Source organism: Anomaloglossus baeobatrachus, chromosome 3 (assembly GCF_048569485.1).
Source record: "Anomaloglossus baeobatrachus isolate aAnoBae1 chromosome 3, aAnoBae1.hap1, whole genome shotgun sequence".
In the NCBI taxonomy this organism is placed as follows: Eukaryota; Metazoa; Chordata; class Amphibia; order Anura; family Aromobatidae; genus Anomaloglossus; species Anomaloglossus baeobatrachus.
This window is the reverse complement of record NC_134355.1, coordinates 104,982,684-105,054,772: the sequence shown is the minus strand read 5'-3', so window position 1 is coordinate 105,054,772 and position 72,089 is coordinate 104,982,684.

Here is a 72,089-nt window from a genome sequence, read left to right as displayed (position 1 = left end):
AATACACAGAAACCAATTTGTTAATAACCCCTTGTACTGAAACACATCTAAATTTTCTTTTTGTTTATTGCAGTGAACTAGTAAATGGAAATATGCGGCAATATGGCAGAAACAGACCAGAAAAAACTAATGCTGTCACACTGTTATTGGGGAAAAATTCATTCATATCCCTATAAAATGTATAGTGGGATTATTGTAGGAAATAATTACTGTGACAGTCATTAATTATTTATATTTTTTCATTGTTTTTACCACTTTTACCTATAAATACATTGAAACACATATAAATAAAATCTGGTTATAGTCATCAGTCCACTGCCAAGAATAAAGATCCATTTACAGAGCAACATTATTATTATGAATGAACATTCCATGCATTTTAACCCTTTCATGAAATGACCATTTTCAGTTTTTGGGTTTTATTGTCTTAGATTTTTCCTCTCTTTCTTCCAAAAGATATACCTATTTTTATTTTTTCTGTCAACGTAGGCCTATGAGGGATTGATTTTTGCAGGGTGAGTTGTACTTCTGAATGACACCATTCATATTACATATACTGTACTGGAAAACAGGAAAAAAAAGTGCATTTCTACAATTATTTCTTGGGGTTTTTATTTACCATGTTCACTCTATGGTAATTCAAGGGTAAATCCACCTCACACTAATAAAAAGATTTGTATTCAATGCTTCAAAAGTTTATTTACAATAAATCATAAGGAAAAAATTCAAAATATTGTGGTAGCAATCGAATTCTGTGGATGTTTTGACCAATCGGACTTAAGGGGGCTTTAGACGCTACGACATCGCTAATGCGAACTCGTTGGAGTCACGAAATTGATGCAGCACATCCGGCCGCATTAGCGATGCCGTTGCGTGTGACACCGATGAGCGATTTTGCATCGTTGCAAAAACGTGCAAAATCGCTCATCGGTGACATGGGGGTCCATTCTCAAAAATCGTTACTGCAGCAGTAACGAGGTTGTTCCTCATTCCTGCGGCAGCACACCTCGCTCCGTGTGACACCACAGGAACGAGGAAGCTCTCCTTACCTGCCTTCCGACCGCTATGCAGAAGGAAGTGGGTGGGATGTTATGTCCCGCTCAGCTCCGCCCCTCCGCTGCTATTGGGCGGCCGCTCAGTGACGTCGCTGTGACGCCGCACGGACCGCCCCCTTAGAAAGGAGGTGGTTGCCGGTCACAGCGACGTCGCCGGGCAGGTAAGTATGTGTGACGGGTCTGGGCGATGTTGTGCGGCACGGGCAGCGATTTGCCTGTGTCGCGCAACAGATGGGGGCGGGTACCCACACTAGCGATATCGGGACCGATATCGCAGTGTGTAAAGCCCGCTTTATTCAGCAAGTTGTTGCTATGCCAGAAGAATGAGGAGGAAGTCAGAGGTAAATAGGCAAAATATGACTCATAGGTGGCCAGTGTCTCGATGAGGGTAGTAGTAGGAGCTCCGATGCTGATAAGAGGAGTCACTGTTTGGTAAAACTGACCTGGCAGTATGAATCTCCAGGTCAGTAAAAAGATTAAACATGTTTTTTTCATTTGAGGGGGGAAAAAAAAAATTTGAAATTTGTCAAAAATTTTTTGCTTTTATTGACATTTTCCAAGGACACTAAAATTTTTATTTTTCAAAATCTGAAGCTAAGTGATGTGTTATTTTTTGCACCCTTAGCTGACATTTTAATCATACTAATTTTGGGTAGATGCGATAATTTGATTTCTTATTTTATTTTATTGCAATGTCGCAGCGGCCCCAAAAAAATGGAATTATGCATTGATTTATTTTATATTTTGATAAATCTGACATTTTTGAAAGCAGAGATAGCAAATACAGTATATTTTTTGTTGTTGATATTTTGGGGTTTGTTTCAATAGGGCACAAGGTGGGTAATATGAACTTTTGTGTTTTGTATTTTTTTCTCATATTTCTCATAGTTTTTATTTTTTTTATTACTTTTTACTGGACTTACTTGTTCTCTTAGGGGACTTGAAGCTGTGATCTTTGAATCACTATTGCTATCCATAGCAGTGCATTGTCACTGCTCTATATAGCTGAAATCTCCATGAACGCCAGCTTTTTCCTCTGAAAAATTTATCTCATATGCCTCTGGGGCTGCAGCTATCTCCACCCATGATTATGCGATTTTAGATTGTTGTGATGGTTTCACAACCCCTATAGGTGAGTGTACACTTTTTTATAGTAATCTGGTTTTATCTGGTAAGACCCTCTGCACCTTTCTCTCCACAGTCCTTGATACTTTGGTGAATAGGTTAAACAAGGTGCCGATCACCCCTCAAATGAGCAAAATGCTCATTCATAAAGTGAAATGCTGCACAAAAGTTCATCGATCTAGTCAGCACATTGACCAGTGTAAACAGGATTCACACTGCCGAGAACACTGGCACTTTATGCACACTGTATGACCTATTACAGATCATTGAATATTCGCTGCTAGAGCTGTCTTCCTATGTTTACAAGCTTTTAAATGATCCCCAACTAGCAAACAAGTTGCCAATCAGTATTGATGGGCGAGTGCTAAATACTTGGGTGCTTGTTACTTGACCTGAGCAATTTGTAATGCTCCGGTGCTCATCTCGAGTAACAAGCATAAAGGAAGTCAATGGGAATCACAAGCATTTTTCCGGTAGACCTCCTGGGAGCTCTGAGGGGGCCTGAAAATCACTGAAATGTATGTAAATCTCTGTGAAATGGAATTGGAACAGCATGGGGAAGATGCCTGGACACATCTCTAACTCCCAAGTCACTGCTTAAAACAATGTTGTCAGAGTATTATGCCCCTTTAACGGACTGACAACCAAGCATGCAAAATCAACTATAAAATGGATTTTAATTGACAACATGTTAGGAAACATGCTTTACTGTATAATGACGTGTTTCTAAAGGAAATTTAAAGAGAGAGAAAAACTGCCTGCTCCGCCCTTTTGGCTATATTCACATTTAGTTTTCTATCAAAAATGCAGTCAGTTAGGCAAAATAAACAGTTATGTGAATTTTCTTTATGAAATCTCATCGCTTTTGCTGGCACTGCAAACTCATTAAGATGCTACCAATAAATGCCACAAAATGAAATATCTGAACATATGCTACCAATAAATGCCACAAAATGAAATATCTGAACATAGCCTTAATAGCCCAGCCATCGCTCACTGTATTTCTCTGTAGCCTATGACTACAGTAGATGACATAGTACAGGACAAGGATGTCAAACTCAAATACACAGAGTGTCAACATTAAAAACTCCATACAGAATAATGTGCCCCACATAGTCTTCCAAACAGACTAGGAAGCTAAGTCTAGATGCTTAGTGTCTTTGCTGTGTTGCACAGCAGGCCCAGCTTTCCCTGGCTCATGGCTTTGCATGCACCACCATCAGTGGGACATCCAGTTCCAAGTCCCTTACCTCAAGCTTTGGGCATTTTAAATTATGCACACGGCTAAGAGCTGTATTATTAGAGAATAGAATATGTTTGTTAGCAGGAAGCAGCACACAGTGTAAGTCTACAATCCCTGCCTATAGAACCTTAATACATGATGCCTACTACAGAATCTCACCCGACACTAATTGCCAATTGAATTTTTTAGCTAGCCACACATTGTGTAAGGCTTGAATCACTGCCTTTAGGCCTGTAATACATAATCCCTACTCCAGAATCTTAAAGAATAGAATAGCATTCAATTAGCCCTGAAAAGGAATGTTTGATTATTATTGTAGTGTTGTACCAACAGGAACTGTCACCCCAAAACACACTGTACCTTCTCCATCAGAATCTCTACTTAGACCTTACATTATTCCGGGTAGAGTGTCATGTATAGACCCGATGAAGCTATGTGACCAACCAATCACAGTAATATTGGTAGCTAACTTGGCAATGACATTAGCATGATTGGCAGACAATCCCTGCATGTTTACTGGATGATAAAACGTTGGGAAACAGGCAGGGGTGGGGAATCGAGCATGTTACCCGAGCACCAGAATACTTGATAGAGTATTGAGTGTCTATAACAGTAATGCTCAATTGAGTAATGAGCAGTGCAGAGCACTCTTGCCCATCACTACTGATCAGTGGTCGTTTTACACTGCTTGGTTTGTGTAAATGAACCTAAGGCTATGTGCGCACGTGTGCGCTCTGCACCGCACCGAAAATGTGCGCTTCAGAGCGCAGCTGAAAAGCTGCGTTCTGAAGCGCATGGTGCCGGCAGATTCGTGCGCTCTGCATGCTGCCTCTCCCTATAGACAGCATGCAGAACGCACGAAAGAAGTGACATATCACTTCTTAGAATGCAGCGATTCGGCAAGCAGCCGAATCGCTGCGTTCTAACATGCCACGTGCGCACGGCTCCTGCACAATCTCCATAGATTGTGCAGGGGACGCAGGACGCATGCAGTTACGCTACGGTGCAGAACGCAGCGTAACTGCATGTAATACGCACACGTGCGCACATACCCTTAATTTGTATGTATATGGCCAATAATTAATAATGTCTATTGGCAATTCAAAAACTATGTCCCTCTCTAGCACAGCCAATGTTTTGACAAAGAAGTCATCTAGCTTAGGCATTGAAACCAGCCAGTTAGCCAGCTGCCGTCACACAAATTACAGGTCACATACAGAAACCTCTTTCTGATATCAAATCCAAGCAAACGTTGCAGCTGACGGAACCCAAACATGAAGTTTTAAGACATCTCAAAATAGCACACAAGTCTTTTGTTGTAATACACATTTCCTCTTTAAACATATTTAAAGGTATTTTTAAAGTGTTTCAATTTACTGTAACAGAAGATGAGCAGATCTGGCTAAACTCATATTTGCCTATTCACATGGATTTAAATTTGCAGCAAAGTTATTCTTCATGAATTAATGTCCGTTTTTGTCCCCTGGAACAAGATGTAAATATAAAAGAAATACCTTTACTCACATTATCACTCTCCTCCCCGGCCACTCTGCTCATCACTGTCCCCATCTGATCTTTAGTTCATCTTCTTAACATGTTGAGCGATAAATGCCCTGGCCTTTTAACATCAGACTTGAACTTCTGGCTCTGATGAGCCTGTGGTGGTTTTATGAAAGTGCAGATAAGATCATGATCTTGTTATGTGCCTTTTTGCCTTGCTCATACAGAAAGTCCTTTACAGAGTCCCATTTTAGTATCAAAGGGACCAGAAATTCAGCATTTAGTAGTGGTGATAAGGAGATGTGCCGAGGATAGAGTAGGGTGATTTTAAGGAGCAGGGGTGGCTGAGGAGTGAGTGGTAAAGTTAGTTTAAGTATATTTTTGTACTGAAGTGAATTAAAACAATGTGAATATTGTTGGCAGATGCATTTTTTTTGTAATATTCAAACATAATTTAATTTAAGTATGATATAAGCTTGGACCTTTTTATTTATTTTTTTAAGTAGAGATGAGCGAACCCGTTCGGGTTCAGAGTTCAGGCACTTTACATATGCTGACCACTCGAATGAGCATCACTCTGCTTGGGTATGCTCGGTGCACAGCCAAGTGAGAGCCACTAGCAATGTTTGAATGGCTCGCACTGGGGGTAACAACAGCATTAGGGTGCAACAAAAGAACAAAAAATGGAAAAACCCTGCCTACGCTTACCCAAAAGTGTTCTGTTCATGGCTGGCTGCATGTGGTTGGAGACCAGAACTGCCCAATTACTTTAGGGTTCAGGTAATGTCAGTGTCCCAAACCTTATATAAAGACCAGATGAAAACTGCTAAACCTAACTTCCATGAGTCCGTTCATCTCTATTTTTAAGTAGTTATTATTAGTGGCTACCAGGACTATGTGATGTAAATGGGTTAGCCGAACCAGTATGGACTAAAAAAAATGTGGTTCCCCATATAAGTTTAAATGATCAAAACCCATGTGTTATAAAATAGTGCTAGTAAGGGTTAGGGGGGCTGTAAAAGAAATAAAATAGGAATAAAAGCAGAACAGTAATACCTACTGAACTTCCCAGTAGCTGTAACACTGCATCTGGGTCCGATCACCAGCTCTCATGGATATTCACTGCTTCCACTGCCCACCGTCAGCCTTGGCGTCTGTGATTGGTTGCATTCAGACTGCGCCCCCACCCTGTATGACAGTGGCTGTGATTGTTTGGAATCACACAATCTTTCTGCGTCCCTATAGTAGTGTAAAAATAACTAAATGAATATAAAAAATTATATAGGATCCACCATATATTGATATCCAGCATACATAAAGCTACAGACTACAGCTTCCAGCTGTGTGCATTATCTTGGCTGTCATTCAAAATATGAGGGACCCCATGCAGATTTTAAAAATTATTTAAATAAATAAATAACTTAAATTATGTGTGCTTCCCCCCCAATTTTGATACTCAGATAAGATAAAACCGACAGCTGGGGTCTAGTATTCTCAGGCTGGGGAGGCCCATGGTTATTTGGGCCTCCAGTATAAAACTAGCAGCATTCATTAGATTTGACAATTATGGCGCTTTACACTACTCATCCTGATTGCCTATGTGCGGTAACAATCTAGGTAATATAAGGGGTTAATGACAGCTGTCATTTCTCAAAAATCACAGCTACCACTAAGCCATGGATTTTAATGGGGATGGGTCTTTGAAACCCCCCATTACTAACCCTGTAAGTCAAAAGAAATAAACATAAAATACACAGAAAAATCCTTTATTTAGAAAAACAAAAACACCATTTTCCTCCCATTAGTTATTCTACAAACCCCCAGGTCCAACATAGACCATACCACAATGTCCCAAGACAATCATGGCTCTGCTACATAGTGAGCTTGCATTGCGTGGGCACATTAGAGAACATTACCACCCACTGCAGCTTCAGGCAGACACTGACTAAACTGCAGCTGTGAGCGGTGACACCACTTAGTTTACCTGCGGTCACAGGCAGAGGTTCTCACAGTATCTCACCTGTGATTGCAGGTAAACTCACCACAGGTGAACTTATTAAACTCAATAAGACCTGCATCTCCTTGCAGAAATGCAGATTTGGTGCTGGAATTTATACACCAAATTCCTGCACCAAAACTGCATCTTCTGGCCAAAAAAGCATCAAAATGCATGCTTTTTTAAAATCTATACTTGCAGGGTTAGTAATGGCTGTGTTTGATAGACACCTATGCCATTGCTAACCCATAGCTGACATAGCTGACATCTATCCAAAAACCATTACCCCGATTGCTACTGTACCTGGGCAATTGGAAGACAGACAAAGCACCAGAATTGACGTATTTAAAGGATGTGCCACTTCTGGGATGGCTGCAGGCTGCTATTTTCAGACTGGGAGGGTCCAAAATAACCAAGGGCCCTCCAAGCCTGATAATACCAGCCCCCAGCTATCTGCTTTTCCGTGGATGGTTATCAAAAATAGGACAGAGCCCATGCCATATTTTTAATTATTTATTTAAATCATGTGAAATAACACCTTGGGTTGTGCCCTGTTTTGTATTACAAGCAAAGGAAAAAAAAATCTGGGCTGCTGATGACCTATGGCGTTGGCTACTAAGAAAGTTCTCAGAACAACGCTTCATAGGAATTGATGAACATCATGAAAAAATACTCTTTGGAATACAATGGAACATCCAGCATTTCTTTTTAACTAATAAACTGGTGAACAAGATGTGGGGAGTGGTTATGCACAGAAACTTTTTTCCTTTGTCAGTGTTTTTTAACTCTATGCTTGCCTGTTTAGTAATACAGGTTTCTTATAGACACATTAGCTTGATACCAGCTGTCAATGGAAAGCTGACATCAACCCCAAAAGTATTACCACCACACCAGGCAATCAGGAAAAGCAGAATTGGCAGATCTGATGAATGCGACATTTCTGTGGAGGCAGCAGGCTTGTATTTTCAGACTAAGAAGGGCCAAATAACATGGTCCTTCCCAGTCTGATAGTACCAGCCCTCAGCTGTCTGCTTTATTTTGGCTGGTTATTAAAAAGAGGGCAAAGCTCATTACATGTTTTTTAATTATTTATTTAAATGATTTAAAAAAAAGTAGCTTGTGATGCCCTCTTGTTTTGATAATTAGCCAAGGTAAAGCTGACGGCTGAGAGTTGCAGCCCCCAGCTGTCTGCTAAACCAGGGCTTGTTACCAAAAATAGTCTGGGCAGCAAGTCTTATTTTTTTTACTATTTATCCCCTATCCATATTTGTTTGCAGAGCAATTGCCCCATTTTGCTTTATCTTGCAACCCTCTAGCCTTTACTATGACCATTTTACAACCATTTTACAAGCACACAAGTTTGGGTCTCCATTTACTTATATGAGGTTCGACGTTCGTGGACAAGTTCGGGTCCAGAACCGACCTTTTTTATATAGTTTGGCCAAACCTGGCAAACCTAAACATCCAATGGTTCGCTCATCACTAATCAGCATATTAGGCAATTGAAATCCACACTCATTCATCATAAAATTTAAGTAAGCTCTACTGCAATATTGAAATCATAATTTTCGCACAATATAAAAGAAAAAAATAAAATAACTCAGACTTAGGTATCAGTATATTTTATATTTTTATACTGCATTAGAACATATTTGAATTCTTATTTTAGATGACAATTTAACCAGACGTTCTGGACTAAGCCAATTATACCACATAGTAGAGATAATTGAATCTTTTGAAATTCAAAACTTCCAGCTTCATTGAAATTTTAAAAAAATCAGTTTGTAGTGAATTAGTTCACTTTGCATAAGTACTGCTAAGCTCAAGGTCTTCCCAATACTGTATTACACCTCTTTTAAAAATCAGCATATCTTTCTTTAGGTAAACAGATGGTAACTGGTGAAAACCAACAGCCTTTTTAACAACCCAAATCAAAGACAGATTTTTGATGATTTATAACACAAAAAGTAACCAAAATTATTCCTCTTAATGTTTTGTCATCAAAAACACTAATTCATTGTTGAATGAAAGTTCCCTGCATGGGAACCAACTAAAAATTCACTTGCCTAAGCCTCTGGTCTAAGATACTTGACTATACATTTATAATAATAAATAATATGCAGGGTGTGATTGTGGAATATGGGGAGTTGTGTATCATGTTGTGTAGGTTTGCATTTTACGCATCGTTCACTGTCCATTCTCTGTATTGCTTGTGTCTACATTGTATTGTCTGTAGGTGATCACCCCCTGTAGTGTTCCTGTCCCTAGGTCGGGGGGGGGGGGGGCTGGGATCCACCTAAACTCTCTGCTTACCTGAAGGATTGGTCAGTCTGTTTGATAACTTCAAGAGAAGCAGGAAGAGTCATCCTCTGGGGCAGTAATTGTGGCTCCTCAGAGAGACCTGGACATTTATCGCTTACTGTACTATATTCGTGTTTCTTTACTATTTTTACCCTCTGTTTGGTGGATTATTTTATGGACCGTTTGATTTGCTTAGAATAAATATTCTTTGGATGGTTCAATCATCTCTCGCTCTGTTGATTGTGTGATATCGAAGAAGGACCCCGTCACACAGGGTCCAGAACTTTATGACAGCCATTCATTCATGTGCCAAAGAAATTGTGTCAGTGTGTCCTATCTGGGCTGGCAACCTGCCGTAAATTTACAGACAGTCCATAAAAACTCAGTGCTTTTTCTATGTCTGGAAAAAACGCATTGTATGTGATTTTTTTTTTTCATTTTGCCCCAGTTTGTACTGTGGAGGACAAACAGAAGAGTTATTTCCAAGCGTAGCCACCTATCAATGCATAGTGCAGGACTCTGGAGTTCTGGACAGGCCCCCCTGTTCTGAGCATGCAGGGCCAGGCAGGAAGACATGTCTGGAATGTATGGCTCATTTCAGGGCATCCTGTCTCCTGCCTCTGGTCTTCTCTACCTGTGATAGGTGCTTTGACAGCCTTCAAGCAGACAGTACATATGACAACTTTCCTTTCTTCTTAAAAGTCTGACACCTACCTAACCGATGTTCACATTGCCTGACACATCAATTCTCTCCATCCCCCTCTTGCCACCTACCACCACACTTACTGTGGTGCTTTATGGGTGAAACCACTGCAATCTTTTTCATGACCATTCAGATGTAGTAGTGATCAGGCAGAATTCAAACAAGCAGATATTGTTCCTGAATGGGCCATTGAAGCTGTGTAGTGGCCATCAGGAATCCAAATTAGCAGTGTGTCTTTAAGAAACCCTTTAAGATATCAGACTGTAAAAGTTTAGTTTATTTTCCCAGACACCTGAAGTTACAGTTATAGTGAGAAAATACATGTTTATAGTATCACTCAGTACTAGAGTTGAGCGCGGTTCGTGGTTCGTGGTTCTCCAGTTCGCGGCTCGAGTGATTTTGGGGCATGTTCTAGATCGAACTAGAACTCGAGCTTTTTGCAAAAGCTCGGTAGTTCTAGAAACGTTCGAGAACGGTTCTAGCAGCCAAAAAACAGCTAAATCATAGCTTGGTTTCTGCTGTAATAGTGTAAGTCACTCTGTGAATCAAACTATTATCACATTTCAGTGTATAGTGTGCGTGAACAGCGCCTTCAGATCACTGCTGTTTCTATAATGGCGATCGCCATTTTTTTTTTTTTTTTTTCTTGTCTTCCTTCCCTAAGCGCGCGCGTCTTGTGGGGCGGGCCAGCATGTCAGCCAATCCCAGACACACACACAGCTAAGTGGACTTTGAGCCAGAGAAGCAACGGCATGTGTGATAGGATCTGCATGTCACATGTCCCTGCATTATAAAACCGGACATTTTCTTCACGGACGCCATTATCTGCCTTCTGCGTCTTTGGTGTCAGACATCACTGTCGCAGCTCCGTCTTCCTGAGTCCTATAGCCGATACAGCTGTATGCGCTGCATACACAGCGTTAGACAGCTTAGGGAGAGCACTTTATAGCAGTCCTTTTAAGGGCTCCAACCGGCAGGGTCAGAGAGCCATAGGTGACAGGTCCTGCAAACAGCAACAGCGTCTGTGTAGCCCAGGTCAGGGATTTCCTACCTGCATTTCACCATTAGGAGGGAATAGAAAGGCAGTCTTCCATTCCTCTACCCAGAGCACCACAATCCTGCCACTGTACCCTCTTGTCCTCTGCACACTCCAACTGATAACTAAGCCATTATACTAGCAAACACTCAGTGTACCTAGTGGCATCCTATACGTGGCTATTGGACTTTGCTATAGTCCCACTAGTGCAAAGACATTTGCAGAGCGCGTCTGCCTGCATTGCACACTACAACTCATTCTAACCAAGCCATTATACTAGCAAACACTCAGTGTACCTAGTGGCATCCTATACGTGGCTATTGGACTTTGCTATAGTCCCACTAGTGCAAAGACATTTGCAGAGCGCGTCTGCCTGCGTTGCACACTACAACTCATTCTAACCAAGCCATTATACTAGCAAACACTCAGTGTACCTAGTGGCATCCTATACGTGGCTATTGGACTTTGCTATAGTCCCACTAGTGCAAAGACATTTGCAGAGCGCGTCTGCCTGCGTTGCACACTACAACTCATTCTAACCAAGCCATTATACTAGCAAACACTCAGTGTACCTAGTGGCATCCTATACGTGGCTATTGGACTTTGCTATAGTCCCACTAGTGCAAAGACATTTGCAGAGCGCGTCTGCCTGCGTTGCACACTACAACTCATTCTAACCAAGCCATTATACTAGCAAACACTCAGTGTACCTAGTGGCATCCTATACGTGGCTATTGGACTTTGCTATAGTCCCACTAGTGCAAAGACATTTGCAGAGCGCGTCTGCCTGCGTTGCACACTACAACTCATTCTAACCAAGCCATTATACTAGCAAACACTCAGTGTACCTAGTGGCATCCTATACGTGGCTATTGGACTTTGCTATAGTCCCACTAGTGCAAAGACATTTGCAGAGCGCGTCTGCCTGCGTTGCACACTACAACTCATTCTAACCAAGCCATTATACTAGCAAACACTCAGTGTACCTAGTGGCATCCTATACGTGGCTATTGGACTTTGCTATAGTCCCACTAGTGCAAAGACATTTGCAGAGCGCGTCTGCCTGCGTTGCACACTACAACTCATTCTAACCAAGCCATTATACTAGCAAACACTCAGTGTACCTAGTGGCATCCTATACGTGGCTATTGGACTTTGCTATAGTCCCACTAGTGCAAAGACATTTGCAGAGCGCGTCTGCCTGCGTTGCACACTACAACTCATTCTAACCAAGCCATTATACTAGCAAACACTCAGTGTACCTAGTGGCATCCTATACGTGGCTATTGGACTTTGCTATAGTCCCACTAGTGCAAAGACATTTGCAGAGCGCGTCTGCCTGCGTTGCACACTACAACTCATTCTAACCAAGCCATTATACTAGCAAACACTCAGTGTACCTAGTGGCATCCTATACGTGGCTATTGGACTTTGCTATAGTCCCACTAGTGCAAAGACATTTGCAGAGCGCGTCTGCCTGCGTTGCACACTACAACTCATTCTAACCAAGCCATTATACTAGCAAACACTCAGTGTACCTAGTGGCATCCTATACGTGGCTATTGGACTTTGCTATAGTCCCACTAGTGCAAAGACATTTGCAGAGCGCGTCTGCCTGCGTTGCACACTACAACTCATTCTAACCAAGCCATTATACTAGCAAACACTCAGTGTACCTAGTGGCATCCTATACGTGGCTATTGGACTTTGCTATAGTCCCACTAGTGCAAAGACATTTGCAGAGCGCGTCTGCCTGCGTTGCACACTACAACTCATTCTAACCAAGCCATTATACTAGCAAACACTCAGTGTACCTAGTGGCATCCTATACGTGGCTATTGGACTTTGCTATAGTCCCACTAGTGCAAAGACATTTGCAGAGCGCGTCTGCCTGCGTTGCACACTACAACTCATTCTAACCAAGCCATTATACTAGCAAACACTCAGTGTACCTAGTGGCATCCTATACGTGGCTATTGGACTTTGCTATAGTCCCACTAGTGCAAAGACATTTGCAGCACGTCTGCCTGCGTTGCACACTCCAACTAATTATAACTAAGTTGCATTGTCAGGGATATTTATTCTTTATTATTCTGCTGTTAATAAAGCTAGACCACCACTGCAATCTTCACCACCTCTCAATTTTTACTACCACATTTTCAGTCCACAATCTTGTCGCAATCAACATGAGTGGCAAAATGACAGATGCTGGTGGAAAGGGGAAGAGGCGTGGTGGAAAAGGCAAAAAAGGTTTTGTCCGTGGGGAAGGTGGCAAAGCTCCATTATCATCTGCTGAAGATAGACCATCTACCAGCAAAAGTAAGATGTCTACTACTTACCGTGGACAATCCGATGTGCTCCCTTTGTTACGGACACGAACAACAGGAACAAAGGTAGATGATGGGCAAAAAAGGAAAATGCTTGAATGGATCTCAAGTGGTCCAACAAGTGCCCTCTCTGCCACTTCAAGTACCGCATCCAAAAAACACCAGTCCTCTGAGTTGTCATCCCAATCAAACTTGCTTTCTCCCAGCTCTGAAGTCTCCATCAGCCCTGCACAGTATGGTGGAACTGAGATGGCTGAGTCTGCAGAGCTGTTCAGTCACACTATAGCCTGGGAATCAGAGGTCTGCTCCCAAGCTACAGTGAGTACAGAACAGGAAATGGTCTGCAGTGATGCCCAGAACCTTTGTGACTCAGATTCAGGCCGTGAGGACCAAGTTTCTGAGCATAATGTTGACCCTTTGTCACAAACTGTAACACCTGTGGTTATAGACAATGAGGAACATACTGATGAAGATGAGACGCAGATACCCGATTGGGATGACAACTTAAATATTCGGTCAGGGCAAGAAGAGGCTCGGTCTGAGGGGGAGGGGAGTGCAAACACAACAATTGATGATGACGTTCTAGATCCCACCTACTGTCAACCCCCAGTCAGGCACTCGAGGAGGTCAACAGAGGCGGTGGAGGAGGATGCAACCGACGACGAAGTTACCTTGCGCCTTCCTGGACAGAGTCGGAGCACTGGTAGCACGTCTACAACTGCATCCTCAGCCACCACTCTGCCTATGAGCATTATTCGGGGTGGATCAACAGGTCGCATGGCCTCTAAGCCTTGCCTAGCCTGGTCCTTTTTTCACATCGAAAAAGATCGCCCAACTCATGTGATATGTAACATTTGTCATGATTCTGTTAGTAGAGGTCAAAACCTCAGCAGTTTGACAACTTCTTCCATGAATCGTCACATGACTAAATATCATAAGTCCCGGTGGGAAGCTCACCGTGCTGCAATGCGGCCTAGTGGAGCGAACCATCCACCGCCCGCCCCTTCCACTGCATCCGCGCGCTCTTCATCTTCTAGGACTGTGGGGACAGCTGCCACACCTGTTTTTCCACGCAAAACTTCCACCACTGTAACCGCAACAGGCAGTTTGCTTGTAAGGTCGTCAGTTGGTTTGGAAGGGGAAACAAGTGAGTGTGTACAGCTCTCTCAGACATCGATAGCACCAACGTTGGATGAAGGCAACATCATGTCTCCGCCTGCACTTTCCTCACAAACCTGCATTTTTCAAGGGACACCCTACTCAACACCGTCTACACACAGCAGCCAGATCTCTGTCCCTCAGATGTGGTCAAATAAAAGGCCACTTCCTCCGACCCATGACAAAGCTAAGAGGTTGACTCTATCCCTCTGTAAGCTGTTGGCTACCGAAATGCTGCCTTTCCGCCTAGTGGACACACAGGATTTTAGAGACCTTATGTCTGTCGCTGTGCCCCAGTACCAGATGCCTAGTCGCCACTACTTCTCTAAGAAAGGTGTGCCCGCGCTACACCAGCATGTCGCACACAACATCACCGCTTCCTTGAGAAACTCTGTGTGTGAACGGGTGCATTTCACCACCGATACTTGGACCAGTAAGCATGGACAGGGACGTTACATGTCGCTGACTGGGCACTGGGTAACTATGGTGATAGATGGTGAAGGGTCTGCTGCACAAGTCTTGCCGTCCCCACGACTTGTGTGTCAATCCTCTGTCTGTCCAAGTTCCGCCACTGCTTCTGCATCCTCCACCTCATCTGGGTCCTCCACCTCCGCCCCAAGCCTGCCTGGTCAGGCCACCAGCGTTCTCACTGCGCAGAAGGAATCACGCACCCCTCATTACTATGCTGGCAGCAGAGCGCAACGGCATCAGGCGGTCTTTAGCTTGACATGTCTTGGTAATAAGAGTCACACAGCTGAGGAGTTGTGGTCAGCTTTGCGGTCCGAGTTTAATAAATGGTTGTCTCCACTCAAACTGCAGCCTGGTAAGGCCGTGTGCGACAATGCTGCAAACCTGGGTGCGGCACTTCGCCTGGGCAAGGTGACACACGTACCTTGTATGGCTCACGTGTTGAACCTTGTCGTGCAGCAATTTTTAACACACTATCCCGGCCTAGATGGCCTTCTGAACAGGGCACGAAAACTGTCAGCTCACTTCCGCCGTTCAAGCGCCGCAGCAGAGCGACTTGCATCGCTCCAGAAGTCTTTCGGCCTGCCGGTTCATCGCCTGAAATGCGATGTGGCGACACGCTGGAATTCAACTCTCCACATGTTACAGCGACTGTGGCAGCACCGCAGAGCCCTGGTGCAATACGTCATGACGTATAGCCTGGGCCAACGAGATGCAGAGGTGGGGCAGATCACCCTGATGGAGTGGTCTCAGATCAAGGACCTATGCACCCTTCTGCACAGTTTCGACATGGCGACGAATATGTTTAGCTCTGACAATGCCATTATCAGCATGACGATTCCAGTCATTTACATGCTGGAGCACACGCTAAACACTATTCGGAGTCAGGGGGTGGGACAACATGAAGGGGAGGAACTACAGGAGGATTCATATGCGCAAGGGACAACAACATCACGAAGGTCCAGACGTTCATCATCACCAACGCAGCAGGCATGGGACCATGGGGGACAGGGATCGACAAGGGCGCATAGTAGCAGGCGAAATGTTGAGCAAGGTGCAGGAGAACATGAAGAAATGGAGGACGAACTGTCCATGGACATGGAAGACTCAGCGGATGAGGGAGACCTTGGTCAAATTTCAGTTGAAAGAGGTTGGGGTCAGATGTCAGAGGAAGAAAGAACGGGTAGCACCTCTATGCCACAAACACAGCATGGACTTGGTCCGCATGGCTGCGCAAGACACATGAGTGCCTTTTTGTTGCACTACCTCCAACATGACAGTCGTATTGTCAAAATTAGAAGTGATGATGACTACTGGATTGCCACACTATTAGATCCCCGGTACAAGTCCAAATTTTGTGACATAATTCCAGCCATAGAAAGGGACGCACGTATGCAGGAGTATCAGCAGAAGCTGTTACTAGATCTTAGCTCGGCTTTTCCACCAAACAACCGTGCAGGTGCAGGGAGTGAATCTCCCAGTTGTAACTTGACAAACATGGGACGGTCTCGTCATCTTCAACAGTCTACCCGTACCAGTAGGACCTTTTCTGGTGCCGGTAACAGCAATTTTATGGAATCTTTTCATAATTTTTTTAGACCCTCTTTTGCAAGGCCACCAGAGACAACAAGTCTGACACATAGTCAACGGCTGGAGAGGATGATACAGGAGTATCTCCAAATGAACATCGATGCCATGACTGTGCAACTGGAGCCTTGCTCCTTTTGGGCTTCAAACCTACAAAAATGGCCAGAGCTCGCAACTTACGCCTTGGAGATTTTGTCGTGTCCAGCTGCCAGCGTTGTCTCTGAACGTGTATTCAGTGCTGCTGGGTGTGTGCTGACAGATAAGCGCACGCGTCTGTCCAGTGACAATGTGGACAGACTGACGTTCATCAAAATAAACAAGTCAGGGATCCAGAAGGAATTTACTACCCCTGTGTCATCCTGGGGAGAGTAAATGCTTGTGGATTTGGAATGTGCTTGATGCAAATCAAAACATCCTGTTTGCAACTAGGGCCCAAGTGCTGCCACTGATGGGGTGGGTGTCTGTGTGGCCCAATTTTTGGAAAAAAGGGAGACTCCGCTTGGAGTAACCCTTGCTTGCTGTGTTTTTAAAAGAAGCCAAGATGAACAGAGCTGGGATCAGGAAAGACTTTGCTACCTACCCCGGTGTCATCCTGGGGACGGCTAAGAATAGCGTATTTTTGAATGTGCTTGATGCAAATCAAAACATCCTGTTTGCAACTAGGGCCCAAGTGCTGCCACTGATGGGGTGGGTGTCTGTGTGGCCCAATTTTTGGAAAAAAGGGAGACTCCGCTTGGAGTAACCCTTGCTTGCTGTGTTTTTAAAAGAAGCCAAGATGAACAGAGCTGGGATCAGGAAAGACTTTGCTACCTACCCCGGTGTCATCCTGGGGACGGCTAAGAATAGCGTATTTTTGAATGTGCTTGATGCAAATCAAAACATCCTGTTTGCAACTAGGGCCCAAGTGCTGCCACTGATGTGGTGGGTGTCTGTGTGGCCCAATTTTTGGAAAAAAGGGAGACTCCGCTTGGAGTAACCCTTGCTTGCTGTGTTTTTAAAAGAAGCCAAGATGAACAGAGCTGGGATCAGGAAAGACTTTGCTACCTACCCCGGTGTCATCCTGGGGACGGATAAGAATGGCGTATTTTTGAATGTGCTTGATGCAAATCTAGCTGTGAAGTGTACAACTGGGGCACAACTGCTGCCACTGAATGGGTGGGTGTGTGTGGGGCCCAATTTTTGGAAAAAAGGGGAGACTCCGCTTGGAGTAACCCTTGCTTACATTGTTTTTAAAAGAAGCCAAGATGAACAAGTCATGGGTCAGCAAAGACTTTGCTACCTACCCCAGTGTCATCCTGGGGACGGCTAAGAATAGCGTATTTTTGAATGTGCTTGATGCAAATCAAAACATCCTGTTTGCAACTAGGGCCCAAGTGCTGCCACTGATGGGGTGGGTGTCTGTGTGGCCCAATTTTTGGAAAAAAGGGAGACTCCGCTTGGAGTAACCCTTGCTTGCTGTGTTTTTAAAAGAAGCCAAGATGAACAGAGCTGGGATCAGGAAAGACTTTGCTACCTACCCCGGTGTCATCCTGGGGACGGATAAGAATGGCGTATTTTTGAATGTGCTTGATGCAAATCTAGCTGTGAAGTGTACAACTGGGGCACAACTGCTGCCACTGAATGGGTGGGTGTGTGTGGGGCCCAATTTTTGGAAAAAAGGGGAGACTCCGCTTGGAGTAACCCTTGCTTACATTGTTTTTAAAAGAAGCCAAGATGAACAAGTCATGGGTCAGCAAAGACTTTGCTACCTACCCCAGTGTCATCCTGGGGACGGCTAAGAATAGCGTATTTTTGAATGTGCTTGATGCAAATCAAAACATCCTGTTTGCAACTAGGGCCCAAGTGCTGCCACTGATGGGGTGGGTGTCTGTGTGGCCCAATTTTTGGAAAAAAGGGAGACTCCGCTTGGAGTAACCCTTGCTTGCTGTGTTTTTAAAAGAAGCCAAGATGAACAGAGCTGGGATCAGGAAAGACTTTGCTACCTACCCCGGTGTCATCCTGGGGACGGATAAGAATGGCGTATTTTTGAATGTGCTTGATGCAAATCTAGCTGTGAAGTGTACAACTGGGGCACAACTGCTGCCACTGAATGGGTGGGTGTGTGTGGGGCCCAATTTTTGGAAAAAAGGGGAGACTCCGCTTGGAGTAACCCTTGCTTACATTGTTTTTAAAAGAAGCCAAGATGAACAAGTCATGGGTCAGCAAAGACTTTGCTACCTACCCCAGTGTCATCCTGGGGACGGCTAAGAATAGCGTATTTTTGAATGTGCTTGATGCAAATCAAAACATCCTGTTTGCAACTAGGGCCCAAGTGCTGCCACTGATGGGGTGGGTGTCTGTGTGGCCCAATTTTTGGAAAAAAGGGAGACTCCGCTTGGAGTAACCCTTGCTTGCTGTGTTTTTAAAAGAAGCCAAGATGAACAGAGCTGGGATCAGGAAAGACTTTGCTACCTACCCCGGTGTCATCCTGGGGACGGCTAAGAATAGCGTATTTTTGAATGTGCTTGATGCAAATCAAAACATCCTGTTTGCAACTAGGGCCCAAGTGCTGCCACTGATGTGGTGGGTGTCTGTGTGGCCCAATTTTTGGAAAAAAGGGAGACTCCGCTTGGAGTAACCCTTGCTTGCTGTGTTTTTAAAAGAAGCCAAGATGAACAGAGCTGGGATCAGGAAAGACTTTGCTACCTACCCCGGTGTCATCCTGGGGACGGATAAGAATGGCGTATTTTTGAATGTGCTTGATGCAAATCTAGCTGTGAAGTGTACAACTGGGGCACAACTGCTGCCACTGAATGGGTGGGTGTGTGTGGGGCCCAATTTTTGGAAAAAAGGGGAGACTCCGCTTGGAGTAACCCTTGCTTACATTGTTTTTAAAAGAAGCCAAGATGAACAAGTCATGGGTCAGCAAAGACTTTGCTACCTACCCCAGTGTCATCCTGGGGACGGCTAAGAATAGCGTATTTTTGAATGTGCTTGATGCAAATCAAAACATCCTGTTTGCAACTAGGGCCCAAGTGCTGCCACTGATGGGGTGGGTGTCTGTGTGGCCCAATTTTTGGAAAAAAGGGAGACTCCGCTTGGAGTAACCCTTGCTTGCTGTGTTTTTAAAAGAAGCCAAGATGAACAGAGCTGGGATCAGGAAAGACTTTGCTACCTACCCCGGTGTCATCCTGGGGACGGATAAGAATGGCGTATTTTTGAATGTGCTTGATGCAAATCTAGCTGTGAAGTGTACAACTGGGGCACAACTGCTGCCACTGAATGGGTGGGTGTGTGTGGGGCCCAATTTTTGGAAAAAAGGGGAGACTCCGCTTGGAGTAACCCTTGCTTACATTGTTTTTAAAAGAAGCCAAGATGAACAAGTCATGGGTCAGCAAAGACTTTGCTACCTACCCCAGTGTCATCCTGGGGACGGCTAAGAATAGCGTATTTTTGAATGTGCTTGATGCAAATCAAAACATCCTGTTTGCAACTAGGGCCCAAGTGCTGCCACTGATGGGGTGGGTGTCTGTGTGGCCCAATTTTTGGAAAAAAGGGAGACTCCGCTTGGAGTAACCCTTGCTTGCTGTGTTTTTAAAAGAAGCCAAGATGAACAGAGCTGGGATCAGGAAAGACTTTGCTACCTACCCCGGTGTCATCCTGGGGACGGATAAGAATGGCGTATTTTTGAATGTGCTTGATGCAAATCTAGCTGTGAAGTGTACAACTGGGGCACAACTGCTGCCACTGAATGGGTGGGTGTGTGTGGGGCCCAATTTTTGGAAAAAAGGGGAGACTCCGCTTGGAGTAACCCTTGCTTACATTGTTTTTAAAAGAAGCCAAGATGAACAAGTCATGGGTCAGCAAAGACTTTGCTACCTACCCCAGTGTCATCCTGGGGACGGCTAAGAATAGCGTATTTTTGAATGTGCTTGATGCAAATCAAAACATCCTGTTTGCAACTAGGGCCCAAGTGCTGCCACTGATGGGGTGGGTGTCTGTGTGGCCCAATTTTTGGAAAAAAGGGAGACTCCGCTTGGAGTAACCCTTGCTTGCTGTGTTTTTAAAAGAAGCCAAGATGAACAGAGCTGGGATCAGGAAAGACTTTGCTACCTACCCCGGTGTCATCCTGGGGACGGATAAGAATGGCGTATTTTTGAATGTGCTTGATGCAAATCTAGCTGTGAAGTGTACAACTGGGGCACAACTGCTGCCACTGAATGGGTGGGTGTGTGTGGGGCCCAATTTTTGGAAAAAAGGGGAGACTCCGCTTGGAGTAACCCTTGCTTACATTGTTTTTAAAAGAAGCCAAGATGAACAAGTCATGGGTCAGCAAAGACTTTGCTACCTACCCCAGTGTCATCCTGGGGACGGCTAAGAATAGCGTATTTTTGAATGTGCTTGATGCAAATCAAAACATCCTGTTTGCAACTAGGGCCCAAGTGCTGCCACTGATGGGGTGGGTGTCTGTGTGGCCCAATTTTTGGAAAAAAGGGAGACTCCGCTTGGAGTAACCCTTGCTTGCTGTGTTTTTAAAAGAAGCCAAGATGAACAGAGCTGGGATCAGGAAAGACTTTGCTACCTACCCCGGTGTCATCCTGGGGACGGATAAGAATGGCGTATTTTTGAATGTGCTTGATGCAAATCTAGCTGTGAAGTGTACAACTGGGGCACAACTGCTGCCACTGAAGGGGTGGGTGTGTGGGGCCCAATTTTTGGAAAAAAGGGAGACTCCGCTTGGAGTCACCTTGCGGTGTTTTACATGACTTTAGAAGGGCGTGCCATGCCTATATCTGTGTGTCCTCCTCTTTTTCCTTGTCCAGCTGTTTTGTTTTCGCATGAGTACATGTCCTTGTCACTTTCCCATGTGTTTGTGTTGTGTTGTGAGTTGTTTGTCACCTTTTGGACACCTTTGAGGGTGTTTTCTAGGTGTTTTACTGTGTTTGTGATTGCCTGCCATTGTTTCCTATGGGCTCGAGTTCGGTTCGTCGAACGTTCGACGAGCCGAACTCGAGCCAGACCCCCCGTTCGGCGAACCGCCTCGAGCCGAACCGGGACCGGTTCGCTCATCTCTACTCAGTACCACATAGTTCTTTTATAAATGTTTAGTGAGAATGTGTATGTTTATAGTATGGTAAAACATCTGAAACCAGGAACTTTTGACATGTCTCATCCAGTAATGCATTTGTCCGGTGTAGATTGACATCTGAAGAATTGGCCATTAAGAAGAGGGATATTATATTGAACAAATGGAACCTGTTAGAGTTTGTATAACAATTGGTTACTTAAGCAATTTGTTTTCAAGTGAGATATAGACTGGTGAAGATTACAGTGAAGTCAGAAGCCTGTTTACCTGTGGAGGGGATGCCCATTACACCACAGTGTGGATCCCAGGAGTTTCTCTGTCTTCACTGTTTTTGCTTCTCATAGCTGATGATTCCGGATAAATGATGTTTTGCTCCTGGTGAACTTTTGTTTTTCTATGTAGTGTGTAATGAAAGTACATTACCTTTGTGATTTATATTATGCAAAAGTGTACAAAATATCACACTATTTCACATTTTCTGTAATCATTTAATTTTTATAATAAAATTAATCGCCTTCTTTAAAGCCGTATCCGATCCCTTTAAATACTTGCCAAATTAAGCTGTTTCCCAATAAAGCCCTTCTGTACAGGAGTGCTATGTGACTAAATAGGGGCAGGGGAGAATTGATGTGTAGAAATGAGCTAACTGAAAGTTCGGTGTACGATGTTCTGGTTCAGAGTTTGAAGTTTTGGTGATTTATGTATGCAAACCACTCACTCAAGAATCACTGTGCTCAGATACGCTCGGTGCTTAGCCCAGTGTGATCTGCTTGTAGTGTCTGAGCAGCTTGCACTGAAAGTAACAACAGCGTGATCGGATGTACTGTGCCCCAAAAGAAATAAGTAGAAAAACCCAGCCCTCCTGCTCCCGGAATTGATCTGTTTATGGCTGGCTACATGTGGGCAGATCCTGGAACTGCCTAACTACTAACTTCCATTGGGATTCAGGTCAAGTCTGTGTCCCAAACTGAACTTGATCTTAAGTCCAGCGGAACCCGCTGAACCGAATTTCCATGGGTTCGCTCATCTCAATTGATGTCTCAGGCAATGTGAGCATTGGTCAGTCAGGTGTCAGACTTCTCATCAGCAAGCAGAGGTGCTGGCTAGACTTACTGATCATAGATTGCTGCTAGCAGCTATCAGAGGTAGTGAAGATGCAGGAACTAGATTCGGTGATAGCGTGAGATCTGACCAGAAGTTCACTTGGACAGCCAGAAGACCCTCTGAACTCCACGGACATGGGTAAGATTTCCGAAGGTAAAAGGTAATGTGGTACAATAACACCTTCCCAACATGTTTTGAATTCATGTGACCTTTACTGAAATTGGTGTTCAATACATATTACCAGACATAGCACACCATGTATAGGGGGCTGTATATCTGAGTGCAGTGTGTGGGCTCATACTGAACATAGGGGCTAGCTTGGAGTTTAAACTATACATAAGGGGGCTGTGTGGTGACTCATACTGCATACACATGGTGCTGTGTGTGACCTCAGACTGTATACAGCATACTTTATCCTGCTCAATTTTAAGTGATACAATTAATATTAATATAAAATTACAGTATAATTACTATGCTAATACTAATATTGAGCAAAATTCATTTCAGCATATTCGCTCATCCCTTTCTAACAGTCATGGTCTGTAATGTAAACCCTCGAGAAAATTAATTTCCCACCGCTGCTCTATTATGTATAGTGTTTTGTTATGCATAGTGCTGTAAATAAGTGGAAAACATTTGCGTGGCACTGTCTTTCTCATTTGTGTTAATCATGTGACCTGTCACATGATCTATTAAAAGGGATCATGTGACATATACATTGGGCTGGAGGGGGCTCTTGTCTAAACTGCCCTGGACATTGGCAACTCTTAATCCTCCCCTGGTTACATACTACATCTTTCATTCACATTTCTATCTTCGCAGCACTAGTCCAATATATTTTTTGCATTACTCTCCCTATTTCCAATGCTGAACTGTGCAGTTTGAAGTCTTCTCACTAAGGTATAAAAACCCTAAAATGGCAGCTGTTTTTCCTGCCTCAGCTTTTATACAGACTCTAATGGTCCCTCCTGATTTGGAGCACTATACCTTGTGATGTGACAGCTGCAGGGCATTATGAAGGAATTTTTGTCCCCATTCATGTATATAAAATGACAAACTGAGTCTATTGGGACCTGTGAAATTCATGAAATTCAACCATAAGTCGATTCACTTCGAATTGATTCAATAATTTCTACTATATGTAAAAATGTGTACTGGTGAAGACTAGAGATGAGCGAACCGGTCGCGGTTCGGCTCGAGGTTGGTTCGCCGAACGGACCTCCCGTTCGAGTTCGGTTCGTCGAACGTTCGACGAACCGAACTCGAACTGCATAGGAAACAATGGCAGGCAATCACAAACACAGAAAAACACCTAGAAAACACCCTCAAAGGTGTCCTAAAGGTGACAAACAACTCAAACACATTGGAAAGTGACAAGGACATATACTCATGCGAAAACAAAACAGCTGGACAAGGAAAAAGAGGAGGACACACAGATATAGGCATGGCACGCCCTTCTAAAATCATGTAAAACACCGCAAGGTGACTCCAAGCGGAGTCTCCCTTTTTTCCAAAAATTGGGCCACACACACACCCACCCCTTCAGTGGCAGCACTTGTGCCCCAGTTGTACACTTCACAGCTACATTTGCATCAAGCACATTCAAAAATACGCCATTCTTATCCGTCCCCAGGATGACACCGGGGTAGGTAGCAAAGTCTTTCCTGATCCCAGCTCTGTTCATCTTGGCTTCTTTTAAAAACACAGCAAGCAAGGGTTACTCCAAGCGGAGTCTCCCTTTTTTCCAAAAATTGGGCCCACACACACCCACCCCTTCAGTGGCAGCAGTTGTGCCCCAGTTGTACACTTCACAGCTAGATTTGCATCAAGCACATTCAAAAATACGCCATTCTTATCCATCCCCAGGATGACACCGGGGTACGTAGATAAAGTCTTTGCTGATCCATGACTTGTTCATCTTGGCTTCTTTTAAAAACAATGTAAGCAAGGGTTACTCCAAGCGGAGTCTCCCTTTTTTTCCAAAAATTGGGCCACACAGACACCCACCCCATCAGTGGCAGCACTTGGGCCCTAGTTGCAAACAGGATGTTTTGATTTGCATCAAGCACATTCAAAAATACGCCATTCTTATCCGTCCCCAGGATGACACCGGGGTAGGTAGCAAAGTCTTTCCTGATCCCAGCTCTGTTCATCTTGGCTTCTTTTAAAAACACAGCAAGCAAGGGTTACTCCAAGCGGAGTCTCCCTTTTTTCCAAAAATTGGGCCCACACACACCCACCCCTTCAGTGGCAGCAGTTGTGCCCCAGTTGTACACTTCACAGCTAGATTTGCATCAAGCACATTCAAAAATATGCCATTCTTATCCGTCCCCAGGATGACACCGGGGTAGGTAGCAAAGTCTTTCCTGATCCCAGCTCTGTTCATCTTGGCTTCTTTTAAAAACACAGCAAGCAAGGGTTACTCCAAGCGGAGTCTCCCTTTTTTCCAAAAATTGGGCCACACAGACACCCACCCCCATCAGTGGCAGCACTTGGGCCCTAGTTGCAAACAGGATGTTTTGATTTGCATCAAGCACATTCAAAAATACGCCATTCTTATCCGTCCCCAGGATGACACCGGGGTACGTAGATAAAGTCTTTGCTGATCCATGACTTGTTCATCTTGGCTTCTTTTAAAAACAATGTAAGCAAGGGTTACTCCAAGCGGAGTCTCCCTTTTTTTCCAAAAATTGGGCCACACAGACACCCACCCCATCAGTGGCAGCACTTGGGCCCTAGTTGCAAACAGGATGTTTTGATTTGCATCAAGCACATTCAAAAATACGCCATTCTTATCCGTCCCCAGGATGACACCGGGGTAGGTAGCAAAGTCTTTCCTGATCCCAGCTCTGTTCATCTTGGCTTCTTTTAAAAACACAGCAAGCAAGGGTTACTCCAAGCGGAGTCTCCCTTTTTTCCAAAAATTGGGCCCACACACACCCACCCCTTCAGTGGCAGCAGTTGTGCCCCAGTTGTACACTTCACAGCTAGATTTGCATCAAGCACATTCAAAAATACGCCATTCTTATCCATCCCCAGGATGACACCGGGGTACGTAGATAAAGTCTTTGCTGATCCATGACTTGTTCATCTTGGCTTCTTTTAAAAACAATGTAAGCAAGGGTTACTCCAAGCGGAGTCTCCCTTTTTTTCCAAAAATTGGGCCACACAGACACCCACCCCATCAGTGGCAGCACTTGGGCCCTAGTTGCAAACAGGATGTTTTGATTTGCATCAAGCACATTCAAAAATACGCCATTCTTATCCGTCCCCAGGATGACACCGGGGTAGGTAGCAAAGTCTTTCCTGATCCCAGCTCTGTTCATCTTGGCTTCTTTTAAAAACACAGCAAGCAAGGGTTACTCCAAGCGGAGTCTCCCTTTTTTCCAAAAATTGGGCCCACACACACCCACCCCTTCAGTGGCAGCAGTTGTGCCCCAGTTGTACACTTCACAGCTAGATTTGCATCAACCACATTCAAAAATACGCCATTCTTATCCATCCCCAGGATGACACCGGGGTACGTAGATAAAGTCTTTGCTGATCCATGACTTGTTCATCTTGGCTTCTTTTAAAAACAATGTAAGCAAGGGTTACTCCAAGCGGAGTCTCCCTTTTTTTTCCAAAAATTGGGCCACACAGACACCCACCCCATCAGTGGCAGCACTTGGGCCCTAGTTGCAAACAGGATGTTTTGATTTGCATCAAGCACATTCAAAAATACGCCATTCTTATCCGTCCCCAGGATGACACCGGGGTAGGTAGCAAAGTCTTTCCTGATCCCAGCTCTGTTCATCTTGGCTTCTTTTAAAAACACAGCAAAGCAAGGGTTACTCCAAGCGGAGTCTCCCTTTTTTCCAAAAATTGGGCCCACACACACCCACCCCTTCAGTGGCAGCAGTTGTGCCCCAGTTGTACACTTCACAGCTAGATTTGCATCAAGCACATTCAAAAATATGCCATTCTTATCCGTCCCCAGGATGACACCGGGGTAGGTAGCAAAGTCTTTCCTGATCCCAGCTCTGTTCATCTTGGCTTCTTTTAAAAACACAGCAAGCAAGGGTTACTCCAAGCGGAGTCTCCCTTTTTTCCAAAAATTGGGCCACACAGACACCCACCCCATCAGTGGCAGCACTTGGGCCCTAGTTGCAAACAGGATGTTTTGATTTGCATCAAGCACATTCAAAAATACGCCATTCTTATCCGTCCCCAGGATGACACCGGGGTACGTAGATAAAGTCTTTGCTGATCCATGACTTGTTCATCTTGGCTTCTTTTAAAAACAATGTAAGCAAGGGTTACTCCAAGCGGAGTCTCCCCTTTTTTCCAAAAATTGGGCCACACAGACACCCACCCCATCAGTGGCAGCACTTGGGCCCTAGTTGCAAACAGGATGTTTTGATTTGCATCAAGCACATTCAAAAATACGCCATTCTTATCCGTCCCCAGGATGACACCGGGGTAGGTAGCAAAGTCTTTCCTGATCCCAGCTCTGTTCATCTTGGCTTCTTTTAAAAACACAGCAAGCAAGGGTTACTCCAAGCGGAGTCTCCCTTTTTTCCAAAAATTGGGCCCACACACACCCACCCCTTCAGTGGCAGCAGTTGTGCCCCAGTTGTACACTTCACAGCTAGATTTGCATCAAGCACATTCAAAAATACGCCATTCTTATCCATCCCCAGGATGACACCGGGGTACGTAGATAAAGTCTTTGCTGATCCATGACTTGTTCATCTTGGCTTCTTTTAAAAACAATGTAAGCAAGGGTTACTCCAAGCGGAGTCTCCCTTTTTTTCCAAAAATTGGGCCACACAGACACCCACCCCATCAGTGGCAGCACTTGGGCCCTAGTTGCAAACAGGATGTTTTGATTTGCATCAAGCACATTCAAAAATACGCCATTCTTATCCGTCCCCAGGATGACACCGGGGTAGGTAGCAAAGTCTTTCCTGATCCCAGCTCTGTTCATCTTGGCTTCTTTTAAAAACACAGCAAGCAAGGGTTACTCCAAGCGGAGTCTCCCTTTTTTCCAAAAATTGGGCCCACACACACCCACCCCTTCAGTGGCAGCAGTTGTGCCCCAGTTGTACACTTCACAGCTAGATTTGCATCAAGCACATTCAAAAATATGCCATTCTTATCCGTCCCCAGGATGACACCGGGGTAGGTAGCAAAGTCTTTCCTGATCCCAGCTCTGTTCATCTTGGCTTCTTTTAAAAACACAGCAAGCAAGGGTTACTCCAAGCGGAGTCTCCCTTTTTTCCAAAAATTGGGCCACACAGACACCCACCCCATCAGTGGCAGCACTTGGGCCCTAGTTGCAAACAGGATGTTTTGATTTGCATCAAGCACATTCAAAAATACGCCATTCTTATCCGTCCCCAGGATGACACCGGGGTACGTAGATAAAGTCTTTGCTGATCCATGACTTGTTCATCTTGGCTTCTTTTAAAAACAATGTAAGCAAGGGTTACTCCAAGCGGAGTCTCCCTTTTTTCCAAAAATTGGGCCACACAGACACCCACCCCATCAGTGGCAGCACTTGGGCCCTAGTTGCAAACAGGATGTTTTGATTTGCATCAAGCACATTCAAAAATACGCCATTCTTATCCGTCCCCAGGATGACACCGGGGTAGGTAGCAAAGTCTTTCCTGATCCCAGCTCTGTTCATCTTGGCTTCTTTTAAAAACACAGCAAGCAAGGGTTACTCCAAGCGGAGTCTCCCTTTTTTCCAAAAATTGGGCCCACACACACCCACCCCTTCAGTGGCAGCAGTTGTGCCCCAGTTGTACACTTCACAGCTAGATTTGCATCAAGCACATTCAAAAATACGCCATTCTTATCCGTCCCCAGGATGACACCGGGGTAGGTAGCAAAGTCTTTCCTGATCCCAGCTCTGTTCATCTTGGCTTCTTTTAAAAACACAGCAAGCAAGGGTTACTCCAAGCGGAGTCTCCCTTTTTTCCAAAAATTGGGCCACAAAGACACCCACCCCATCAGTGGCAGCACTTGGGCCCTAGTTGCAAACACGATGTTTTGATTTGCATCAAGCACATTCAAAAATACGCCATTCTTATCCGTCCCCAGGATGACACCGGGGTACGTAGATAAAGTCTTTGCTGATCCATGACTTGTTCATCTTGGCTTCTTTTAAAAACAATGTAAGCAAGGGTTACTCCAAGCGGAGTCTCCCTTTTTTTCCAAAAATTGGGCCACACAGACACCCACCCCATCAGTGGCAGCACTTGGGCCCTAGTTGCAAACAGGATGTTTTGATTTGCATCAAGCACATTCAAAAATACGCCATTCTTATCCGTCCCCAGGATGACACCGGGGTAGGTAGCAAAGTCTTTCCTGATCCCAGCTCTGTTCATCTTGGCTTCTTTTAAAAACACAGCAAGCAAGGGTTACTCCAAGCGGAGTCTCCCTTTTTTCCAAAAATTGGGCCACACAGACACCCACCCCATCAGTGGCAGCACTTGGGCCCTAGTTGCAAACAGGATGTTTTGATTTGCATCAAGCACATTCCAAATCCACAAGCATTTACTCTCCCCAGGATGACACAGGGGTAGTAAATTCCTTCTGGATCCATGACTTGTTTATTTTGATGAACGTCAGTCTGTCCACATTGTCACTGGACAGACGCGTGCGCTTATCTGTCAGCACACACCCAGCAGCACTGAATACACGTTCAGAGACAACGCTGGCAGCTGGACACGACAAAATCTCCAAGGCGTAACTGGAGAGCTCTGGCCATTTTTCTATGTTTGAAGCCCAAAAGGAGCAAGGCTCCAGTTGCACAGTCATGGCATCGATGTTCATTTGGAGATACTCCTGTATCATCCTCTCCAGCCGTTGAGTATGTGTCAGACTTGTTGTCTCTGGTGGCCTTGCAAAAGAGGGTCTAAAAAAATTATGAAAAGATTCCATAAAATTGCTGTTACCGGCACCAGATACGGTCCTACTGGTACGGGTAGACTGGTGAAGATGACGAGACCGTCCCATGTTTGTCAAGTTACAACTGGGAGATTCCCTCCCTGCACCTGCACGGTTGTTTAGTGGAAAAGCCGAGCTAAGATCGAGTAACAGCTTCTGCTGATACTCCTGCATACGTGCGTCCCTTTCTATGGCTGGAATTATGTCACAAAATTTGGACTTGTACCGGGGATCTAATAGTGTGGCAATCCAGTAGTCATCATCACTTCTAATTTTGACAATACGACTGTCATGTTGGAGGTAGTGCAACAAGAAGGCACTCATGTGTCTTTCGCAGCCATGCGGACCAAGTCCACGCTGTGTTTGTGGCATAGAGGTGCTAACCGTTCTTTCTTCCTCTGACATCTCCCCCCAACCTCTTTCAACTGAAATTTGACCAAGGTCTCCCTCATCCGCTGAGTCTTCCATGTCCATGGACAGTTCGTCCTCCATTTCTTCATGTTCTCCTGCACCTTGCTCAACATTTCGCCTGCTACTATGCGCCCTTGTCGATCCCTGTTCCCCATGGTCCCATGCCTGCTGCGTTGGTGATGATGAACGTCTGGATCTTGGTGATGTTGTTGTCCCTTGCACATATGAATCCTCCTGTAGTTCCTCCCCTTCATGTTGTCCCACCCCCTGACTCCGAATAGTGTTTAGCGTGTGCTCCAGCATGTAAATGACTGGAATCGTCATGCTGATAATGGCATTGTCAGAGCTAAACATATTCGTCGCCATGTCGAAACTGTGCAGAAGGGTGCATAGGTCCTTGATCTGAGACCACTCCATCAGGGTGATCTGCCCCACCTCTGCATCTCGTTGTCCCAGGCTATACGTCATGACGTATTGCACCAGGGCTCTGCGGTGCTGCCACAGTCGCTGTAACATGTGTAGAGTTGAATTCCAGCGTGTCGCCACATCGCATTTCAGGCGATGAACCGGCAGGCCGAAAGACTTCTGGAGCGATGCAAGTCGCTCAGCTGCGGCGCTTGAACGCCGGAAGTGAGCAGACAGTTTTCGTGCCCTGTTCAGAAGGCCATCTAGGCCGGGATAGTGTGTTAAAAATTGCTGCACGACAAGGTTCAACACGTGAGCCATACAAGGTACGTGTGTCACCTTGCCCAGGCGAAGGGCCGCACCCAGGTTTGCAGCATTGTCGCACACGGCCTTACCAGGCTGCAGGTTGAGTGGAGACAACCATTTATTAAACTCGGACCGCAGAGCTGACCACAACTCCTCAGCTGTGTGACTCTTATTACCAAGACATGTCAAGCTAAAGACCGCCTGATGCCGTTGCGCTCGGCTGCCAGCATAGTAATGAGGCGTGCGTGATTCCTTCTGCGCAGTGAGAACGCTGGTGGCCTGACCAGGCAGGCTTGGGGCGGAGGTGGAGGACCCAGATGAGGTGGAGGATGCAGAAGCTGTGGCGGAACTTGGACAGACAGAGGATTGACACACAAGTCGTGGGGACGGCAAGACTTGTGCAGCAGACCCTTCACCATCTATCACCATAGTTACCCAGTGCCCAGTCAGCGACATGTAACGTCCCTGTCCATGCTTACTGGTCCAAGTATCGGTGGTGAAATGCACCCGTTCACACACAGAGTTTCTCAAGGAAGCGGTGATGTTGTGTGCGACATGCTGGTGTAGCGCGGGCACACCTTTCTTAGAGAAGTAGTGGCGACTAGGCATCTGGTACTGGGGCACAGCGACAGACATAAGGTCTCTAAAATCCTGTGTGTCCACTAGGCGGAAAGGCAGCATTTCGGTAGCCAACAGCTTACAGAGGGATAGAGTCAACCTCTTAGCTTTGTCATGGGTCGGAGGAAGTGGCCTTTTATTTGACCACATCTGAGGGACAGAGATCTGGCTGCTGTGTGTAAACGGTGTTGAGTAGGGTGTCCCTGGAAAAATGCAGGTTTGTGAGGAAAGTGCAGGCGGAGACATGATGTTGCCTTCATCCAACGTTGGTGCTATCGATGTCTGAGAGAGCTGTACACACTCACTTGTTTCCCCTTCCAAACCAACTGACGACCTTACAAGCAAACTGCCTGTTGCGGTTACAGTGGTGGAAGTTTTGCGTGGAAAAACAGGTGTGACAGCTGTCCCCACAGTCCTAGAAGATGAAGAGCGCGCGGATGCACTGGAAGGGGCGGGCGGTGGATGGTTCGCTCCGCTAGCCGGCATTGCAGCACGGTGAGCTTCCCACCGGGACTTATGATATTTATTCATGTGACGATTCATGGAAGAAGTTGTCAAACTGCTGAGGTTTTGACCTCTACTAACAGAATCATGACAAATGTTACATATCACATGAGTTGGGCGATCTTTTTCGATGTGAAAAAAGGCCCAGGCTAGGCAAGGCTTAGAGGCCATGCGACCTGTTGATCCACCCCGAATAATGCTCATAGGCAGAGTGGTGGCTGAGGATGCAGTTGTAGACGTGCTACCAGTGCTCCGACTCTGTCCAGGAAGGCGCAAGGTAACTTCGTCGACGGTTGCATCCTCCTCCACCGCCTCTGTTGACCTCCTCGAGTGCCTGACTGGGGGTTGACAGTAGGTGGGATCTAGAACGTCATCATCAATTGTTGTGTTTGCACTCCCCTCCCCCTCAGACCGAGCCTCTTCTTGCCCTGACCGAATATTTAAGTTGTCATCCCAATCGGGTATCTGCGTCTCATCTTCATCAGTATGTTCCTCATTGTCTATAACCACAGGTGTTACAGTTTGTGACAAAGGGTCAACATTATGCTCAGAAACTTGGTCCTCACGGCCTGAATCTGAGTCACAAAGGTTCTGGGCATCACTGCAGACCATTTCCTGTTCTGTACTCACTGTAGCTTGGGAGCAGACCTCTGATTCCCAGGCTATAGTGTGACTGAACAGCTCTGCAGACTCAGCCATCTCAGTTCCAACATACTGTGCAGGGCTGATGGAGACTTCAGAGCTGGGAGAAATCAAGTGTGATTGGGATGACAACTCAGAGGAATGGTGTTTTTTGGATGCGGTACTTGAAGTGGCTGAGAGGGCACTTGTTGGACCACTTGAGATCCATTCAAGCATTTTCCTTTTTTGCCCATCATCTACCTTTGTTCCTCTTGTTCGTGTCCGTAAAAAAGGGAGCACATCGGATTGTCCACAATAAGTAGTAGACATCTTACTTTTGCTAGTAGATGGTCTATCTTCAGCAGATGATAATGGAGCTTTGCCACCTTCCCCACTGACAAAACATTTTTTGCCTTTTCCACCACGCCTCTTCCCCTTTCCACCAGCATCTGTCATTTTGCCACTCATGTTGATTGCGACAAGATTGTGGACTGAAAATGTGGTAGTAAAAATTGAGAGGTGGTGAAGATTGCAGTGGTGGTCTAGCTTTATTAACAGCAGAATAATAAAGAATAAATATCCCTGACAATGTAACTTAGTTATAATTCGTTGGAGTGTGCAACGCAGGCAGACGTGCTGCAAATGTCTTGGCACTAGTGGGACTATAGCAAAGTCCAATAGCCACGTATAGGATGCCACTAGGTACACTGAGTGTTTGCTAGTATAATGGCTTCGTTATAATTAGTTGGAGTGTGCAACGCAGGCAGATGTGCTCTGCAAATGTCTTGGCACTAGTGGGACTATAGCAAAGTCCAATAGCCACGTATAGGATGCCACTAGGTACACTGAGTGTTTGCTAGTATAATGGCTTCGTTATAATTAGTTGGAGTGTGCAACGCAGGCAGATGCGCTCTGCAAATGTCTTGGCACTAGTGGGACTATAGCAAAGTCCAATAGCCACGTATAGGATGCCACTAGGTACACTGTGTGTTTGCTAGTATAATGGCTGAGTTTAAAAAACTTGGAGTGTGCAATGCAGGCAGATGTGCTCTGCTAATGTCTTTGCACTAGTGGGACTATAGCAAAGTCCAATAGCCACGTATAGGATGCCACTAGGTACACTGAGTGTTTGCTAGTATAATGGCTTCGTTATAATTAGTTGGAGTGTGCAACGCAGGCAGATGCGCTCTGCAAATGTCTAGGCACTAGAGGGACTATAGCAAAGTCCAATAGCCACGTATAGGATGCCACTAGGTACACTGAGTGTGTGCTAGTATAATGGCTTCGTTATAATTTGTTGTAGTGTGCAACGCAGGCAGATGCGCTCTGCAAATGTCTTGGCACTAGTGGGACTATAGCAAAGTCCAATAGCCACGTATAGGATGCCACTAGGTACACTGAGTGTGTGCTAGTATAATGGCTTTGTTATAATTAGTTGGAGTGTGCAACGCAGGCAGATGCGCTCTGCAAATGTCTTGGCACTAGTGGGACTATAGCAAAGTCCAATAGCCACGTATAGGATGCCACTAGGTACACTGAGTGCTTGCTAGTATAATGGCTTCGTTATAATTAGTTGGAGTGTGCAACGCAGGCAGATGCGCTCTGCAAATGTCTTGGCACTAGTGGGACTATAGCAAAGTCCAATAGCCACGTATAGGATGCCACTAGGTACACTGTGTGTTTGCTAGTATAATGGCTGAGTTTAAAAAACTTGGAGTGTGCAATGCAGGCAGATGTGCTCTGCTAATGTCTTTGCACTAGTGGGACTATAGCAAAGTCCAATAGCCACGTATAGGATGCCACTAGGTACACTGAGTGTTTGCTAGTAAAATTGCTTAGTTTAAAAAACTTGGAGTGTGCAATGCAGGCAGATGTGCTCTGCAAATGTCTTGGCCCTAGTGGGACTATAGCAAAGTCCAATAGCCACGTATAGGATGCCACTAGGTACACTGAGTGTGTGCTAGTATAATGGCTTCGTTATAATTAGTTGGAGTGTGCAACGCAGGCAGATGCGCTCTGCAAATGTCTTGGCACTAGTGGGACTATAGCAAAGTCCAATAGCCACGTATAGGATGCCACTAGGTACACTGAGTGTTTGCTAGTATAATGGCTTCGTTATAATTTGTTGTAGTGTGCAACGCAGGCAGATGCGCTCTGCAAATGTCTTGGCACTAGTGGGACTATAGCAAAGTCCAATAGCCACGTATAGGATGCCACTAGGTACACTGAGTGTTTGCTAGTATAATGGCTTCGTTATAATTAGTTGGAGTGTGCAACGCAGGCAGATGCGCTCTTCAAATGTCTTGGCACTAGTGGGACTATAGCAAAGTCCAATAGCCACGTATAGGATGCCACTAGGTACACTGTGTGTTTGCTAGTATAATGGCTGAGTTTAAAAAACTTGGAGTGTGCAATGCAGGCAGATGTGCTCTGCAAATGTCTTGGCACTAGTGGGACTATAGCAAAGTCCAATAGCCACGTATAGGATGCCACTAGGTACACTGTGTGTTTGCTAGTATAATGGCTGAGTTTAAAAAACTTGGAGTGTGCAATGCAGGCAGATGTGCTCTGCAAATGTCTTGGCACTAGTGGGACTATAGCAAAGTCCAATAGCCACGTATAGGATGCCACTAGGTACACTGAGTGTTTGCTAGTATAATGGCTTCGTTATAATTTGTTGGAGTGTGCAACGCAGGCAGATGCGCTCTGCAAATGTCTTGGCCCTAGTGGGACTATAGCAAAGTCCAATAGCCACGTATAGGATGCCACTAGGTACAGAGTGTTTGCTAGTATAATGGCTGAGTTTAAAAAACTTGGAGTGTGCAATGCAGGCAGATGTGCTCTGCTAATGTCTTTGCACTAGTGGGACTATAGCAAAGTCCAATAGCCACGTATAGGATGCCACTAGGTACACTGAGTGTTTGCTAGTAAAATTGCTTAGTTTAAAAAACTTGGAGTGTGCAATGCAGGCAGATGTGCTCTGCAAATGTCTTTGCACTAGTGGGACTATAGCAAAGTCCAATAGCCACAGATAGGATGCCACTAGGTACACTGAGTGTTTGCTAGTATAATGGCTTAGTTAGAATGAGTTGGAGTGTGCAGAGGACAAGAGGGTACAGTGGCAGGATTGTGGTGCTCTGGGTAGAGGAATGGAAGCCTGCCTTTCTATTCCCTCCTAATGGTGAAATGCAGGGAGGAAATCCCTGACCTGGGCTACACAGACGCTGTTGCTGTTTGCAGGACCTGTCACCTATGGCTCTCTGACCCTGCCGGTACGAGCCCTTAAAAGGACTGCTAGAATGTGCTCTCCCTAAGCTGTCTAACGCTGTGTATGCAGCGCATACAGCTGTATCGGCGATAGGACAAAGGACGGAACTGCGACAGTGATGTCTGACACCAAAGACGCAGAAGGCAGATAATGGCGATCGTGAAGAAAATGTCCGGTTTTATAATGCAGGGACATGTGACATGCAGATCCTATCACACATGCCGTTGCTTCTCTGCCTCAAAGTCCACTTAGGTGTGTGTGTGTCTGTGATTGGCTGACATGCTGGCCAGCCCCACAAGACGCGCGCGCTTAGGGAAGGAAGACAAGAAAAAAAAAAAAAAAATGGCGATCGCCATTATAGAAACAGCAGTGATCTGAAGGCGCTGTTCACGCACACTATACACTGAAATGTGATAATAGTTTGATTCACAGAGTGACTTACACTATTACAGCAGAAACCAAGCTAAGATTTAGCTGTTTTTTGGCTGCTAGAACCGTTCTCGAACGTTTCTAGAACTATCGAGCTTTTGCAAAAAGCTCGAGTTCTAGTTCGATCTAGAACATGCCCCAAAATCACTCGAGCCTAGAACTGGAGAACCACGAACCACGAACCGCGCTCAACTCTAGTGAAGACTTTCTAATGCATTTCTCGACTTGTGAGAGAATTCTTATCACCTTCCTAAAGCTGTAATTACAAGTGACTAAAGGCTTTATTTTTATGATGCCTTACATAATAATTTTAAAAATTCCTTGCTTTCACACCTCAATGTGTCTGGGAATTAAAATTAGAAAGCCAATTAACAGTCTCATTTTAGAGACACAGATGGAGCAACCATAAATAAGTATAGTCAGTTCAGTCCCAAAATGGGCCTTTAAGCTTTTGAAGTGTTATCAACACTGATCATTTATGTATTCAAAGTACACCAATAAACATTGTTTCCAAAAACACAAGAAGACAATATATCATCTGCCTCTTAAAACTATATCTTGATAATATATACGTTACTTTAGTATAAAGGCCAGGGTTATATATACTTCTTCTTTTCTTCTAAATAATCATTTATTTTAATTACAAGAATGTTTAAATTCTTGTTAAAATAGTTTTGTCTTATTGGATGAAAAGGTAAAAATATAACTAAATTCAACAGAACATTTCTGCAATGCCTATGACACTCCAAGCTCAGTCGCCATCTTTTCAAAATTTCTTTCCAGTGTGATAATAGATACTACTTAGGGACAATAAGAATTGACAGGTAGTCAGACAAGCTGCGATCAGAAAACAGGAGGACACAACAGGACTCAGGATGCAGTCAAGTCACAGGCCGAGGGTTAAGATAGCAGGAGAGTAGGTATTAGATTCAGGGAGCAGACATAGACGTAATCAGATAATGGTCTGAGGTCAGAAGCTAGGAGGTAACAAAAACAAAGAGCGGGCAGAGAGGGGTCAAATAACAATCTGAGGTCAAAAAGCCGAGGTCAAAACACAAGCATGATCACGAGCCAAGAGCACAGCTGCAGAACCAGAAAGCACGACTGGCGAAGTTCTGGGAGAGCATGCTCAGCAATGAAACTGAGCAATTACCAGAAACTGATGAGTTCTGGCTATAGCATGGTATAAAATGTGTAGTTTATTACAGGGATGAAAACAATTTTCAACTACTAAAGCTGAACAAAATGATTTGCAGATTCCCTGTCCAGAGGCCACGTAGTAGTCTGTGGCCGCCAAGTCAGAACAATGCAAATATCATACTATCTGCAATTTCTGTTTCAAGCTTTGCGATTACTAGACTGCAGCGACATCATGTGTACACTGTGCTGCATCATAATGCCAATCGAGATACCTAGTATCCATTGTGGTAAAAAAAAAAGTGAGGAAGTGGGAGGAAGAAGAAGCTCATCGATGACTCTGCGGACCCACAGGTGGACGGACGTGTCTGGCATCCACAAGGCAGAAGAACAAAGGAAAGTCCAGCACCAAAATCTTCCTTTAAAAAATATTTTCTTTTTATTAAAAAAATCACAAACATAATGCCATTAAAAACATGTACATTCCTATGATATAGGCTACATTATGGCAATATACATGGTTTTAAGGGCACAATGTTTGTGATTTTTTAAATATAAAAAAATATTTTTTTAAGAAGATTTTGGTGCTGGATTTTCCTTTGTCCATCTTGGTACAATTTTGACAATGGCAAAAAGTATCCAACTGTATAGTCAATATCTGATATTGACAGTATTTAAGCAGCTCTATCAGGGGTATCACATAAGTGGCCAATCACCCCCAACAGTAACACAATAAGGTTACTATGGCATCTGGAGGCCTACTAATCACTGAATCGCATCCCCTAGGCAATATTGAAGAAATAAGGATATTTGTTATCACCATGTCTATAGAAGTCCAATCTATCGAAAAAATAAATATATCTAATCCATTTAGTAAATGACATAGGAAAAAAAAGTCAAATGTCAGAATTGCTGTTTTTCCCTTGGTAAAAATCTAATCTATCATAATATAAATGTATTTAATCCAATAAGTAAATTCCGTAGAAAGAAATCAAAACAAAAAAATATTGTTTTCTGTTTCATCTCGTACTAAATAAATGATTAAAAAATGTTGTATGTTCTTCAAAATAGTACATATAAAACTAAAGATTACTCCATACAAGATAGGTAGAAGGGAGGCAGGTATGAATCTTGAAAAGACTATTCCATATTTAATTTTTGCCCTAGTTAATTGGCTAAACACAGTCTCGCAGTTTCTGCAACGTACAGTTTACTTATAGTTTTCAACTGACACAATATATGCAGATAGAAAACAAACTACTGTCATAGTAAGGGTTTTTCAATTATACCTTTATTCACTGATAAGTAATATACACACTATAAACTTGGCTGCACAACGACCAATGTGAAACATTGAAGCCATGTTTGCAATTAGTATTAGCAGGAGGTAACAATCTCTGCACCAAAGCTGCAAGCAGCTCAGAAAAATCAAAAGTGAATTTATCACCTATCTGGGGCTTGAAAGGGAATTTCTCAGCAGGTTTGTGATATGTAACCTAATAATACCATGATATAGGGGCTAAAACAATGGATGTGAAATTTATTAGTCTGTGTGTGGTTGTTTCCGTACAAAGATGGTTTAATCAGCAGGAGATTATTATTGCCTGGACTACAGTGCAATTGATCCCCAGTCTGACCTTGCCTCCTCCTCTGAGAAGTAGTTCACTGTCAATAGACATTGTCTGCATAAATCTGTGGTGTGGGTGGGGTTAGGTTTTTGAGCTCTGCTACTTGTTACATCTAGCTCTTTATTGTGCCACTCCTGACCAAACCAGTAAACTAAACGATAAATTGTTGGAATAAGGGTTTTTCCTGCATTGTGCTGCTCTCAGATGAGGATGCAAAAATTTAGTGACAAATTCTCTTTAACAAACGGATGGATAGCCCCAGATTGGTGATTATTTTTCTCAGTATCACCTGTTAACAAGAAAGCCAAAACAAAACTCTAATGCCCCCTCCACCACCACCTGAGAGAGACCGATTTTCTATTTATATTCAGTTCTAAACTTCGAGGTTGAGGATTCTGGTATACAGTAAACAACATCACTGGGTTTGTGCAAAGAGCAAGATCTCAATGTATGTTTCTCTTTCACTGTGAGAGGTTCTGAAAAGGGTTGCATGCCAGAATAGCAAAATCAAGAAATTTGAGCCCAACTTTTTCTAGATTAGGCCATTTTAATGGACATGAGGATTTCTTCTGGTCACTAAATTTTAATAGGTGATATTTAGAGAAATCAACACTCTGGGGCTGCCTAGTTGTTAAAGCCAATCTGTCAGCAGGTTTTTGCTACCTCATAAGGAGGCAGCATGATATAGGCAAAGAGAATCTGAATCCAATGATGTTTCACTTGGATTACTGGCTGCAGCTGTTGTGACACAATCAAAGTTTTTAGATTTAGCAAAGCACCGGATGTGAGAGCTGCTCCTGCCCACACCAGGCTCTCAATAGAGATTTTACATTGACAGTGAGGTGCCAATGAGAGGAAGGGGTGTACTGGACTGCCATGAGTGTAACATTGTAATCTGAGCAATGATAATCCCTAGAAGATAAAGCCTTTAGTTTATGTAAACAACTGCATACAGGCTGATAAGAGAGGCATAGTTAATATTTGTTTTTTAACCCTTACAAAATGCTGTCCTCAGATTTCATAGCAAAAACCTGCCGACAGATTCTCTTTAAGTTTTGAACTGCACACATTGAGCTTTAAGGGGGCTTTACATGCAACGACATCGCTAACGAGATATCGTTGGGGTCATGGAATTCGTGACGCACATCCGGCCTCGTTAGCGACGTCGTTGCGTGGGAAACACACTAACGACCGCTAACGATAAAAATTTCTCACCTAATCGTTGATCATTGACACGTCGTTCTAATCCCAAATATCGTTGCTGGTGCAGGACGCAGGTTGTTCGTCGTTCCTGCGGCAGCACACATCGCTATGTATGACACCGCAGGAACGAGGAATAACATCGTACCTGTGGCCGCCGGCAATGAGGAGGGAAGGAGGTAGGCGGGATACTCCGGCCACTCATCTCCGCCCCTCTGCTTCTATTGGGCGGCCGCTTAGTGATGCCGCTGTGACGCCGAACGAACCTCCCCCTTAGAAAGAAAGCGGTTCGCCGGCCACAGCAACATCGCTAGGCAGGTAAGTACATGTGACGGGTCCTAGCGATGTTGTGCGCCAAGGGCAGCGATTTGCCCGTGACGCACAACCGACAGGGGCGGGTACGCTCGCTAGCAATGTCGATGTGTGTAAAGTGGCCTTTAGGATGTGTGCAAATGTTGCAGATTTTTCAGTACAGATTTGTCCCAAATTCTGAAGGGAATCCTGATGCAAGCAAAGTGAGTGAGAATCCTGAAGTCTCATACACAAGTTGAGTATTTTATTTTCTCCTTGCAGATGTAAAACTGCAGCATGTCAATTTTTTCAGTGTTTTTTCTGCAGATTTGACTCATACCAATGTAAGGAAAAAATCTGCACCAATAACACTCAGCAAAAATGTGTAAAAAATGCGCATTTTTGCAACTGCTTTTTCCTGCCAAGAGATGCAGAAATGGTGCAGAAATTACTGCTCTAATTTTTTTACATATACATATTCCCTTACTTTTCTATATACAGTCCTCATCTAATTTATATATATTATCACAGTATTTGTTTTGTACTTGTAAATCAACTTGCTATTATAGAGTTAAATAAAAATTACTCTCATATATAGTATAATACACAATGCTCCAAAAATGTAAGGTCCATTAAGTCCTTTAAAAGATTAAACTATACAAGTAGCTTTGAATGAACCTGTCTCCAGAATAGCATTAGGAAATGACACTGTAGCTGGAAATATTAATATTGGCCATTAAGGAACAAATTTGTTGAAAAGTGATCTATCAACACTATATATAGATGTTGATGATCCAGAGATAAAATTTGAATGATGGTTCAGCAATATATGTAAATCGTTATGAGCACGTATGCAAAAGATTTCTTTTCACTAGTAGGTTTCTTTATTGTAACATCCTGAAGTGCAACTAATGTGTAAAATAAAGACATTTCCTTAATGAGATTGCTAAATATTTTAACAAAATGCAATGCTGTGAAAAATTGTCAAGGGCACTTTTATACTTAAGTTTAGAAATTGTTATTGAATTATTTAGCATTTTTGGTCTTGAAGCTTTTGTGCATGTGTGTTTTTATGTTTACAGTGTATCGAGCTTTCAAACAAAGGGTTTACTTAAAATTATTACTTAAAGAAGCAGATGAAATGTCATAACTATAGGATTTGTAAACAGGGTAAGCAAAAAGTAACCAGTAAATGAAGTGCCCAATAAATGCTTCAAAGTTCTTCATATGTAAAGTGCCTTGCAAAAGCCCCCTTGAATTTTTCAACCTTTTCCCACATTTCAGGCTTCAAACATAAAGATAAAATTTTTAATGTGATGGTGAAGAATCAACAACAAGTGGGACACAATTGTGAAGTTTAACAAAATTTATTGCTTATTTTAAACTTTTGTAGAAAATAATAAACTGAAAATTGGGGCGTGCAATATTATCGTCCCCTTTACTTTCAGTGCAGCAAACTCACCTTAGAAGTTCATTGAGGATCTCTGAATGATCCAATGTTGTCCTAAATGACTGATGATGATAAATATAATCCACCTGTGTGTAATCAAGTCTCCGTATAAATGCACCTGCTCTGTGATAGTCTCAGTGTTCTGTTTAAAGCACAGAGAGCATCATGAAGACCAAGGAACACAACAGGCAGGTCTGTGATACTGTTGTGGAGAAGTTTAAAGCCAGATTTGATTACAAAAAGATTTCCACAACTTTAAACATCCCAAGAAGCGCTGTGCAAACAATCATATTGAAATAGAATGTGTATCATACCACTGCAAATCTACCAAGACCCAACCATCCCTCAAAAATTTCATCTCAAATAAGGAGAAGACTGATCAGAAATGCAGCCAAGAGGCCCATGATCATTCTGGATGAACTGCAGAGATCTACAGCTGAAGTGGGAGAGTCTGTCCAGAAGACAACAATCCTCTGGACAGACTCTCCCACTGTGCAGATCTGGCCTTTATAGAAGAGGGGCAAGAAGAAAGCCATTTCTCAAAGATATCCATAAAAAGTGTTGTTTAAAGTTTGCCACAAGCCACCTAGGAGACACACCAAACATGTGGAACAAGGTGCTCTGGTCAGATGAAACCAAAATCAAACTATTTGGGCACAATGCCAAACGATTTGTTTGGCGTAAAAGCAACACTGCTCATCACCCTGAACACACCATCCCCACTGTTAAACATGGTGGTGGCAGCATCATGGTTTGGGCCTGCTTTTCTTCAGCAGGGACAGGGAAGATGGTTAAAATTGACGGGAAGATGGATAGAGCCAATTACAGGACCAATCTTGAAGAAAACTTGTTGGAGTCTGGAGACTGGGACGGAGATTTGTCTTTCAACAAGACAATGATCCAAAACATAAAGCAAAATCTACAATGGAATGGTTCACAAATAAACGAATCCAGGTGTTAGAATGGCCAAGTCAAAGTCCAGACCTGAATCCAATCGAGAATCTGTGGAAAGAGCTGAAAACTGCTGTTCACAAACGCTCTCCATCCAACCTCACTCAGGTCCAGCTGTTTGCAAAGGAAGAATGGGCAAGAATTTCAGCCTCGCGATGTGCAAAACTGATAGAGACATACCCAAAGCGACTTGCAGCTGTAATCGCAGCAAAAGGTGGAGCTACAAAGTATTAACTTAAAGGGGGCGAATAATATTACACGCCCCAATTTTCAGTTTTGTATTTGTTATAAAAGTTGCAATACATTTCGTTTAACTTCATAATTGTGTCCCACTTGTTGATTCTTCACCATAAAATTTTAATTTTTTTATCTTTATGTTTGAACCCTGAAATGTGGGAAAAGGTTGAAAAATTCAAGGGGGCAGAATACATTCGCAAGGCACTGTATAGATACTTTTTGGAGTTATTTTCTAATAGAGTATTTCTAAACAAGTAGCATGCTAATATTTGGTGAACAGTATATTGCAAAGTTGCACTATACCTTAAAGGTGTTGTCAAAAAACAAAGAAACTTTTAATCTTAGAATAATAATAAGTTCTACATTTAATGTAATAAGGAAAATCTTCTTGTTTGATATAATCTTATGTATGTGCTCCTGCTATGTACTGTGTAATGGCCGTGTCTGACCGTACAAGGACATGGTCTGATGATACCACATCTCCTGGGCATGGGAAGATGCAAAAGAGAAACAAAGAAAAGGTATGATGTCCGCTCACCTATAGCCGAAGGGGGAACCACCGCATCCAGGACTTGTGCACGGAAGGGAAGACTGGCAATCCAAGTAAGCATAAAGAGGAACTCCAGCAGCAAAGTCCAATGGATGATAAAATCAAAATTCTTTATTGATTCATTTTAAAAAAACATAAAATATCCAGACAGGGTCCTGTACAAGAGAGGACGCGTTTCGAACCGGATGGTTCTTAGTCAGTCTCTAGGGAATGAATGAGACATGGGCTGATTCAAATAAGCTGAGAACCCAGTAAGGACAAGATGGGCGGAGAGAAAACACCAGGAGGAAAAGGAGGGGTAAGAGAAAAAGAGAGAAAAACACACCGGATTTCATACATATATGTTCAATAAATAAAATACAAATCACTCTTGCGATTCATACCTAATGGAAATCTGGTATTCATAGTAAAAATCCAAAAAGTATCTCTGTGTAACAATAGTTCTTTCAAATTGCCCCCTCTTTTAGGCAATCTGACTTTTTCTAGTGCAACTACCTGCAGTGTATCAGTATTGCCAGCGTGTTTGGAGAAAAAATGATGTGATGCTCCAGATAAATTCCTAGTGGTTGTAGTATGACTGGAATCATACACATGTTCTGATATCCTCCGTCTTAGAGGCCGAGTCGTACTACCAATATATTGGAGACAACATTCACTGCAAGAGATACAGTAAATTACATGATCGGTGCCACAATTAATCATATTGTTGATTTTTAAAATCTTTCCATTTACAAAAGAAGAAAATTCTTGCGCACCGATCATGACTTTACAGAGACCGCAGGATCTGCTACCACATTTATATGAGCCACATGTAGGGAGCCAATTTGAACCTCCACTGAGAGTAATGTTTTTCCGAACTAAAATGGTATGATCGCTAGGGGACAATTGATTGCCTAAAGATGCATTTTTCTTTGGCACTAGAAAAAGTCAGATTGCCTAAAAGAGGGGGCAATTTGAAAGAACTATTGTTACACAGAGATACTTTTTGGATTTTTACTATGAATACCAGATTTCCATTAGGTATGAATCGCAAGAGTGATTTGTATTTTATTTATTGAACATATATGTATGAAATCCGGTGTGTTTTTCTCTCTTTTTCTCTTACCCCTCCTTTTCCTCCTGGTGTTTTCTCTCCGCCCATCTTGTCCTTACTGGGTTCTCAGCTTATTTGAATCAGCCCATGTCTCATTCATTCCCTAGAGACTGACTAAGAACCATCCGGTTCGAAACGCGTCCTCTCTTGTACAGGACCCTGTCTGGATATTTTATGTTTTTTTAAAATGAATCAATAAAGAATTTTGATTTTATCATCCATTGGACTTTGCTGCTGGAGTTCCTCTTTATGCTTACTTGGATTGTCGGTCTTCTCTTCCGTGCACAAGTCCTGGATGCGGTGGTTCCCCTTTCGGCTATAGGTGAGCGGACATCATACCTTTTCTTTGTTTCTGTTTAATCCCTGGCGGATATCCTTGCTCCCTGCTATTAGCTGGTTTTTTTATCATATACTGGCATCGTATTGCCTTAAAATTATTATAAATTGATAAATGGGGACCACCGAGAATATTATCCCTGATGATTTTTTAAATTTGGACAATCAGAGGCGGATGGAGAGAGCCGCCAGGATATTCTCTATTAATAGAATTGATATTTCATCGGAGGCACAAACTGACTTAAATAAATTGATGTGGGAGCTGGAAAAAACAATATCAGCCCGCATTAGAACATGGTGGGACAGCCATACCCTACAAGCTTATGTTGATCATGGGATGATTCCCAGAGGCTCACGCCTGCATAAACGCCCTACAACTGAATTTAATCAAGAGTTTGTCTTACAATGGAACAATACTCTTTCTGAATGTTCCAAAAAACTTCTCTTGCTAATAATTGAACATCAACAAACCAAATTAACATGTCTGGATACCAAAACCAAAGAGGTGGAGGAGTTATTAAATAAATACTCCACTAGTGACACTTACAAATCTATGAGGGAACAAATGAATATAAAAATTTCCAAATTGGAGGATTCTATTACATCCCTCAAGGAAGGAAAATTTAAACGTGATTCCAGGGATTATGAGACCGATAGAGTTTATAATTGGCATCAATTCAGGCGGAATCCGGCTAATACACCAAAATCCATCTTGAAAAAAAAGAAATCTAGCTCCTTTCCCAACAGGGTTAATTTTTCATCTACGGATTTAGAATCCACGGACCTAGATTCCTCGGATTATAACACAGACACCTCTGAGCGAAATATTACAACAGCCTCCACATCGGCCCAGGATCCAAAAAACTCGCTGAATATGAAACAACCAAGAAAAAAACAAGACGGGCCAGCATTAAACACTCCAGCAGCAGAAAATCCCTTCCAGCATGGCCATTTTACGAGGAGAAAGAAGTATTAACCTCAGGTCATCATTCCTTTTCTGTCATTAATATGTCAGCTAGTATCCTTAATCAGTATGAGATCCAGGTTTTGGAGAAGGGTTTGAACTTTGTCCCTTCGGTGGATTTTAATCTCTATGAAACTATCCTGGATGTGAAACGATATGTTATTGAACATATATGTATGAAATCCGGTGTGTTTTTCTCTCTTTTTCTCTTACCCCTCCTTTTCCTCCTGGTGTTTTCTCTCCGCCCATCTTGTCCTTACTGGGTTCTCAGATTATTTGAATCAGCCCATGTCTCATTCATTCCCTAGAGACTGACTAAGAACCATCCGGTTCGAAACGCGTCCTCTCTTGTACAGGACCCTGTCTGGATATTTTATGTTTTTTTAAAATGAATCAATAAAGAATTTTGATTTTATCATCCATTGGACTTTGCTGCTGAAGATGCAAAAGAGTATGTAGGCAAAATATCATGGGAGCATAGCTGATCGATTCTGTGAGCTAAAACATGTTTAATAACACATAGGAACTAGTGATGAGCGAGTACTAAAAAGCTCGGGTGCTCGAGGCTCGGGCCGAGCATCCCAAGATACTCGTGTACTCGGCCCGAGCACCGAGCCCAATGTTATCCTATGGGAGACCCAAGTATTTTTCTGAAATGACCCCCGGCAGCATGTAGAAACCCTAAAAATGTCACAAAAGTCTCAGAAGAGTGCTCAAATGACATGGCAACAGCATGGGGAAGACCCCTTGAAGCATTTATCACTCAAAAGTCACAGCTGTGAACAATTTTGTCCGAGTTTTACGCCATTTTTACGGACTCACCAGAAAACCTTCCAAAATGACACCAAAATGAATTTTCATGGCGGAAATGTTAAGGGCACATACCCAATAGTGAGATAGAGCTGGTATATGTTACTTTTTGAGATTAATACATGAAAGATTTTACGTAAAACATTGTGTGGCACTCCGATGTCCAAAACGCATGTTTTGTGCTTTTTACTAGCGATGTCGGTCATTTTTTTTTTTCATTCTATCTCCCGTCGGTCGGTCTCTCTGTCTGTCTGTCGGTCTCTCTGTCTTGTCTGTCCCCCTCTCACAGTCTGTCGGTCAGTCTCTCCCCTCTCTCTTACTTACCGTTCCCCGATCACTGCCGCGGCGCTGCACAGCTGTTCACTAAACTCCGGCGGCTTTTCCTCTTTTGAAAAAGCCGGCCGTTCATTAAACAATCTCGTATTCCCTGCTTTCCTGCTTTTCGGCGCCTATGATTGGTTGCAGTGAGACACGCCCCCAAGCTGAGTGACAGGTGTCTCACTGCACCCAAACACAGCAGCCGGTGGGTGTGTGTATACTGTGCAGTAAAATAAATAATTAAATAATTAAAAAAAACGGCGTGCGGTCCCCCCAATTTTAATACCAGCCAGATAAAGCCATACGGCTGAAGGCTGGTATTCTCAGGATGGGGAGCTCCACGTTATGGGGAGCTCCCCAGCCTAACAATATCAGTCAGCAGCCGCCCAGAATTGCCGCATACATTATATGCGACAGTTCTGGGACTGTACCCGGCTCTTCTTGATTTACCCTAGTGCGTTGGCAAATCGGGGTAATAAGGAGTTAATGGCAGCCCATAGCTGCCACTAAATCCTAGATTAATCATGTCAGGCGTCTCCCCGAGATACCTTCCATGATTAATCTGTAAATTACAGTTAAAAAACACACACACCCGAAAAATCCTTTATTAGAAATAAAAAACACTAACAAAGTCCCTCATCACCAATTTATTAACCCCGACAAACCCTCCATGTCCGGCGTACTCCACAGTCCTCCAGCGTCACATCCAGCTGTGCTGCATGAAGGTGACAGGAGCTGCAGAATACACCGCCACTCCTGTCAGCTTCACACAGCAACTGAAGACAGCCGCGCGATCATCTGAGCTGTCACTGAAGTTACCTGGATCCAGCGGTGGATGCAGCGGTGGACGCGGGTAACCTCAGTGACAGCTCAGCTGATCGCGCTACTCACTGCCGCTCCGGTCAGCTCCACGCAACAAATGAGGTGAGTATCGCGATCAGCTGAGCTGTCACTGAGGTTACCTGGATCCAGTGGTGGATGCAGCGGTGGACGCAGGTAACCTCAGTGACAGCTCAGCTGATGGCGCTACTCACCGCCGCTCCGGTCAGCTCCACGCAACAAATGAGGTGAGTATCACGATCAGCTAAGCTGTCACTGAGGTTACCTGGATCCAGTGGTGGATGCAGCGGTGGCCGCGGGTAACCTCAGTGACAGCTCAGCTGATCGCGCTACTCACCGCCGCTCCGGTCAGCTCCACGCAGCAACTGAGGTGAGTATAGCGATCAGCTGAGCTGTCACTGAGGTTAATCGCGGCCACCGCTGGATCCAGCGGTGGCCGTGAGTTACCTGACTGACAGCAGCTGATCGTGCTACTCACCTCAGTTGCTGTGTGAAGCTGACCGGAGCGGCGGTGTATTCTGCTGCTCCTGTCACCTCCATGCAGCAGAGCTGGACGCGACGCTGGAGGTCCGTGGATTACGCCGGACATGGAGGGCTTTGTCGGGGTTAATAAATTAGTGATGAGGGACTTTGTTGTTGTTTTTTATTTCTAATAAAGGATTTTTCGGGTGTGTGTGTTTTTTAACTGTAATTTACAGATTAATCATGGAAGGAATCTCGGGGAGACGCCTGACATGATTAATCTAGGATTTAGTGGCAGCTATGGGCTGCCATTAACTCCTTATTACCCTGATTTGCCAACGCACTAGGGTAAATCGGGAAGAGCCGGGTACAGTCCCAGAATTGTCGCATATAATGTATGCGGCAATTCTGGGCGGCTGCTGACGGATATTGTTAGGCTGGGGGGCTCCCCATAACGTGGAGCTCCCCATCCTGAGAATACCAGCCTTCAGCCGTATGGCTTTATCTGGCTGGTATTAAAATTGGGGGGACCGCACGCTTGTTTTTTTAATTATTTATTTATTTATTTTACTGCACAGTATATACACGCCCACCGGCTGCTCTGATTGGGTACAGTGAGACACCTGTCACTCAGCGTGGGGGCATGTCTCACTGCAACCAATCATAGGCGCCTGTGGGCGGGCAAAGCAGGGAATATGAGATGGCTGTGTGCAGAGCACAGCACGCCCACCGGTATAAAGGCTTGGTCACGCTGTGCAGGAAGGCCAATCACTGCAATTCCACAACTAACAGGGCTGTGGCATTGCAGTGGTCTGCCAGCCAATCCCTGCATGAGGGCTGGCTCTCAAAAGAGCGCCAACATGCAGGGATGAAGACCACGAGTACAGCACGAGTATCGCGAAATTACTCGGTACCCGCCGAGTAGCCCGAGTACAGTGATACTCGTGCGAGTACCGAGTAGTAACAAGCATACTCGCTCATCACTAATAGGAACATTTTTTACCTCATAGAAAGAATCAACTGCAATCCTGTGCTGTAATATCTGCATATTCTTTTGCTTTTTCCCCTGCCGAGGAGCTGTGATATGTTCAGACCTTGTATGGTCAGACACGGCCATTGCACAGTACATACCATCAGCACATTTGTAAGATAATAATCTCAGCACAGGAACATTTTTTAACACATCCAATTGTGTCAATTTATAACTATGCGACTGTAGGAAAGCAAGGGACAGGGACCCCTATGCTGTTCTTCATGCTAGGGGTCCCCAGGCTATCTCTAACCTCAGTGTTAGCCCTAGTGGTGGAGATGCCTGAGTCCCATGTTTTGCTAAGCTCCTGACTAGAACTAATCTGATTCCTCCCACCCATCAGGGAAGGAAGGGGCAGAAGTGAGATTGAAATGCAGATTAAAACAGACAGGGGAAAACCAATACTCTGACACACTGCAAACACATAGGAACAAACAATAAGAGAGAAAAGCAAGAGCAAGAAGGTAGCAACAAAAGGATAACCAGGGTTAACTTTACAACTGCGCATAGCAACAGTACTACAACCACTAGTTAGTCTGGATTACAACACCTCACCAGACACCAGCTAAGATAAATTATATCTGGCATAGAAGGAAGGATCTAGCCCACATATATAGGAGGGGAGCAGATGTGATTGGCTCCCCCACAACATGGGATCAAAGTAGACTAACAAGCAGCCCAACAGATATTAACTCCTGCTAGCCTGCTCATGAACTACCAGTCTATTGGTCAATAACTGAGTCAACCTGTGCTGATTACAGAGATCAGAGAAGAGACGGAGGGTATGAATCTGTAGTCTGAACAGATCACAAAACTGCCATGACAGTCAGCAATGTTTGTAAAATCTCAGTTTGCCAAAAATATTATTATTCGAAAATCTATTAGTTTAAATGTACTTTGTGGGAGAGCCTCTTTAAGACTGACTCCCTACAACCATAGAACAGGTTCTACAACCACATGACCCCTTTAGTTCTAAATAGAATTGTTTGGTTATCTCTTTTGTTGGGTCTAAACTTCCTAGCGGCAGTCTTTGATTAAAAAGATAGGCAACCTTAGGCCTCCTTCACACGTCCGTGTCTCGGTTACGTGTTTGGTTCGTTTCCTCACCACGTGCCAGAGACACGGGCACATGTAGACCCATTAAAATCAATGGGTCTGTGCTCACGTGCGTGTTTTGCATGGACTGTGTGTCCGTGTGGAGCATACGTGTGCCCATGTGCTCCACACGTAAACATGTCCGTTTTTCTCTGGCATCAGGGGTGTCACGCGGACCACACATGGACCGCATGGATGTGATCCGTGTGACACACACCAGAGAAAACACACGTGCCTGTGAAATAAAAAGAATTTCTATACTCACTTCTCCAGTGCTGCTGTCTCTGCCGCTGCTGTCACTTGCTTCCGACCCCTGCTCATTATGCTCATGAATATTCACTCCACTGAGGGCCGGAAGCAGCAGCAGCGGGGAGTCAGCAGGGCCAGAGACCGCAGATCAGCACCACGGACAGCAACGCCAGGGACAGGTGAGCAGATAGTTCCTGTTCTCCGTGTGTTATCACGGAGAACACACATGTGCCATAAACACGGGACATGGAGGGCAATACACACCTTTGACACGTTGGTGAAAAACGTGCATGATTTTCACGGACGTGTGAAGGAGGCCTTAGACATTACAGCTAATTTTAATTTAATTTCAAAACTATTTCATCTGGCCCAGCAAAATTGTTTTTCTTTCCTAAGAACAACAATGCAGATGAGGCTCAAAATGTGTATGCATTTTATGAGTCTACAATTTTTTTCAACAGTATAGCTGTGTCCACTCATATTCTTTTCAAGCATTAATATACACATTTACATTATTTAAATAATGTATTGGTTGTGCTTCTGTAGGAGGGTGACCGATGCCCTGCAACCCTCCCTGAAGAAGTTATGGTTATTTTGTGTATTTATATAAGGGAACTGATGCTTATATGTGTGTGCTCTTGGGTGCACTGATTTCAGGCACCACTAGGTATTATTGCTCTCTGTTTCCTTAGCTTGGAGTTGGGATGGAGAACAGGGCTGAAGGAGTTAAAGGTTAAAATATGCCTAGCAACAAGAGTTGACAGTTGAGATTTAGACAGATAGGGACACTGTTGAGTAGAGAATGGATGCTGTACATGAGGGAGGTATGGTTAGAGAAGCTCAGAGTAATTTGGCCAGACCCTCAGGGTCACCCTAGGAAACCCAGATCAAATGGACATAGGACACTTTTCAGTAGCCGGGTGCAGAAATAGGCACGGACCAACGCTGAAGTTGTGGGCCTTGATTCTAGTGTAATTTCCGGGAAGCTACTGTTTCCAATAGGACTGGTCTTGGAGTGAGGTAACATAGACCTGGGCGAACGGTTTGTCAGAGACAGCGGTGAAGGAACTCTGTCCGGTGGGGTATCACATTCCTGTGGGAGGGGACCCGATAAGATCCATGTGGGAATCCATTAATTTACTGGCTGCTACTGAGGTGTTGCCGGGGAAAACAGACAGTCCTATAGTGGCTGGAGCAATGTGCAGGAGGGAGCAGTGTGCAGGAAAATGTGAAATGAAACCAAACCGTAACATGCCTGTAACGTTCAAGCTATGTGCCCGGAGTGGATATGTTTACCGCCCCCGTGCAAGCAGCCGGGCTGCTCGGATCCGGATCTGCGGTGGCTCGAGGGGTCTCTGTATCTGTGGGTCATGCGGCCACTCGAATAAAAGGGGGGGGGGGTATTTCCATGGGGCTGTTTGGTTAAAGTTCGTGACACTGTGACGCCCTGGGCAAGCCAGGGGTCACAGGTCACAACACCACACGCACCCCACATTCCCTGCAGGAACACCAAGGTCAGAACACAAATCCTTGTTGCCTTCCTCCAGGGGCTGATGTCCACACCAGGGGGTGGGCTAGGCGGTTGGCTCCGCCCACTGAGGAGTTCACAGCCCTGGAGGCGGGAAAACCAGGCAGTTGAGTGGAGAGTTGAGTTTAGGGAGAGTGAGAGTTAAGAGTGAAGTGGTAGAGGAGCAAGAGAAAGGAGTAAAGAGTAGAAGAAAAGTGACAGTTTGAAAGCCTGAAGTTGGTCCGGGTGTGTGCCCCGGACTGAGACAGCAAGGTTGGCAGACAGCGGTGACCATCTGCAGGAGAGGCTACTCGGAGGTTGCCGAAAGGACCGTGGACGGGTGGTGGCCCGGCGGTACCGGAGCGGTATACGAAGAGAAGCCAGCACCAGTGGCAGGGGTCTTTCGGATCCCAGCAAGGCTAGGAGTCGCCATGAATTTGCCAAATCCGTCAGTGAAGGGGACCTCTGGTTTTCCCAACAACCAAGTCCCGATTGAAGGCAACAGTCCGACCGTTAAGGAGAGACACCGCCACTGCCAGGGCACCAGTTTCTCAGGGCCAGCGCCTGCGGGCAAGAGAGGGGCTCCTCCGGCTCATATCCAAGCTGGGTAGCGGGTTACCGGTGGGAACCCATTGCTACCAAAGAACCGTACTTAGGTGCAGGGAAGTTACCGTCACCGCTAACTGCAGGGAACATCAGCACCGTAGCCGTCCGAGGGACCCGTCCAACCAGCCGTTTGTTTACCGTGAACTGTGTCATCATCCTTTGGCTGAGTGAGTACCTCCGTGCCGTGTGGCACAGTGCTGCTCCTGCGTCCCTGCACCTCCACAGGCCCCATAACCCGCCTGTCCACCATCCTGACCTCCCCATCATCGGGCCCCGGGACTACCAAAACCCCTACCCACGGAGGGGCAAACCAACATCTGGCTGCTCCATATCACCACTCCCGGGATCCCCGTCCAGAGCAGCGGTGGTGTCCACACCATCACCACAACCGTGGGTGGCATCACGGACAATAAACTATCCCAAAAACCAAACCCCTTTCACTCACGGGCGAGGAGCGCCGCTCGAGTCCCCGGGATCCGGCCCATCGCTCGAGCAACCGAGCAGCAGCAGCAGGCCGCAGCAGCAGCGGCAGCCGGACCCGAGCAGTGGGAGAGCGCAGCGTCCCCTCCTCCGCCCACGACAACACCACCCGTGGTGCGTGGTAAGATGGAGTACCACCACTGCGATTGGGAGTACCCATTGGTGATGGTGTGGGCAGCTAGGTGTTTAACCCCTCCACGGGTAGGGAGAATGCCCCGGGACTCAGTGATGGTGACGGGGAGGTGCCGTTGGAACGGTAAGGGTCACTTGTGTACTCACTCAGTCCAATAACGCTGACACCGACAACTGTGGTAAACCAAAGTTCTGGACACCGCTGCCGCTTGGAGGGGAACGCCTGGATCCCTTGCCCGTTGGTGTTGCCTGTTAGTCTGTGACTTTTGCCTTGGCACCTAGTCTTCTGGTTGGTCCCTCTAGTGTAAAACTAATCGAGTCCCGCTCACCAGTATGGCTAACTGGGTCAGCTTGCTCTCAGGGTTCACACTTGGGATTTTCTGGACCGTGTAGTGGGAAAGTCCTATCCCCTCGTTGCGCTAGTACCCCATTTTTGGAGCAGGTGGAGAATGGATCTTGAAGGCTCCGTCCTCGTCGGGTAGATTGTCAAGACGCCTGAAGCTTCTTCCTGACCTAGGGTCCACGTACCCCGTTGTGCCCTGGCCCCTGCCCGGTGATGGCACAAGGCCACCGGCTGTCCTCCTCGACAGTCCGTGCCCCTTGTCACGATCCCCTACGACCGAGGTCCAGCTCCTACCAGGCCCAGACCAACATCTAGAACCAAAGAAAAAAAGCGATCAGACTTCCTATGTGAGTAAGGTATTTATTGATGCAAAGTATAGAGTACAGTGATAGACATACAAGAGGGTGTCCAATCCGGTGCGGACCACAAGAATATAATAGATTGAAATCAATATATGGATCTCAACAAGGATAGAAGTTGTAAACAATAGCCATATCACTATATAGATGGCAATATCATTATGTGGAATGAGATCCATAAAAGCCCACCGCGGGAGACAAAATAATTTATAGATTAAGGCATGCATATGTATATACTAATGCTGCTTACCAAGTTGTCTCACCGCACACACAGGACGGCACCCCACCCGACGGACGTGCGTTTCAGCGGATGCCTACGTCAGAGGTGGTGTCATGCCAGAAAGTGTGCCGGTATTAAAAGAATCCCGGAGCCAATCAGCTGATGGTAATCCTATCGACGCATGAGCGTCCATAGCGACGGTCCACCACATCCGCCGCCGCGTCACGAGCCAAGCGACGCCCACCAGGTCACACGGATGTCACATGACCGGGCTGGCGGCGCCTCCCATAAGATACGGCAGAGGGATGCGTGGAGCACGTCGCCATCGGGCGCGCATGCGTACAATTACCAATACGGCACTTAGTGATACAGGACGTCTACTCAGCATAGATATACATGTTTAATGATACATAATCAAACTAGTATGAAGTCATATGCAGACTAATGCAGGTATGGAAGATTACATATAATTAGAATACTTCTCATATTCACCCTATAATCCAGACAGAAGTACAAGATACTGCACCCGTTTGTGGAGGAATTGCCCTCTTTCATTAAAGACACTGGTGATTTCTTGAGAAAAATGGACGGACTGTATATGGAGGACGGCACAGTGATGGTTACAGGCGATATAGAATCATTATATACGAATATTCGCCACGCTGACGGTCTTTCAGCGGTACAATTTTTCCTCCGCGGTTCCAACTTGTCCACAGTTTTCGTCTCACTTGTTATGGAACTCCTTGAATTTTCACTGACCCACAATTATTTTGTGTTTAAGGGGTCCTTCTATCTGCAGCTCCAGGGAACAGCGATGGGGGCATCCTTTGCCCCCTCCTATGCCAACCTGTTCCTGGGGCTGTGGGAGAGGGACCTCTTCCTGCCGGATCTGGAGTCGTCAATGGACCGTGTCCTTTTATGGACACGGTACATTGACGACATTTTCTTGATCTGGCAGGGATCTGAGGGTCAACTGGAGGAATTCATGGTGACACTTAACAATATTGATAGGAATATAAAGATTACTCATCAATTCAGTACGAGTGCTGTGGACTTCTTGGATGTCGCGGTGAGGAGGGATAATCAGAACATGATTCAGACAGATATATTTAGGAAGGATACATCCTGTAACATGCTGCTTCATGCGGCTTCAGCCCATCCCAGATATATGGTTGGCTCGGTTCCGACCGGACAGTTCCTGCGGTTGCGCAGGATCTGTTCGGTCGAATCCGGGTTTGAACATCGTGCACAGGAACTTAAAGATAGATTTTTGGAACGGGGATATAGCAGGCGGGCAATTAAGCGTGCTTATAATAGAGCCAAACATGCCTCTAGAGATGACCTCCTGTATACCCCGAAGAAAACTTCTGGTTCTGAACCATTAAGATTTGTGACCAATTACCACTCTAGGTTTCCCCATATGAGGAAATGCCTCGAGAAAGCATGGCCTATTTTGTTGACCGACCCTGTTCTATCTAAAATTCTTCCTGAACGACCACTCATCTCCATACGGAGGTCCCAAAATTTACGGGATCTATTGGTTGCAAGTCATTATGAGGTGAAAGAATCAATTCCATCTTTTCTTGATGTGGGCAAACGATTGGTTGGCTCTAGACAATGTGGACACTGCATAGCGTGCACGAATATGGATCGTTGTGATCATTTCTTGGATTCATCAGGGACAAAAAACTTCAAAATAAGAAAATCCATTACCTGTACTACTAGTGCGGTTGTGTACTATGCAGTTTGCCCTTGTCCCAAAATCTACGTTGGGTTGACCACACGTCCACTCAAGGTCCGTATCAGGGAACATGTCAATGGAATTAATGCCGCCGTGGATGAGATTGATATTTCTGGTTTGAAACTTTGCCTAAGCATTTTAGAATGCATCATAAATCAGATGAAGCATTGTTGAGGTTCCGCGGCATTGATTCCATAGAGACCAACATCAGGGGAGGAAAAATTGGGACCAATTTGGCACGTCTAGAGGCTAAATGGATTTGGACATTAAAAACTGTACAATCTCTGGGTTTAAACGAAAATATCGGTTTCTCTGCCTTTTTATGATCACTTTTTTAGTCATGTATTTTTATGTGCTTTTAATTTTATTTTTTCTATTAATTGTTTTCACAGTTTTGCTCGCCTGGCGCATATATCAGCGACATTGAATCATACAAGCAACCGTTACCAATTACGGATGATTATTTTTTTTCCACTATTACTCATGCTGTATTGATAGAATGATACTGCCCCTTATGCATATGTCGCATGTTATGAATATTGTTGGTATCGATCTTATTGTTCCCCTTGATAATATTTGTATACTATAATATATGACTTCTGTCTGGATTATAGGGTGAATATGAGAAGTATTCTAATTATATGTAATCTTCCATACCTGCATTAGTCAGCATATGACTCCATACTAGTTTGATTATGTATCATTAAACATGTATATCTATGCTGAGTAGACGTCCTGTATCACTAAGTGCCGTATTGGTAATTGTACGCATGCGCGCCCGATGGCAACGTGCTCCACGCATCCCTCTGCCGTATCTTATGGGAGGCGCCGCCGGCCCGGTCATGTGACATCCGCGTGACCTGGTGGGCGTCGCTTGGCTCGTGACGCGGCGGCGGATGTGGTGGACCGTCGCTATGGACGCTCATGCGTCGATAGGATTACCATCAGCTGATTGGCTCCAGGATTCTTTTAATACCGGCACACTTTCTGGCATGACACCACCCCTGACGTAGGCATCCGCCGAAACGCACGTCCGTCGGGTGGGGTGCCGTCCTGTGTGTGCGGTGAGACAACTTGGTAAGCAGTTTTAGTATATACATTTGCATGCCTTAATCTATAAATTATTTTGTCTCCCGCGGTGGGCTTTTATGGATCTCATTCCACATAATGATATTGCCATCTATATAGTGATATGGCTATTGTTTACAACTTCTATCCTTGTTGAGATCCATATATTGATTTCAATCTATTATATTCTTGTGGTCCGCACCGGATTGGACACCCTCTTGTATGTCTATCACTGTACTCTATACTTTGCATCAATAAATACCTTACTCACATAGGAAGTCTGATCGCTTTTTTTCTTTGGTTCTGGTTCTGCTGTGGCGATTTTTCCATGGTCCTTATATACCACACTTTAGACTAACTTTATATTGCAGTATTCTCATTATTATAATGGTGTGGATGTTGAAAAGTAATTTTATTACCAGACCAACATCTGCCACCTAGTAGTCTCAAGGAGCACAGCTCCTGACCTCTCCTCTCGAGAGTGACCGCTCAACTCACTGTCTCCTGACACTCCTGACCCCCCCTTACCAATCCCCCAAGTGGGCAGCCCTATTCCACTCAGGTTGGCCACTGGTGTGTCTGGTGGGTGTGGTGCAGAGTGTTCCTAGGATTTTGATTAGCTTGTTCTTGGCAACACCAAAGGTTAGGGACCCGTTACCAAGGAGGAGGTGGATATTGTACAGAAGGGCAGATTGCACAATACCCTGTGAAGACCTGATAGGCCAGGGCGTCACATATGCTCCACAGAAACTGTGCGAAAGAAGTGTTAAGCATTCTCCTGGACTTTGTGTCTGAATTTGTTCTAAAGGAGAGAAGATGCGGTGTCCCTGCTTGCACTGTGGAGGTGGCAGGGGTGCAGCATAGAAGAAAGATGTTACCTGGAAGCAGGGGCTCCCTCTGCCCACAACTACGGCCCCCTGCCACCCCCACAACATTTGGCACAGTTAGCAGTATGAACTTAACGTGTGAGAACATGTGGATAACCTGACCCCCGACGCAGAAGATGCAGAACCGTGTGCAAGAATAATGTTAGTACGAATCAAGATGGCAGCTGGCAGCGTGGACTCTTAGATGGTGGCAGGAAACCGGAGTAGAAGTAATCCTGCCTTTCATGTGCAGTGATGTGCTCAAAGGTGCAAAAACATACCTGGTTTGGAGGATTGGCAGCAATAAAGAGGGGAGGTCTGGCCTGGGTTGGGAGGAGCCCCCGAAGAAGAGTCCGGTGGAAGAGGAAGATCCCACCAAATGGAGGAGATGCTTGTGAGCGAGAGGCACGGCAGACAAAGAGACGCCTGTTGGTGAGTGAGCTCCAGAGTGAGAGAGAGAGGAATGTCTGTGGATGCAGTTGGCGATATGGAAGGGTGACACGGAAGGGAGACACTGCCTGGAAGCAGAGGCTTGCTTCTGCCCACGACTATGGTCCACTGCAACCCCCACAACACTTCCATTGTATATATTTGCCTAGGAAAGTAAAAAAAACATTTAAAGAACAAAAAGGTTTCTGAGTTTAACTTGCAGAGATACAATTCTGTGTGGGGGATACATATGTAGAAAAAAGTAACTTTTTATATTGTGCCAAGGAATGGTCTGTATTGTAATCTATGTGTAAGGAATATAAACACATTTCATCACCTTTGATCATATTGCTTGGTAATAGTAATAAACATTCAGATAATACACTAACCAAAGTGTGAAAAATATAGACAGTTTTTGTTTTTGAAAAAAACCTTGACATATTACTTAAAAGCAAACCTTCAGTAGGGCAATGAGAGTCTTTTTCGTTTTTTTGTTCTTCTTAAAAATTTCGACTAATGCGGGCGTCGAATGGGACGATAAATCGTGCGATCACATGAGCGATCGAACCCGCCCCCGTCGTTTGTGCGTCATGGGCAATTAGTTTCCCGTGGCGCACAAAGTCGTTAACCCCCCATTACACATACTTCCCGGGCGACGTCGCTGTGGGCGGCGAACATCCACTTCCTGAAGGGGGAGGGACGTTCGGCATCACAGCGACGTCACACGGCAGCCGGCCAATAGAAGCGGAGGGGCGGAAATGAGCAGGACGTAAACATCCCGCCCACCTCCTTCCTTCCGCATTGCCGGCGGGACGCAGGTAAGCTGTGTTCGTCGCTCCCGGGGTGTCACACGGAGCGATGTGTGCTGCCACGGGAGCGACGAACAACCGAAGCACAGAAGTAGGGACGATATTATGAAAATGAATGATGTGTCAACAATGAACGAGAAGGTGAGTATTTCTGCTCATTCATAGGTGTCATACGGTACGATATCTCTGACGATGCCGGATGTGCGTCACTAACGACGTGTCCCCGACGACATATCGCCAGATATATCGTACCGTGTGACGCCCGCATTTCAGTCTAAATAAAGTTTTTGCTTCACTGATCAGTTAAAGTCTCAGCAACTACTTTCTTTTTTTTTATAAAATAATAAGTCTACCTGAACTTTGTTAAAAGTTAGTGTTAGTTTACTAAATAGGAAATTTTGAAAATAGTTCTGAGTGGACGAGCATTGGTATTCCTGTCCAAATCGCTATGCAGAAAGGAAACATACAAAGCCTATATGGTTTTCTAATTAAGTCAAGCTGATACTTGGGTAAACTGAGTTGGACAAGCTAGAAAAATAAACCACAAGCATAATATTGTTGCTTTGTAAAATCTATCACTCGGTATTTATCGTCTGTACAAAAGTCTACTATACTGCAGAGACATGAAACAGACAAAGTAAAGGTTTATAAAACCATAATTATAAATATTACTGTCGGATTTGGAAAATATGTCATATGCATTCCACATAATGCAAGTATTGTCTTTATAAGATGGCACCTCATAAAGTGGTATTAAATACCAAGGAAGGAGCTTCGGATTTCATCCGCTTGGATTTAAAGTAGGCATGTTCAGTATCAGACTTTACTAGACTGACATCTGCTCTCCAAGTTGTGTACCCAGGAGCATACCTTGATAACTCATTTCTACACTTATTTCCAAAGCTTCTTTTCTTTAGGAATATCAGATGCAGTGTGTTTAACTCATTTTGTGCAAAAGCTTAAAGTCTGTTATGGCCCTCTGGCCAGAACTGTAGCTGTCAGGAAAAAAAGTACATATCAAAAAATACTCATTTATCACTTCTAGTGAGGCATTTGAGCAGGCACAAAATGCTAACTGCATGGAAAGGCTGTCAAAGGTTCCCTTTCAAGTTTTTTCTTTTACCTCCTTAGAGTTGAGCCATTTCAAATTAAGTTTTGTCAAAGGACTACCGCAGTAACCTGTAGAATGCCAAATGTACTTTTCTAACATACAGTTGAAGCCTTTTTCCAAAAAGGAACACTGTTGTACAATACATATATATATGAATGTGTATATAGATAGATAGGTAGATAAATAAATAGATAACTGGATAGATAGCTACAAATATACAGTTTATCTATGAATATCTATATCTTTCTATATTGATACACTCACACACCATATTTTTCGGATTATAAAACACACTGGACCATAAGACGCACCTAGGTTTTAGAGGAGGAAAATAGGAAACCAAAAACGTTAAGCACACAATGTGGTCATGATGCCCTGTTATGGGGATGGGAGATCTGCTGCTGATACTTCTATGGGGTACTGTCCCCCAATCTTTACTAATGCCCCCCATTCTGGGTCCCTTTCTGGTATACATGTCCAACATCCTGGAATATATGGGGCCCATCCTGGTATATATCACTCATCCTTGTATACACCGGCAAGCAAAAACGGTAACAATATTTTGAACTTTTGACTTTCAGGCTCCATATTTCACCATCCACTAAAGCTTTGAACATGACACTACCTTCATTTTATAGACAATAATCTTGGCTAAACCATACATAAATTTGACACAACTATTTAGCAAATGATTAGTTATGCAGATTCTTGCTATATCACTGCATTGTTACAGTTTTGCTTCTGTTGTAGAAAAATCTTTTTCTTCCGGTATACTATAAATTACAACAATCCATGACTAAGGGCGGCTTTGCACGTTGCGACATCGCAAGCCGATGCTGCGATGTCGCACGCGATAGTCCCCGCCCCCGTCGCAGGTACGATATCGTGTGATAGCTGGCGTAGCGAAAATTATCGCTACGCCAGCTTCACATGCACTCACCTGCCCTGCGACCGTCGCTCTGGCCGGCGACCCGCCTCCTTCCTAAGGGGGCGGGTCGTGCAGCGTCATAGCGACGTCACACGGCAAGCGGCCAATAGAGGCGGAGGGGCGGAGATGAGCAGGATGTAAACATCCCGCCCACCTCCTTCCTTCCGCATATCCTACGGAAGCCGCGGTGACGCCAGTAGGAGATGTTCCTCGCTCCTGCGACTTCACACACGGCGATGTGTGCTGCGCCAGGAGCGAGGAACAACATCGGACCGTCGCGTCAGCGTAATTATGGATTACGCCGACGCTGCACCGATGATACGATTATGACGATTTTGCGCTCGTTAATCGTATCATCTAGGCTTTACACACTACGATGTTGCATGCGATGCCGGATGTGCGTCACTTTCAATTTGACCCCACCGACATCGCAGCTGCGATGTCGTAGTGTGCAAAGCCCGCCTTAGACCGTAAGGTTGAAATACGTAGGATAGTCCAAAACTTTTATCCTTTTTTCCTTGCGTCCCCTGGTGTGTTGTGCATGCATACACTTTTAAATGGACTTAATAAAATTTGTATTTTTTTAATCTTTTCCTTTTCTCCATGAGACGCTTGATATTTCTCTGTTGGATAGGTTACAACCTGTTTTCAAATTCCCTAATAGCTCAATGTGTTACTAGGTTGATTAACAAGCAAAAGGTCACTGGTTCGAATGGAGGAGCAGCAATGAAAAAACATGTCCCAAGAAGAAAGAAACAGCATCATCCAACTCGTCGATAGCAGTCTCTCGGCCAAGAAAATTGTCAAACTGCATCATGTGAGTGTCATAATTAGAGATGAGCCACCCCACTGGAGTTCAAGTTTGGTTCGGCTCGTCAAACGGTTCGATGAGCCGTTCGACGAACCTCTCGAACCCCATTGAAAACAATGGGAGGCAATCACAACACATAAAAAACACATTATAAATGTACACATACAGTTAATAAACATTGCCATAACACTTACCTGTCCCCGCGATCCGTCCTGCACTCTGTCTCCCATAGCTTTTCCATCGGTAATCGCTGTGTCCTCCCGGTAACCAGCAGTGATGCAGGACCTATCGTGACATCAAAATACCAATGTGACCAGTCACGTGTCTATTATCTCATTTGCTACAGACTGGTCACATTGCTTTGACGTCATGCTAGGTCCTGTCATTGCACTCTCCGGAACACGGTGCACGTTTGTGTATCGCCGTGTACCGGTGACATGCTCTGACACACGGTTGACTCCCCGTTCTGCTTCCCCATTCCATTATTGACCGGCTGACACAGCTGGTAAATAACGGAGATCACCATTGCCATAGCAACACGTCTGTCAGTGGTGACGGTACCGCTAACAGCCATCAGTACTGATCGCTCACGGAGTGAAAAGCTTGCACGGGGAGCAGCGTCTTTCTCCCATGCAGTGCTGCTGATGGAGCAGAGCTGCATGTGTTGAAGGAGAAAAAGACAGAAGACCATGGACCATGGGATAAGAGGGAGTAATAAACATGGAATCTCTAAGTGTGTCTGTGTATTCATTTCTTTTAAAGTATTTTTTCTCTGTGTGGTGTCTTTTTTTTAACCCTTTATTGGAGATTCCTAATGGCCGGGTCAAACTTGCCTGACATTAAGAATCTCTGGCTTAATACTAGCTAGTAAAACAAAGCTAGTATTGACTCATTATTACCCAGCAAGCCACCTGGCTTCAGGGCTGCTGTAAGAGTTGGATACAGCGCCAGATGATGGCGCTTCTATGAGAGCGCCATTTTCTAGGGCGGCTGCGGACTGCAATTCACAGCAGAGGGGTCCAGAAACCTTGGGCTAACATGTGCTGCGGATTCCAATCCCCAGCTGCCTAGTTGTACCCGGCTGGACACAAAAATGGGGCGAAGCCCACGTGGTTTTTTTTTTAATCATTTCATGAAATTCATGAAATAATTAAAAAAAGGGCTTACCCTATATTTTTAGTTCCCAGCCGGGTACAAATAGGCAGCTGGGGGTTGGGGGAAGCCATACGTTCCTGCTGTACCTGGCTAGCATACAAAAATATGGCGAAGCACATGTCATGTTTTTGTAGTTTTTTGGCAAAAAAATAAAAATGCTTCCCTGGATTTTCCATTGCCAGTGAAGGTAACAGCAAGCAGTGGGGGTTGGCAGCTAGTAGCTACTTGGATTACCCTTAGCTAGCAATACAAAAAATGCAGCGGGAGCCCATATATATTTTTTTTAGTTATTTATTTAAATAACTAAAAAAAAGGGGTTTCACTGTATTTTGATTGCTGGACATCACAGTGCTGTGAAAATAAATCTTTAAAAAAAAGACGTAGCGCTCCGTGGTATTTTTGATTCTCAGCGCAGATAAAGCAGACAGCTACGGGTTGCCACACTCATTTGCCTGGCGTTACCTTGGCTGGCAATCAAAATACAGGGAACCCCATTGATTTTTTTTATTTAAAAAAATAGTTAAAAAAAAATGACGTTGGGTCCCCCCATTTTTGATAGCCAGCTAGGGTAAAGCAGACGACTGTAGCCTGTAAACCACAGCTGGCAGCTTTACCGTGGTTGGGGATCCAATGTGAAGGTCACCCCAGGCTCTTTTTTTATAATTATTTTATAAATAATAATAATTACAAAAAAGTAGGGTCCCCCCCCAAATTTGATCAACAGATCACCTGGTCTGGTATTCTCAGGGTGGGAAGGTCCATAGTTATTTCGCCCTTCACAGCATAAAAATAGCAGGCCGCAGGCGCCCAAGAAGTGGCGCATCCACTAGATGCCCCAATCCTGGCGCTTCACCCCAGCTCATCCCGTGCCCTGGTGCAGTGGCAAACGGGGTAATAAATGGGGTTGATACTAGCTGTAAGGTCACCTGATATCAAGCCCAGCAGTTTGTGATGTCATGGCGTCTATCACATACCCGACATCACAAACTGTCAGTACTAACAAAACAAATAGACAAAACAAAATGTATTTGAAAAAACACTCCCCAAAACATTCCCTCTTTCACCAATTTATTGTAAGGAAAACAAATAAGGGGGTTCCACGATGACTCTGGACCGTCTAGATTATGGGGGGACACGCTCAGGGAACGTATCCCCCATTTTCTAGGAGTGCAGACCCTAAATGTGAGGAGTGTGGGTGCAATGAATCTGCACCAACCCTCCCCGGGTCCACAGCCGCAGAGTCCATGTCGTAACTGTTGCTGCCAAAGCTGCAATGCCCTGCTCATGAGGTAAGGGCATGCCTAATCAGGACAACTATTCTACATTTCCAAATATTGGTATTTGCTGATATTATTGCTATTCCACCTACTATATATTGGGGATAGGATCTTGGAGATGGAATACCCCTTTAAGTCCAGTTATCCAGATGAATGAATACTAAACAACAGAGCTCGCTATTCAGACATGTTTTCTTGTGGCGTATAACAGACTCTCATGTTTGGTAGTCGTTCAGCAGGGCAACTATAAAATCAAATACCCCCTTTTGGAAATGTAGTCAAGCTCTCCTGATCAACTATGTTCCTTACCTCATGAGCAGGGATTGCAGTTGCATACAGATGCATAGTTACCCCCACTCACTGTGTTTGAACACAGGAAGCTGAGCTGACAGCCGCTCTGTGCATAAGGCAGCGTCTATTGTGAAGGGGGATCAACGCTGTGACAGGTACCGTGGGACACCAGGGAACACCGGTGGGGTTATAGGGGGGGACCTGGCAGGGCCTGGGGAGGAGTTTTCTGTTGCATGTGTCATGGCACATGCGACAGAAATCAGAGGAGTAGGGTGAATGCGGCCGGCGCGCTGCTGTGCGCGTGGCCATCTTGGATTTCCGAGAGGGGGTCGGGGGGGGCATTTTTGGCAACACCGGGGGACCGGAGGGGACCGGGGAGGAGATTTATCTCCTATCTGACATGTTTGTTCATGACAGATGGGAGATAAATTACCGGCACTGTCATTTACTGTAACGTGATCATCGGTATATGGTGTATACCGGTGATCACGTGAGCGGGGACCAGAAAAATCGGCCTGAATCATGATCTCCAGGGTCTCAGCTACCCCTGAAACCCCGGAGATTATATGACCCTGGGGGGCGCTATTCACTTATTTCTGCCTGCTGTTTATAAACGGCAGATCAGAATAAGGCTTCATTCACACGACCGATCCGTTTTTGCGGTGCGCAAAAAATGGTCCGCTTTTTTCACGGGTGCATCCATGTGGCATCCGTTTCCGTTCCGTATACGGTTGGTGTGCCTTCCGTTTTTTTGCGTACTGCAAAAAAACTGAAGGAGGGAAAATACATAAATTTACCCAGCATCCATAGCTTCAACCTACATGAGGCGGTCACATGTTCATCCCAGTGCCATTTTCTACTGCTTTTCACAGCGTAGAGCGCTCTGGTGATTTTCCTGTGCTTGTACACTTCATATCAGTCTTTTCTGTCATTATAATGGCAGAAAGACACATAATGTCCCACTCTCCTGCATTTTGTAATTTTGCACCCTTTGGTGCCTTTCATGTGGCATTAAAGGATGCTTAGCCTTGTATTTACCAAAACAATAAATGAATTTAAAAAAAATGACGTGGGGTTCCCCCTATTTTTGATAGCCAGCTAGGGTAAAGCAGACGGCTGCAGCCTGCAGACCACAGCTGGCAGCATCACCTTGGCTGGTAATCCAAAACTGAGGGCACCCCACGCTGTTATTTTAAATTAAATAAATAATTTAAAAAAAAACACACGGGGTCCCCCCAAAATTGGATCACCAGCCAAGGTAAAGCGGACAGCTGGGGTCTGATATTCTCAGTTTAGGGAGGTCCATGGTTATTGGACTCTCCCCAGCCTAAAAATAGCAAGCCGCAGCTGTACCAGAAGTGGCGCATCTATTAGATGCGCCAATCCTTGTGCTTCGCCCCAGCTCATCCCGTTGCCCTGGTGCGGTGGCAAACGGGGTAATATATGGGGTTAATACCAGATGTGTAATGTCACCTTGCATCAAGCCCTGGGGTTCGTGAGGTCAGGCGTCTATCAGATACCCGACATTACCAACCCAGTCAGTAATAAGAAAAAAATAGGCGACAAACATTTTTATTTGAAAAAACATTCTCCAACACATTCCCTCTTTCACCAATTTTTTTAGAAAGAAAAACAAATCCAGGTCTGCTGTAATCCATGGGGTTCCCATGACGATCTATAACATAGTCAATGTCCCAGTCAATGAAGAACAGAATTTTCCCCATTGGCTGGGAGAGCAATGCAGTGACCTGAGCTAACATCATTAGGTCAGCCCAGGTCACTGCAGGGCATGACAACTGCTGCTGTCAGGAGCGAGGTACATTACTTGAGGTGACGATCTCCTGCACTGCTGATAGCAGAGCTGTGACTGACAATGACCGCCACCTTCACAGCCAAGTATTGCGGTAGCCTGTGACGTCACCGCTAGTCACAGTCTCGGGTCGGCAGAGAGAGGAATTGTGAAGCGGCAGCCATGGAGGACAGTGACAGCGCTGAGGTCGGGAGGGTGGGACTTTATCACCGCAGGTAAGCCGAGCGGGGCCATGTGTGCGGAGTGCGAGGTGGGTGGAGCCTAGTGGGGTAATGTGTGCAGAGTGTGAGGTGGGTGGAATTAAGTGGGGTAATGTGTGCGGAGTGCAAGGTGGGTGGAGCCAAGCGAGGCAATGTGTGCGGAGTGAGAGGTAGGTGGAGCCAGGTGGGGCCATGTGTGCAGGCGGCGGAGTGCGAAGTGGGTGGAGCCTAGCGGGGCAATGTGTGCGGGCGACGGAGTGCAAAGTGGGTGGAGCCTAGCGAGGCCATGTGTGCGGGCGCTGAGGACGTCAGTGCCGGGGACTGCATGGCTGGGGTCAGGTGAGTGTGAGTGTCAGTGTGTGTGTGTACATGCTGCTTGCAGGAGGGGGCGGAGCCCAGCGGGGAAGTGTTGGCTCCCTGCACATGTAACCAGGGTAAATATCGGGGTACCAAGCAAAGCGCTTTGCTTGGATACCCGATATTTATCTTGGTTACCAGCTTACACAGGCTGCCAGCGATGGCTCCCTGCACACTGTAGCTGTAAAAAGCCTTGCTTTTGGTGATCGAGCCGTTCTCGAACGTAACTTGAACTGTCGAGCTTTTAGCAAAAAGCTCGAGTTCGATCTTGAGCACCCCCCAAAATCACTCGAACATAAAATTGGCAAACCTCGAACCTCATCTCTAGTCATAATAGTTGGAAGAATATGAAATGAAATCTATCCGTCCCTTCAAAAGCAAGATGTGGATGTCAAGGCAAAATATCAAAGTCAACAAATTAGCTCATCACAATATGTATCAGTTCTGGTGCCACAAACACAGTAGTGGAGGTGACTTGTATGTTTTGTAATAGTCATATCACAGACATCCATGAAAATACAGTGTGATGCACGTTACACAAGTCTGAAATGGTGACAAAAAAATGTGAAGAAGCCTTGACTTCAATATCTTCATAAGAAAGCATCTGTTTGAGTTTGCAAAAAAGTACAAAAGTGGACAGTAGAATACTGGAAATAGGTGATTTGAAGAGATGAGACAAAAGTCAATCGACTAAGCGCTGATGGGTGCAAATGAAGGTCTGGAAGAAAGAAGTGAAAAATGGGCAAACAGATTAAGAAATCAAAGGAACTGTCAACTGTAGTAGGAGGAAACCTGATGATGCAGGGTTGTTTCACAGCCAAAGGCATCGGACACTTGACCAGGATAGATGGTGGTCTCAATGCTGAGCTATATATGAGTATCATACAAGATGATTTACTTCATGCACTCTAGTACTATGGGTATGAAAAGGACAAGATAGTGTTCCGGCAGGACAATGACCCTAAGCATATGTCAAGATTGACAAAGAAATGGTTGATTGACATGAAAAAAAGAGTTGCTAGATTGGGCCCTACATTCCCCAGACCTTAACCTAATCAAACACTTGTGTGTAAGGATGAGTGATCCCAAACTGTAAAGTTTGGGGTCTGTACCAAACACCAAGTGTCTGGGTCACGGATGTGAACACAGATTTTTACCTGTATGTCCGGTTCCTGCCCAGTTCCTGCATGGCAGTCAGGTCATCTAAGGCCAGAATGAGGGCTCCCTTGCTGCCCTCAGTGAAAATGCTGTCGTATTGTCAGTATACGGTACATGGCCGCGAAGCAAAATCCGACAGTCTGGCAGCTACTTCAACTTTCACTGAGGGCAGTGAGGGAGCCCTGAGTATGATCTCAGGTGATATGACTGCCAGACTCCTCTGTCTCTTTGCCCAGCTGACTCTTTCCAGGACTGTCTCTTTCCAGGACTGTCTCTTTCCACGGCTGTCTCTTTCCAGGGCTGTCTCTTTACAGGGCTGTCTCTTTACAGGGCTGTCTCTTTCCCCGTCTGTCTCTTTCCCCGTCTGTCTCTTTCCCCGTCTGTCCCTTTCCAGGGCTGTTTCTTTCCAGGGCTGTCTCTTTCCAGGTCTGTCACTTTCCCCGTCTGTCACTTTCCACGTATGTCTCTTTCCAGGTCTGTCTCTTTGCCCATCTGTCTCTTTGCCTGTCTGTCTCTTTGCCCGTCTGTCTCTTTGCCCATCTGTCTCTTTCCAGGGCTGTCTCTTTCCAGGGCTGTCTCTTTCCAGGTTTGTCTCTTTGCCCATCTGTCTCTTTGCCCGTCTGTCTCTTTGCCCGTCTGTCTCTTTCCAGGGCTGTCTCTTTCCAGGGCTGTCTCTTTCTAGGGCTGTCTTTCTCCCCATCTGTCTCTTTCCCCATCTGTCTCTTTCCAGGGCTGTCTCTTTCCCCATCTGTCTCTTTCCAGGGCTGTCTCTTTCCTCATCTGTCTCTGTCTGTGTCTCTGTCTGTCTTTTTCTGTCTCTCTATCCATCTCTCCACCGACATCATATAACCTCACGCATAAGCTTGAACTAAGTTTATTTTGTTCCTATAGCAACCACTGACAGTTGCTATTAATAACCTATAGCTCCCACCTCCATTCAGTTTAATGGCAGCAGGACTTTAGAGACTAACTGTAAAGCATGGGGTTAAATTTTTCTGTCAAAACATAGTCTACAACGTTCCCTGGGTCCTATGGGTCGTCTGTGCAAAATTTCGTGATTGTAAATGCTATGGTGCGGATTCCTTTAGCGGACATACATACATACATACATACATACATACATACATGCATACACTGAGATTTATATAATAGATTAATAGAGATAAGTGGACCTGTGGATGTTTGGGTTGGTCGGGTTTGGACAGACTTTAAATAAAAGATTTTTTCGGGATCCAGACTTGACCTGAACATGTTCCCGGACCTCGAATCTTGTACAGGTCAATGGTGACCAGAACTTACAGACTCGACTCAAGTAACGAGTATAATGGAAGTCAATGATAGGGCAGTTCGGGTCTCCGCCTACATACAGCCAGCCATAAACAGAGCATTTTCTTTAGGAGCGATGTTTTTTTTTTACATTGCATCTGAAAATGTTGTTTTTACCCCCAGTGAGAGCCATTGAGAGACTGCAAACGACTCTAACTGAGCCGAGCACACCGATGCTTGATCGAGTGCTAACATATGAACAGCACCCACACTCAGACACAGACTTTTTTTTTTTTAAAAGACCGTGTTTGGGTTCGAGGTCCCGACACCAAGTGTTTGGTACAATTCCTGAACTTTCCAGGTTGGGTTCGCTCATTTCTAAATATTAGACAACCATTTTCACCATAAATAAGATAGCTAAGATTCATTGGCATTGGAACAAGAGTCCTTACTGTTCCTGCCTCCATAGTCTTTAACCGAGTCAGTTGGCAATATTTTTGATCATCAAAGACACAAATGGTGAATAGCAAAGATTAAAATGGGGCTTCCATTGTTAGAAGTTAACTCTATGACACTTTTAAGCACCTAGGACTGGAGGACATGGTACTTTTTGTGATTGTATCCTGTCCTATGGGATAGAGAAAGTCTTACTGCTAAGCTGAAGCCGAAATAAGACAGGTTCTGTCCTGATTGAGACCTTCGAACCATTTTCTATAACATATAAATAAGTAGCTCAAATTTTAAATATAGTTTGTATTTATATCTAGTATTGATTAATGTTCCTCAGTGTTGCTTACTTGATATTTCATGGTTACAATTTCCAGCAGTTTTGGCAGATATGTTGTAAATTATTGGTTAAAAACAGCAATGACCAATGGAAATATAATTGAAAATTACTATTATTTCAAGATTGGTACCATGTGGTTCAATTCTTTGGACCATGGAATTCCCAATTTAATTCACCTGTCTGGAGGTCAAGCTTGCAACGAAGAATGCAGGCATCACGTAAATCACCACATCGATCAATCACTGTTCACTGGATCATATTTGTCTATACTGACATATTAGCTTGCATTTTTATTCAACATATTCATTTTGTGTATATGTGGCTTCCTTCCTTACATGATAGAATGATTTATGTACTACATAAAAATAAATCTGTACAGGTAATTTAACCATAGGACACTAGAATTGCTGACTCTGCAATAGACCTAGAATAGTAAGAGATCTACGCACATTCTGTATCATTTAAGCATCAGTAAAAGGGTCACCCAATGACATGGTAACAATATATCCAATGTAAATTGAACATTTGTTTAAACATTTTTAATTGTGTTCATCTCAGATTGATGATGAGTACTAAATATTGCGTGCCCACTTATTCTAAGTGTAGTCACCATTAGCCTGACATTCACAACATAATTGGTAAATGCACATGGCATGATGACCCAGTTCTTACAATTCCAGAGCATGCAGAAGAGGAGAACAGTAAGGGATAACCATCTGTGCAGTAAATGTAATATTATTATCATCATCTAATGCTGTACCAAGTTGAGGACATGAATTAACAGATCAGTGTGCAGAATGCAAGTGATCACGATGAAGAAGAAAAATATAAGCATAGAATAGAAATGGAAAAACAAATCTTCAATTTTCTTCTAAAAAGGATCTGATAGAATAACAATTCTACACAAAATGCTACCTAGATTTTTGTACTGTTCAGTTTGATACACCCATCTAAAAATATACACTTGGTATATATGTACGAGCATTCCCTTTCTCAGTTAACCTTGTTTTATATAAAAAATAAAAGTCAACATCTGATAAAGGGGACCTATGGGGTGTAAATCTATCCTTAAAGGGATCATTTTAACTTTTATTTCATAAATCAATAGTACACATGAAAATAACCAACTTTCTAATATATCTTATCAGACAAATTTGCTTCTTTCTCTGCCACAATTCTTCAGTCATTATCAATATTCTCAAGATAGCAAATGTTACTGATAAGATTCTATGGAGGATGGAGGAGCTGGACACAGAGGGAAGAGCTGCAGGCAGAGGGAGGAGCTAGAGGTAGAGGGAGGAGCTAGAGGTAGAGGGAGGAGTAGAGGTAGAGGGAGGCTCTTGAGGCAGAGAAAGGAGTTAGAGGCAGAGGGAGGAGCTAGAGGCAGAAGGAGGAGCTATATGTAGTGGGAGGAGCTGGAGGCAACACAGAGGGAAAGCTAGAGGCAGAGGGAGGAGCTAGAGGTAGAGGGAGGAGTAGAGGTAGAGGGAGGCCCTGGAGGCAGAGGGAGGAGCTATAGGTAGAGGGAGGAGCTGGAGGCAACACAGAAGGTAAGCTAGAGGCAGAGGGAG